Source organism: Engystomops pustulosus, chromosome 6 (assembly GCF_040894005.1).
Source record: "Engystomops pustulosus chromosome 6, aEngPut4.maternal, whole genome shotgun sequence".
NCBI lineage: Eukaryota > Metazoa > Chordata > Amphibia > Anura > Leptodactylidae > Engystomops > Engystomops pustulosus.
Genome location: NC_092416.1, coordinates 168,820,962 through 168,881,909, shown reverse-complemented (window position 1 = coordinate 168,881,909; position 60,948 = coordinate 168,820,962). Strand labels below are relative to the sequence as shown.

At 42.9% G+C, this 60,948-nt stretch overlaps 1 protein-coding gene and 2 non-coding genes across 4 annotated transcripts; 1 reads left to right on the top strand and 2 right to left on the bottom strand.

Moving 5' to 3' along the window:
- Positions 1-482: 482 nt before the first annotated feature.
- On the bottom strand, positions 483-38,307 carry HLF (HLF transcription factor, PAR bZIP family member). Of its 2 annotated transcripts, none has more exons than XM_072112302.1 (4): positions 37,996-38,307; positions 35,910-36,245; positions 6,929-7,149; positions 483-3,260 (listed from the first exon to the last, which is right to left on the bottom strand). In XM_072112302.1, the coding sequence occupies exons 1-4, from the start codon at positions 38,108-38,110 to the stop codon at positions 3,042-3,044; spliced, it is 891 nt and encodes a 296-aa protein (XP_071968403.1). In that variant the 5' UTR covers positions 38,111-38,307; the 3' UTR covers positions 483-3,041. The 2 variants fall into 2 exon arrangements, with proteins under 2 accessions (XP_071968403.1, XP_071968404.1); XM_072112303.1 differs by having other exon boundaries at positions 483-3,257.
- On the bottom strand, positions 13,064-13,136 carry TRNAK-CUU (transfer RNA lysine (anticodon CUU)). Its single transcript has one exon. It is a non-coding gene; the product is annotated as a tRNA-Lys (tRNA).
- Positions 13,251-13,321, top strand: TRNAG-GCC (transfer RNA glycine (anticodon GCC)). The gene has a single exon. It is a non-coding gene; the product is annotated as a tRNA-Gly (tRNA).
- Positions 38,308-60,948: the final 22,641 nt, after the last annotated feature.

The window sequence follows — 60,948 nt, the reverse complement described above, 5'->3', positions numbered from 1 at the left end:
AATGGAAGGTAGTTGTCCCTTTGTAAAAAAAAAATAAAAACAATTTTTAAACCACATTATATGTCAGAATATTATCACGTGTAAGGGAAAGATGACTAAACAAAAAGATAAAAATCTAAAAGTGGCAAAAGTGTACACAATCATCATTGTAAACATCACAAAACTTGATCCTCTATCACCTCACCCTCCCTCTAAATTAGTCTATTACCTTACATCTAACTTATACATTCTCAGGCTAAATTTTATCACATTAAAGGGTTTAAAAAAGAAGCTGCAATACCAAACACAGCCTATGCAGAAGTGTGGCGCTGTTTTTTATTTTTTTTTTAGAAAACCTAGAAAAACACTTTAAATTCAGATTTTTCACATTTTAGAGAATTTGTATACTATTATCCTGCATAAGTCAGATTCTCTTCTGTATCTATACTATAATTTATCTCCCATGTAGAAGATACCAATAGGTAGGCGTCATGCAAAATAGGTCAAAACATATGGTCTTTAATCTGTACATTTGAATAATATAAATCTTACAAAGGTTTTTTTTTTTAAAATCACCAAATTTTTCAGATGAAGCACAGTATAAGACAACACCATGACCGTCCTTATATTACATACCCCTTTTACATTCATTCTTTTAGAAAAGCAAACTGAGGCCGGGTGTACATATAGAGTATAATAAAATAAAAAGTACAAAAAAAAAACACAGTCTATAATGTTTTTAAAAAGAAAAAAAAATACATAAATTGGGCAATCAAAAATAAGGGGCCCCATAAAAGAGCCAATCTAATGGTAAAGGTGTCGGGTACCATAACCCACTGTGTCTCAGGACAAGCGAGTTTTGGCACTTCTTTGCTACTCACAAAAAAAAGAAGGATGATATAAGTTATATATCTATTATATATTTGTTATTGTTGTGCTGCCTCTGCATGGGTGGAGCCCTGTGCAGTTTAACTCCTCCCAAGAGAAACCAGCCTCCAAAGTGCTGTTTTCAAGCAATATGGATAGGCCCTGCTACCTAAACCCACATATAAGCCTTAGAAAGTTTGTATTTTCTTATTTATGGGTGGAACCCTATTTAGGGTAACTCCTCCCATGAGGAACCAGCCTCCCAAATGCTGTTTTCAAGCAAAGTGGATAGACCCTGCTACATAAACCCAGATATTAGCCATATAAAGTTTGTTTTTTTTTGTTATTGTGGCATTATCTCTGAAGGGGTGGAGCCCTGTGCAAGATAACTCCTCCCACAAGGAACCACCCTCCCAAAGGGCTATTTTCAAGCAAAGAGGATAGGTCCTGCTACCTAAACCCAAGTATAAGCCATAGAAAGTTTGTATCTTTTTTGTTATTGTGGCATTTTTTCTGCAGGGATGGTTCCCTGTGTAGGTTATCTCCTCCCGCGAGGGACCAGCCTCCAAAATGCTATTTTCAAGCAAAGTTGATAGGCCTTGCTACATAAACTCAGATACAAGCAATAAAAAGTCTATATTTTTTTGTTATTGTTGCATTAACTCTGTAGGGGAGGAGCCCTTTTCAGGGTAACTCCTCCCATGAGGAACCAGCCTCCCAAAGTGCTGTTTTCAAGCAAAGTGGATAGGCTCTGTTACCTATACCTAATAGATTTTTTGAAAAAAAAATATATAAAATGATTATCTCTGAAAAATGTAAGAAATATTATTATATCACTTTAAATATATTAAAATAATTGCATACTTAAAACACCATAATAAAGCAAAAAATTTACAGCACACGGGGGCGCGAGTTTGCTTTTCTTTCCACTGTCATAAAAAAATAAGCTTCTGCAAGTCCATATTCGCTTCACAGCTACCAGCTTTGTAATGACATCACAGAAAGTACAAAGAATCTAAAAACACTAAAATCACAGAAATTGTTACAAAAGTGAAAACTGTACAAAAAACAAAATTGTGTGAAATGCAATACACAAAAGACTTTGTGGAGATCGGAAAGGTGGAAAACGGTACTAACAGTAATTTTTTTTAGACTATTTTTCTGGCAGTTTTATTAAGTATTAAATGGGCGGAGCTTCTCTAATAGAATGTACCATTAATAGGGGCTTTATGTAATATGCAAAATTATTAACATGTCTGTGGCAGGTAGGTGGTTGCATTTAAATGGTCACTAACTTTACATAAATCAGTGGTTTTAGTGAAGCAAAGAAATGATGTAATATAATATAATGTAATATCTTTTCAGAGAAAAGTTCTTCTTTCTCCTCCTACTTTGGCTCTTATCATCCTCCCTCCTTCCTTGTACAAATAATGGACTACCAATTGCAAAATCTGTGTCGGGTTCCTCAAATGTATTGTGTAAAGGGTAAGTCACCTTATATGCTCTCTAAGGTTCCCGAATCTGGAGGTGACCACACCCACTGCACCCCTTTGAGTTACGCCCTTCCCTGTATTATATATGCAAGTAGAATTTTAGGTGGTTTCGATTATTGCTTTAGGAATATGGCAAATGTAACAACAAATATAAGTTCCTAGAAGTCCTAATGTTTGACCAAAAGAACAAATAGGCTATAAAAATTAAAAAAAATAAACAATGGTAACACAAAAGGGAACAAAAAAACTATATGTTTTTGACAACACTTTTTTTTCTTTTAGTAAAATCACGCGTATATACAGATTTGTTGCCGATGTAAAGACCTTCCGGGGTTATGGATAGGAAATCTATGGGGAACGGAGGATGCCATGAGTTATAGTCTATGGGACTCTTGAAGGTCTTTCTGCTCCAAAGTTTTTTCGGTGTTACAACAGTCTGACTCCAGAGCAGATAGTGAGTTTTGTCACAGTCCAGGTAAGTCGTACCCCCTTTCATAAAGCGCCTTGTGGTACGAAAGTGCTAAGACCAACAAATACAAAGAAATGAAAAAAAAAAAGAGAAATAATGGTAAAAAAAAAGAGACATTGCAAGTCTTTTTTCATCTTCCAGTAAAGTGCTGATGACAGAAGTAGGTTGGTAAGTGTTTAGTGCTACTCGGCAGGAATGAAGGTGTCCATGTATCTCCGTAGCCAATCAGGCCGTTACACCGGCCCATGACGGGCTTCATACTTTGCCAAAATGTTTTTGCATTTGCCCAACTCTTTCCGGAGGTCGGCAACCTCCAGCCGTAAGGCGGAATTCTCCTTCTCCAGGAACGAGGCTCGGATGGCGATCTGGTTCTCCTTTAGCCTACGTGCATCTCTTGATCTCTTGGCGGCCATGTTGTTCTTTTTACGTCTTGCCCAGTATTTTTCATCCTGCTCATTTGTTCAAAGACAAAATGGAACATGTTAGATTTTGGGATGTAGGGAAAAGGAAGAGACATAAAAAACGAAGTCAGGCTAATAACATCACTGTGTGTATTGGTCCTGCATTGTGACATCACTAGGTTTATAACTACTGTACTGTGACATCACTAAAGTGTCCTCCATATCCTACCCAAGTACAAGATCAATTCATAATTTCTATGAAGGGTCACTTTTTAGCTTTAGGTTCCGGATGAACTGTATTGTGAACATAACCACAAGAAATAAGATCTAGAAGATGTTTTTCACGCTCTACATTGAGATAGGTGACCAGCACTGTAGACCTTCAGCGTTTCCGTGCAGTGATCTCACATGAGACCTTCCTCAGGATGTGACTACCTCGAAGCCATGAATTATGCAGTCACCTGAGCCGTGTCCACCCTTATTTTAACAAATTGCAAAAGCAAATCTTTTAATCCCAGCCAGCTCCATCCAAGGTAGGCAAGCCGGGATCACGTGCCCTCCAGAGGCGATTGACTGGCTTAATCTCCTTACCCAGTCCCTAGAATCAAACCGCCAATCAGCCCGGCTGTAATAGAAGAGCGAGCCCGGATTAAGTCCTCCGACAAGTGACCACAGAAACCTACGTGATTAAAGCAAAACCCCCCCGGCTCTTGGTTACATTGGAGGACTACCGTACCGGCTCACTGGTGGTACTTGATAAAATCACCTTTAATTAGCTTCTGAATTGATATTGTTCTAAAGGAAATTGGTTCCACATGCAAACAGACAATTAAGGACTATATCGAGATTTTCGAGCATGTATGTTCACGTGTGAGGATTAGTGCTTAAGCCGTGAACCATCTTGGGATATAGTATGTCATTAAAGAGACACTTGTCTACACAAAGTCTTACCTAAATTTAGTAACCTTTAGTTACTTTTCTTCCTGCAATCCCAGGATCTATTTCCATATTATCCCGGTGCTACTCCGGTTTACCCCTGTCCCCTATCCTTGTAGTTTTTCCCAAATCACATTGGTTGCCTGTTTCTTTAAATGGACTTAAGAGACTTACGAGAGACTGCTCAGTAGTCTGGCCCTGCCTGGTTTTTACATATAGTCTATATATATGGTGCTTTTATGTTACTTAAATGACCCAATGTGATCGCCCACGGTGCCACCATGGCACGCTGGCTAAAAGAATCACTCTTCATGGATGTCATGTTAGGGTGAAGGATGGTTTGTGGTGTAGTCATAGGAAAAGCCTGGTACTGATATGTAGAGACTAGAGATATATTGTGACACCACCATGGTGTGTTTTAAAAACTAGCTGCCAGGAGGAGCAAAAGGAGAAGTTGAAAGATGATCAAATGATTGTTTTAGGCCAAATGGAGAAAGCATGGATGGTTGACATAAGGCTTGACAAATTGTTCCCCATATGAAGATTGTAAAATTTAATGTAGACATGAGCTCTGATGGAGGTAATGAACTGAAGACTTAGATTGGAACTAGGACTCTGCTCGAGTGGTGAACTAGAGGCTTAGAATGGAACTAGGACTACGATATAGGTGGTGGACTGGAGATTTGGAGCGGGACTAGGTCTCTGATATAGGTGGTGGACTGGAGATTTGGAGCGGGACTAGGACTCTGATATAGGTGGTGGACTGGAGATTTGGAGCGGGACTAGGACTCTGATATAGGTGGTGGACTGGAGATTTGGAGCGGGACTAGGACTCTGATATAGGTGGTGGACTGGAGATTTGGAGCGGGACAAGGTCTCTGATATAGGTGGTGGACTGGAGATTTGGAGCGGGACTAGGACTCTGATATAGGTGGTGGACTGGAGATTTGGAGCGGGACTAGGACTCTGATATAGGTGGTGGACTGGAGATTTGGAGCGGGACTAGGTCTCTGATATAGGTGGTGGACTGGAGATTTGGAGCGGGACTAGGACTCTGATATAGGTGGTGGACTGGAGATTTGGAGTGGGACTAGGTCTCTGATATAGGTGGTGGACTGGAGATTTGGAGCGGGACTAGGACTCTGATATAGGTGGTGGACTGGAGATTTGGAGCGGGACTAGGACTCTGATATAGGTGGTGGACTGGAGATTTGGAGTGGGACTAGGTCTCTGATATAGGTGGTGGACTGGAGATTTGGAGCGGGACTAGGACTCTGATATAGGTGGTGGACTGGAGATTTGGAGCGGGACTAGGACTCTGATATAGGTGGTGGACTGGAGATTTGGAGCGGGACTAGGACTCTGATATAGGTGGTGGACTGGAGATTTGGAGCGGGACTAGGACTCTGATATAGGTGGTGGACTGGAGATTTGGAGCGGGACTAGGACTCTGATATAGGTGGTGGACTGGAGATTTGGAGCGGGACTAGGTCTCTGATATAGGTGGTGGACTGGAGATTTGGAGCGGGACTAGGACTCTGATATAGGTGGTGGACTGGAGATTTGGAGCGGGACTAGGACTCTGATATAGGTGGTGGACTGGAGATTTGGAGCGGGACTAGGACTCTGATATAGGTGGTGGACTGGAGATTTGGAGTGGGACTAGGTCTCTGATATAGGTGGTGGACTGGAGATTTGGAGCGGGACTAGGACTCTGATATAGGTGGCGGACTTATGATTTGGAGCGGGACTAGGACTCTGATATAGGTGGTGGACTTATGATTTGGAGCGGGACTAGGACTCTGATATAGGTGGTGGACTTATGATTTGGAGCAGGACTAGGTCTCTGATATAGGTGGTGGACTGGAGATTTGGAGCGGGACTAGGACTCTGATATAGCTGGTGGACTTATGATTTTGACTAGGGTTGAAACTCCAATAGAGGTGGTGGACAGGAGACTTGGCGTGAATCTGGGACTCCATTAGAGGTGGTAGACGGGAGACTTGGTGTGTAATTGGGTCTCTGATATAGGTGGTGGACTGAGAATGTCTTGTCCGATGGACTGGCAGGTGTGATTAAAGATGTGTAGACAGTTGCCTGGTGTGAAAGAGAGTGACTCTGAGTAAGACTTGACTGTCATGGGAGTGGATGGGGAACCCTTCAAGAAACCCAACTCTACAGACTATTTTCCTTTTAGAAAATCTTGCGAAAAACGCAACCCTTCAACCCAATATTCAACCCTTTACACTATGCAGCTTGGTAAAATATTTACTCATCCTCGAATTGACCATTGCAAAGTATATAGCATAGCCCGGGCTTTGACTATGTTAGAAATTGGGAAAGATCTAGAAAACCACTAATGCTTCCGATAACATCCTCATGGACTCCGTTGCTTTTGTCTCCATAGAGATAGATGAAGCCTGTAAAACTATTAATATCTCCTGGGAATAATGAAGAGAATAATTCAGAGGCACCAGCGAGCACAAGCCCACCTACTGTATAACTATATTCTTCTACAACACATGTGCCACCTCCTCAGATGCCCGTCCTAGAAATAATTTTGCAGTCCTTGCATATTCATACCCAGACATACACAATCAGCCAACTGGCGAGATTTGTTCTTCTGAGCCGTGGTTGGTTTTGGAAGAGTTAATCAAGAAGGGGTGGTTGGGGGAACGTGGTCATTCGTGGTCATCTGATGGACTTCAAACAGAGTGCTGTGCTGGTCATACGCATGTAGCCTAAGACTAACAAGAACATCTTGTACACTGGTTCCAAATTACCTTCAGATCCTCTGGTATGAAGACCTTCCGGGCCTTCTTAATCATTGGCTGGGGCTTTAGTTCTTCTTCGGAAAATTTGCGTTTCCTAGGATCAAACATCTCTTGACCTGGGATGCTGGACAGAGCGAGATCTGCTGGGTCTGGTTCATATCCGACGGCCACTTGGATGGTTTCTGGATCTATTGGACTTGGGGTGTTGCGGTTTCCAGGCAAAATCTGACCTGAAAGATAGGAACAAATGACATCATTTAAGATTTTTTTTACATACGAGCCCAAAAAAAGTGACAAAAACCTATTTCACAACTTTATGACCCCGGAAACTGTTCTTCATAAGTTTCCGAATGTGTTATAATACAATAATGGTCAAACCTACCGATGTTGGTGTGACCTCCCGTGATGGAAACGAAGGTGTGACTGTTTTTTTTTTTTACAGAATTTTAAAAATATTTTTACTTGTGATTTACAGGTATGATAAAAAAAACTGCAATCCGAGTTCTAGAAGCCAGTAAGATGATAATGGTTTCCTCCGAGCCGTCATGAAGTACACAGGGGAGACCATATGAATAATACACAGAGCTTTTCTTTCTGGAGTCTCCCGGTGCTCCGCTCTTCTTTCCACTACATTGAACCAGCCAGCTGTGCTATTTTCTACCTTGTTGCTATGGGATATCCTCCCGCCTCATCCGATATCCTGGCACTGGACTTATTCTGCAGCAAAGCATACTGTGTTTTCGCAAAAATATATATTAGGACGAGTGTTTTTTTATTATGCAAATTTTCACTTTAGCTGCGTTGCCACCAATTTTATATAATTTTTAATAATTTTTTTCTTAAAAAAAGTTTATTTACTAAAATCTCCACGGGATTATTAATCTTACGCTCTCGACAAATTTCAAAGGATAGTAAGAGGCATAGAAATACAAAAATGTGACTAATTTGATTTGGCAAAATTCGTCATTCCGGAGCCTGAAGGGGGCTGCACCATGTTATGTGGTTATGCCCTATCTATGGGATACGTTAGAATTTGGGTTGAGTGAACCGGAACCGAAATGTTTCTTTATTTTACGTTAACCAGAAGTTCAGGTTTGGATTTGGATTTCAACATTTGCCGATAACACCCACGATCAGGGTTGGCACTGATGGCGGGTGTTATCCCTTTAAATGCAGCAGCTTTGCCGTCAGCATTTAACGGGTTATCACGGCAATCGGTGCTGGGTGTTACCGGTGGGTTCCCGTAACCAAACTTTTGTTCAAGGTTTGGTTGAACTTGGTGAACCCATATGGTTTTGCTCATCCCTAGTTGGGACAATGTGATCGATGCCGGTCTGACCGATGGGACCCTCACCGATCACAAGAATGGGAGTCGGGTTCTTAACAATGAGTGGAGAGGTGTCCTGCCGCTCTACTCACGGTCAATGCAACCAGCCGCGGATATATCCCGATATCTTGTACCGCAAATCGAGATCCATTCTGTAACTTCGCAACGTCACCTACTTTACAAAACTGTTGTACGGTAAGATTTTCGTGAACGTCTCCCCTGAGCGGCGTCGTGCCCTTCCGGTGACGACCATTAGAGGGCGCTAGTCAGTTAGTTTACGGCTGCAGCTACATCAACGCTCAGAACTGTCATTAAACAGCTGAAAATCCTGATTAAAAACCCTTTATTCTGGAGGCAGCAATCAATCCGAAAAGGGTAGAGAAAGCCGCCTGATTAAGGAGTCGTCCAAGTGCTTGATTGGCGTGACTCCGAAATTTGCCAGTGACAGAAATAGCTTTGATGAAATCACATGATCTCTTCAGAGATTGGATACGTTTTTACTTCATCCCGGTTTAACCCCTTCAGCTCTAACGCAACCACGCAAAGATGTTCCAATATACAAGAAAACATCAAAACTAGGGTTAACTGATTGTTGGCCATAGGACGCGATGACCTGCTGAGCATGCTGGGCCGGTTACTTGCATCACCAATGGACAGCCTGTTACCGGTTGATTAGTCCGGGTCTATAGGTTGGCATGGTAACGGGCAGCTAAATAAATAAAGCAGGTATCCCCAGAGATACATTCACCTGGACTTTTGGCCTGTAATTACATCTAGTCTGTATAAAATCCATAAACATAGATCCTCCTGACTACATTGGTCATGCTGGTTCTTTCCAAAGTCCGTCAACTGGGATTGGAGTCAGATTTAAAGGGGTCCTCTCACTTCTCTTGACATGTCTGCTTCAGTAAATACAAAAATTATCCATGTAGTTGTAATAAATCTATGTTTTGGTCCTTAAAATTAATTATTACGTTCACCATTCTCCCTGTGAAAGGGGCGTGTCTTTACACAATTAAGTCTGGATCCTTAAGCACTGATTGGACAATTTTAAACTGTTCAAGGACACGCCTCTAACTGGTAACGCCCAGATGTTAATTTCTTCATATGCTTCTTGGAGGTATAAAACTATAGAACACAACAGGATCGGAAATCACTTGCTGATCGGTGAGGGCCCAACTGTAGGGACCACCATCTATCAGGGGATCGGAGGTCCCACTCCTCTAACTGAACGGAGCATCAGGTCGAGTATACACATGGCCACTCCTTTCACTATGGAAAACTGTACTCGACTCCTATAGATGGTGAATGCATTGTGGGACCCTCCCCAAACACAACGTTGACCCCTTCTTTCCTGAATAGTTGAAAAATCAACAGTTTGACTATCTTCGCATTAACCCACCTTCAGACAACTTTTACATATTTTTTGGGCAATATTTTGCCAAAATTTGACAGTATTTGGAAGCCAAAATTTGGAATGGGTCACCATGATATCTTAACCTTTCCTCCAGTCTAATCCTAAAAGCCGACCCCAAAGTGTACAATGCTTTAGTGGAATATCCCTTTAACTTCTAAATGGTGACTTTGAGGCCAGATCCAGATAAGAATGGTAAAATATAAAAAATTTACAAAAACAACTCATAAAATCCTCGTATTTTGTGTAAACATGTTGTTCGGGTCTTATTTGCTGGGTCCAGTCATTCAGGGTGCAGTTTCTAAAAGCAGTTCACGATCCTAATTTGACTTGTAATCCTCTCTAAGTCTCGTAGGCGCAGGAGCCGCTCGGCAGATAGGAAGAGGTAGACAGGTGGCAGATTAGACGGGGCTTACCGAGAGGGCACAATCCAGAGACCTCACCCACCATCAGATGACTACATCCCAGGAAATTGGCATCCATTACCCCCGAATATACAAAACCGAACATAATCGGAAGAGCTCTCTGACCACCACTTTCTTCGAGGGAAGTTCTAAGTCTTTGAGATAGGTCCTCCAAAGATACCAAGGCCAAGTATCTAGTGACCACATGGCTCCAGGTCTCGTTTCATAACAATATTTCAGGGAACGAAGGGTTTTTTTGGATAATGTTTCCTTACATGAAGATCTCACTAAGCTTCTTCCTATGAAACACAACACGGAGACTTGACTCCTGGTCCTTGCACGTGCCATGTGTTTACCTCGAGTCATCTAGAGATAAATATATGGATTTTTGCTCTTTTCCCTATTGCACGTGCTCCTTATTTGTACTCATCGTGGTAGATGTGATATGGAGCCAATAGGACTTATGAGCTGATGGCGAGATACCAGGAATTTGCTGGAAAACGAGACAAGACCGGCTCACTTACCGGACCTAGGCATCTACAAAAATATCCTCACGTGCAATAGTCAGGTGCACCAGGTAGACCTCTACTCTGGAAATCTTTACTCTCCTATATATGGCAAATAGCATCTGTAAACTTAAAAGCTGACTTACAGTGAACTTGTTATGATCCCAGTCTGATCCCAAGGCAGTATGTTATATAGCAAGAGGAGCTGAGTAGAAAAATATTTCAGAAATATTCCATATTACTTGTTTTAGGCGTGCCCAATACTGGGATAAAAATGCTCAGTTTCTAGCTCTATAACATGCTGCCTACAGATAGGACACTGTGCACAATCTGCTCAGCTCCTCCTGCTCTATAACATGCTGCCTACAGATAGGACACTGTGCACAATCTGCTCAGCTCCTCCTGCTCTATAACATGCTGCCTACAGATAGGACACTGTGCACAATCTGCTCAGCTCCTCCTGCTCTATAACATGCTGCCTACAGATAGGACACTGTGCACAATCTGCTCAGCTCCTCCTGCTCTATAACATGCTGCCTACAGATAGGAAACTGTGCACAATCTGCTCAGCTCCTCCTGCTCTATAACATGCTGCCTACAGATAGGACACTGTGCACAATCTGCTCAGCTCCTCCTGCTCTATAACATGCTGCCTGCAGATAGGACACTATGTATAATCTGCTCAGCTCCTCCTGCTCTATAACATGCTGCCTGCAGATAGGACACTATGTAGCATCTGCTCAGCTCCTCCTGCTCTATAACATGCTGCTTGCCGATAGGACACCATATACAATCTGCTCAGCTCCTCCTGCTCCATAACATGCTGCCTGCAGATAGGACACTTTGTACAATCTGCTCAGCTCCTCCTGCTCTATAACATGCTGCCTGCAGATAGGACACTATGTACAATCTGCACAGCTCCTCCTGCTCTATAACATGCTGCCTGCAGATAGGACACTATGTACAATCTGCTCAGCTCCCCCTGCTCTATAACGTGCTGCCTGTAGAAAGGACACTATGTACAATCTGCTCAGCTCCCCCTGCTCTATAACATGCTGCCTGCAGATAGGACACTGTGTAAAATCTGCTCAGCTCCTCCTGCTCTATAACATGCTGCCTGTAGATAGGAGACTATGTACAATCTGCTCAGCTCCTCCTGCTCTATAACATGCTGCCTGCAGATAGGACACTGTGTAAAATCTGCTCAGCTCCTCCTGCTCTATAACATGCTGCCTGCAGATAGGACACTATGTACAATCTGCTCAGCTCCTCCTGCTCTATAACATGCTGCCTGCAGATAGGACACTGTGTAAAATCTGCTCAGCTCCTCCTGCTCTACAACATGTTACATCTATGGGACATTTGAAACATCATATACATCAAACTCCACTGATCTAATAATATCTTAACATGTAACATTTGGCTCAGACTGTCCATGTTCAAGACCCTACTGATCTTTTCATGTGTCCTTCTTCCTAAATTTTACTTTCTTCAATGAGGACCCATCTGAAGTCTCCAATGACTTAGACCTTGTCCCTCTCCAACACATCTGGCAGAAGCCTCTGTCCCCATTCCTGAATTTCTGATACACAAGAACTCAATAAAACCTTAGAGTTTTCGGGGCGGTTACCTGTTTTTTTGTTGCACAACTTAGTATGTTAAAAAATAGAATATTTCATTTTTAAGCTTTCAGAATAGCCACATGAAGCCTTCTGTCTCTACAGCAGAGGTAGGATGTCACGTAGCAAACGTAGCGGTGTAGAGTTAATATATGTGCCGAGATGTAGGTCAGAGTATGCTCCATTTACTACAATAAATTCCGGAAAATGCCACTCAGGCGCTGTTTAGGAAGTCTGATCCGTTAAGCTGAGAAATTTGGGCTAAGTCCTCTCAAAAACAGCATGTTATGAAACACGGCAGAGAAAGGAGGAACACAGAAATGTATATCACAGCGGTTATAGCGCCGCCATCAGAATGCTGGAGAAATATACGGATACAATGGAAGAGACGTGTATCTCATCAATTTACAGCAGTGCCATAAAGCAAAATTCCTTAAAGGGGAAGTGTCACCAGAAAAGGACTTATTATGACCACCAAGTTATTAAGGTAAAGACATTGTTAAGAAATTTCTGATGACTTTGAGAGAAAAAAAAGATTGTTCGTGTCACTCTTGAGATTTAATGAAAGTACCTTATCCTGCAAACTTTCACTCTGGCCACTAGGCTTAATAATAGACTTACACCAATGCTGCCTATGGCTATAAGGCTTCTGTAAAGTAAACCACTCATTGCGGTAGGCAGATCTCAGGAAAGATGTCAGCCCCCAAAATGGTTGACAGAAAAGAAAATTTAAACAAAAATTACCACCAGAAAAGACATAAGAAAAAAACGATTCACTTTCTTGACCTGCATTTGAGGAATCAAAAAAAGACAAGCTTATTCCTCCTAACGAAAGAAAGCACAAACATATGACAAAAGAAACGAAATAAAGATCCGCCCAACGTGGGGCTCGAACCCACGAACCTGAGATTAAGAGTCTCATGCTCTACCGACTGAGCTAGCCGGGCTTCCGAGCTCAAGGATTCGCGGTAAGGCAGATCAGTCCACCCCACCCGTAGGCAAGATCCCTCGAGCACCACAGTTTGGGAGACGCTGCCGGCACCTGCATTGTATGTGCCATGGCATTGGTGGTTCAGTGGTAGAATTCTCGCCTGCCACGCGGGAGGCCCGGATTCGATTCCCGGCCAATGCAGCGCTTCTATTTTTTCTTTGTTAAGTTCCCAAAATCGGATGGCTTGTTTGGCTCTTATCCTCCTAGTCCTTTCCCTGAAAGGTTGCCTTGCATCTACTGTAGGGGGTGTGGAGAAGGAGGAGGAGGGAGTCTAGAAAACTGTCCAGTGTCACCAGAAAAGGACTTATTATGACCACCAAGTTATTAAGGTAAAGACATTGTTAAGAAATTTCTGATGACTTTGAGAGAAAAAAAAGATTGTTCGTGTCACTCTTGAGATTTAATGAAAGTACCTTATCCTGCAAACTTTCACTCTGGCCACTAGGCTTAATAATAGACTTACACCAATGCTGCCTATGGCTATAAGGCTTCTGTAAAGTAAACCACTCATTGCGGTAGGCAGATCTCAGGAAAGATGTCAGCCCCCAAAACGGTTGACAGAAAAGAAAATCTAAAAAATTTTGGCAGCAGAAAATATTTGCACTCTGAATATTTTTCCAAAAATATCCGGTTTTCATGAGTTTTTTTTATAGCTTTGGTGAAGAGGTTTGTTCTAGAATGTTGGATCGCAGACAGTCCATAATCTATCACTTTGTTATGTAACAGTGTTCAGCCTCAGGGCGCGCTCCCTATACAGTAATAGACACGCTCATTTGCATATTACGCAATAACCCAACAAGTTTTTCCTGTAGTAAAGTCTTAAAACTCTTCTATTTTTGACCTATTTCCGCTTCGTTCTACATTACTTTCTTATAATTGAAATTAAAAGTATTTTTTTTACGGAATGTAGATTATTGGATCCTGCTCAAGTCAGATTTGGGAGCCCCCACAAGATGGTCCTGCCAAGTTTAGCCAATATTCACTTAAAGGGAACCTGTCATCAGCTTTATACAGCGCTAAACTACCAGCCCCTCAGGTGGGGGATGAAATATCCTTGGTAGAATTCCCTCTTTTATGTGTAATCTCCCCTGATTACCTGTAAAAAAAAACTCTTCCAAAGTCATATGCAAATGAGCTGAAAAGAGTCACTTTTTTGCCTTAGATGAGTCACTTTTAGAGGCTGCAGGGGGAACATCACATTTAGATACCCCGACCTTGAGCTATTTAGCATCTACAATGATACCTTTTGGGTTGTTTTGAAAAAGAACATTTTTCAAAACACATTGGGGCCCATTAATCATAGACTGGTGCTAAGTGCACACCCCTCCCCCGGCACGTGCCGTATCCTGATAAATCCCAGCAGGCGGAAGCGCTACACTGTGCCACGGGGGTACTTCCACGCCAGGTGCAGCCACAGGCTATGGGCAGTTAGCAGGCCCCTGGCAGCAACACCCAATGCACAGCTCGGCACCACCTGCTGCCCGTGCTAAATCCCCCCCCCATTGTTCTATAGTACTAAAGTACAATTTACAGTTGTGATTGTGAGCAACAGATGACAATCCCATTTCCAATCATTTCTTTAGCTATCTTTATCTCCTGTTCTGTAGCAACACAAAATCCAGGTGTGCTTTGAAAGATGAAAATCTCATCTTTAAAATAACACCAGGAATATTTCTCTAGGAACTATAGAGCCCAAGATCCTCCTCTTCCGGCCACTAAAACTGACTCATCTCAGGCAAAAAAGTGACTCATTTTTACATGACTTGAGATTTTGGACATTTTGTTAACCCTCAAAGTTCAACCTACATAAGGATCACAAGGGACCACCTTCTAAAGTGTCTCCGTCTATCATGTATAGTCATTTTGAGGACAGATCGGGGCTGCGGGAACATTTCTCACCATGAAGTGCCAACGCTGGATCTGCATACAAAACAGTCAGAACTAAGTGAACCCTTTCTTAATCAAGTGCTATTATATTTTCATCGCACATTATCCCTTATCCCTCCGAGACCTCTGCATCAACAATGCTCCATCTGGCGCCGACACAAGTTGCACAACACGAAAAAAAAAAAGTGGTGCGACTAAGTCTAACTCCTGCCGACACGCCGATGACTCATGAAAAGTTGAATAGGTTTGGCGCTGCCGCTAATAGATAACGCTACAGACCTCTTCTCCTTCTGTTTTTTTTAGGATGATGCTTCAGATTATTGTCATCGAAAAACCTTATAATAGTCCACAGCAAAACCAGCTATTATGCCACTAGTCAAAACGCTCCAGTTTCCATGGAGACAATGAAAGTAGAAAAATTTCCCAGACAAATGTTCGGCTTCTTTTGTAAAATTAGTTGCTGATAAACTTGACAATCTTCTCTTAACCTCTCGTTTGCCAACACTGTTCGACATCCTGACCGTGGAAAGAGCCCTCTTTAATATAATTTGACAAGTTTCATCTGTGGATGAGAAGTTCTCACACATCTTCTCGGCGTGGATTCCCATCCCAAAGCATTTAAAGGGGTTTTCCAAATGCTAAAAAAACTAAGCTCCACCAGAAAAAAAATAAACTAGAGCTGTAATACCACTTTTAACCTGAAGCAGGTGTGGCGCTGTTTCAGGAGGACCTTCTAACACCTCTACCGTCTGATAGTCCCGGTTTCACTGATTCTGGCGTAGTTGGAATTTTTTCTCTAGCCCCCACCGTTCCTGAGTAATCAGTGTAAATAGTTTTAGTATCAAATATGCTAATTAGGCTTTACACTGTCAGATGGGATGGAGTAATCAGACTAGGACCACACCCACCTGACAGTAAGAGGTCTATACAGCCAAAACTAACAGCAGTGATTTCTCTGGAATGGAAGGGGCTAGAGGAAAAATTCCAAGTGCAATGGAATCAACGGAGCTGGACCTATTACATGAGCCGAGGTAGTAGGTCCTCTGCTCAGTGTGTGCTATGTGTGTGCTTTACCTGTGGAATATTTCCAAAAGATCTTTCATACTTGATCTTGATTTGGTCATCTCTTTCTTCTGACCTCCCCATATACATGTATACTTTGTATAGGGAGAATGGACTAAGCTGATGCTAGATATCTCTGGTGGTAGCTTATCTTCCTTGAATATAAAGGATTGGGCATGCTGTAATTCAACATGCCCAATCATTTTTTTCCCTATCTGCCATAACGACATTGGCTGCACACCCACACTGGTCACCAGGGGCATAACTTGTGGGGGTGAAAAAGGTGCAGTCACAACCGGGCCCAAGATGCCTAGGGGGCCCTTATGGTGTACTTTTCCTATATGAGAAGACTAGTACTATAAACAATACATTATAATTGGGGGCCCGATACACATTTTGCACTGGGGCTGGGCAGCTTCTGGTTATACCACTGCTGGTCACCCAATCCCTGTGGGTCCTGCCCACCTTAGTTTTATGTGCCTTCCCCTTTAAGACACCCTTTAAGGTGTTAACTATCAGTAAGCAAGATATTTACTTTTGATTTCATAACCCAACCAATTATTTAACAATTTGCCTGCAACTACTGATCTATTAGCGTCCCGTAATCGCTGCGGTGTAAGATAACACTTCATGAATGCGGCCACTTCACTTACGATTCGCGAAACCTTGAAGCTCCTTCCTCTATCAAGAGCTTTGTTCACAGATGGACTTTTCCCAGCTCCTTGGATAATTATTATTATAGGAAAAGATAGAAACTTTAACGATCTATCCTCCAAAACAACAAAAAAAATTCTTAGTGGATTCAAAACTATAAGAATTCTTCTACTTGCCGTAGGTAGCCATCTCCTGATTATGTGGACGTTTGGGAGTCAGGGGGGACACTTACTCATAGATCGAGGCACCGTGACTGGGGTAATCTTCTTATATCTGTTATCCATGACCTCCTTCCTTCTATAATCAACCTTTAAAATTATGCTAATGAGTCAGAAGGGCTCTGGGGCTGTTACCAGAGTCCCAAGTGTTGTAGCTTCCCCCTACTCCCTCATCACTCCCCCTTCCTCCTGTTACACTGCACAGTGTAACAGCCCAGGGAGCTAGAGTACAGAGGGGCTCTGGTAAGAGCCCTCCTGCTTCATTAGCATCATTTTAAAAGTTGATTTTAGAAGGGAGGAGGCCATGGATAACAAATATAAGGAGATTACCACAGTCACGGTGCCTGGATCTATGAGTAATTTCCCTGGTTTATCAGGATGGATTTTAATGATAGATTTCCTTTAAGAGATTAAGCATTTCCATGGTAACAGACAACAAAGTGACTGAGTGTAGTCTGATCCTGCATCCGTACTCGAATATTTGGTAAGGGAACGTCAAACATTTTTGTACGGAAGTTTTGATCTCGGATACTGGGGACAATAAGGTGACAATTATTTTATTATACTATTTCAGGACATTTGGGGCCATTGTCAAAAAAATGGCAACTTTTCAAGCAATGTGAAAATTGAAGGAAACAACAGGAGAAAATATAACATTGCTAATTTTAGATGTAATACCTGGAAGCCATAGTGTCTTATGATCACTACAACCTTTCATAGTAATGGAAATAGCCGAAATCCTGAGAGGGGCAGAGGAGCGCGGCATAGCCCCCCTGCAGCTATACACAGGTGCATGTGACATATGTGGTTAGTTCTGACTAGTTATGACTCAGGTAATAGCCCCGGAGCTGAGATTGCAGGTGTATAGGCGCCTATAGATAGGATTGACTACAGACATATAGGTGACAGGTCCCTTTAAGAATATCTAGATTAGCTCCATTGATCCATTGATCGGCCAGGTAACCTTAACTTCACCCCCCTATCTCCCATAGACCGGCATTATGGATAGACAGAAATCCATGCAGTAGCTTGGACTTTGGCCGCTGTAGAATTTTCCATCGGACGTCTGCGCACCTTTCACTCCGAGCTGTGACTTGCTATTTCTCTACACACGAAGGGAGTAAAAATATAAAGCAATTAAAACGAAAACTGCATAACGTATAAATCATTATCTTCCGTGTATGTATCCCTGTGCCAGGAGATGACTCCGAATGTGGATTTCATGCAAGAAGAGCTGGCAGGGGGGTACATTATGTACATCTATTACATTCAGGACCGCCACTGGGAAGTTCGGGACCCCTGACCGGCAAATTTTTTCCCCCACTTCCCCTACAGAATGATCGTCCATCCCTGTGTACACAGTGAGTTCCCTGCACCAGGAAAGAGAGGAGGGTTTTCTGTGACATAGGTCCCCTTCTCCTCCTTGGGGCCCCCTCGACACAGTCACATTAAACCCCCCCTGGTGGCGGCCCTGATTACATTACTTATGTGTTTATTATATACTGTTCTTCAGAGCTGCATTCATAATTCTGATGGTGGTTGCTGGAAAGAGACCTAAATGGGTTCTCCGATCAAAGTAGGTCCTGTGGATAGGGCCTAACTTGCTGATCGGTTGGGGGGACCCCACGGAACAAGAGAATGGGAGTCTGTATCCATTATGACCGGAGCAGCTAGTCGTGCATGCTCCGAGGCGCTGATGGAGATAGCAGACACTGCACTTGTCTATCTCCATCATAGAGATTATCAGTGCCACCTGCGCATGCGCGACTTTCAGCGCTGATCATCTGGGGGTACAACAGATCCCCTTTATCGTAATACATGGGCTCAATCACTGAGTCCCCCACCGATCAGCAAGTTATGCTGTATTCTGTGGATAGGCCCTAACTTTCTATGACTGGAAAACTCCTTTAAAATGGGTTTATAGCCTCTTACTCCTGATATCTATCCATAGGATAGGCCATGAATATCGGATTGGTGGGGGTTCGTTACATAGGACCCCGCTAATCAGCGTAGTGGCCAGGACGGGTTACTTCATCCTAGTCGTAAATGGCAGCGGCGCTGTAGTTACACAGGATGACCACTACACAGAGAACGGACTGTCAGACCCCCATCAATCAGCTTGATCTAAGTTAAATGCAGGTATGGGCTTCGATTGCTACACTTTCTGTAATTCGTTAATTTTTTTAGGGGAGGATGCAAATAAATATGTAGAACAGGTTCACCGATGTTCTTGATGGCCATTGTGGTGAATATGTAAACCTACACAGAGCCATGAGGAGCCATGTGGCACACACGGGAAAGGGATTGGGGGAACCATTCCTTTAAGGGTGTAAATTTGTTTTGTAGAAATCGAGTTCCATCCATCTGAAAGATCTGGAAAGTATTTAGATAATTGGAAGCTCTACTCATAGGAATGGACTAAAATAAAAATTTGCTAAAAAAAAAAATCGATCTGCAAAGTGTGAACACACCCCAAGCCTGAACCTGCAGACTTAGGAGTGCAGCCATACTGTATCATACAAGTACCAGTTACTTATAAAGTCATTATGTAAAGTTACTTATTATGTTTCTGATAGTGACTCTATACGTGACCTGGTGTTCTTTGGGATATTACAAAATGGAAGAGATGTTGCACTTGGACAAATCTGAGCTATAGTTATAATTTTTAATAAGCTATGTAACCATAAAAGCATCAACTTTTTGAAAAAAATGACCGAATCCTTGTGCCGGCTGATGACTTGTGAAGCAAGGAGCAGAGCCCACCATGGATTCCATGCACAAAGAGCAGATCATCTATGCAGGACACAAACATGTGCTATGGAAAGGGATATAGATGCCTGAGGTTCCTGATGTCTGCAGACGTGTTCACACTGATACTTTGGTCACCTAACCAGCTTGTCTCCTGGTCCTTGTCCACATATCCGCTGCCTGTCTTGACCTCTTCCTTGCTACGTCACAGATTTTTGCCTCTTGGTAGTGGGACCTGGTTTCCACTTTGGTCAGCCACTACTATCAGAAATAAAATTGGGGTAGTAAACTGAGGTTTCCCCATAAGAAAATTGATACCTCTTGTAGGGGTTAAGGGTAAAATATGCACAAGACTCATCATGGTTTAGTCCTAGTCAAATCTGTTGGCGACCGTGTAAGACCACATGGTATTCGGATGGGGTTCCTCATGAAATAAAATAATTCTGGGAGTCTAAACCCCTAGTAAACCTTTCATACATCATCTTCTGCTGGATCTCTACCAAGGTCCATTATTGGGTGAGAGCCTGGCCCAAAGGCAGACCATTCCGAAACATCTCCTCTTGGCTAGGTGGAGTCCTTGCGCTGAGTGATGAGGCGAGGAGTGGATATCGCCATGGAATCCATTGAAGAAGAGCAGATTATCTTGGCCGGGGCAAAGCATGTGCTATGGAAAGGGAAATACGATGGGGCAGATTTACTTACCCGGTCCATTCGCGATCCAGTGGCGCGTTCTGTGTGGAGGATTCGGGTCTTCAGGCGATTCACTAAGGCAGTTCCCCCGATGTCCACCAGGTGTCGCTGCTGCGCTGAAGTTCGTCGGAGTGCACTGAAGTTCACCAAGCCAGGCCGAGTGCAGGTAAGTGCGTGTCCAGCGAACCTTTTTTTTAAAAATGCGGCGGTTTTTCCGAATCCGTTGGGTTTTCGTATGGCCATGCCCCCCGATTTCTGTAGCGTGCACGCCGGCGCCCATGCGCCACAATCGGATCGCGTGCGCCAAAAAACCCGGGCCAATTCAGGAAAAATCGTTGCAAAACGGAATAATACGGGTAACCAGCCGTAAAAACACGATTCGGGCCCTTAGTAAATGACCCCCGATGTCTTTTGTTCCTGATGTCTGCAGAAATGTTCACTCCTGATACTCCTGTTACCAACCAAGCTCGTATATTGGACCTTGTCCACATGTCTGCTACCTTGACATCTTGGTACTGCAACATGGGGTCTACTTTTTCATTATCTAAATGCTTGCTAATACTATCATGAGTAGAATTAGGGTAGTGAACTGAGGTTTCCCCATACGAAAATGAACACCTCTTGTAGGGGTGAAGGGTAAAATATGTAAAATATTATTCATGGTTTAGTCTTAGTCATATCTATTGGTGACCCTGTCCACAGGGGGTTTGATAGGGGGTTCCTTGATCACATAAAATTATCCTTTGAGTCCACCCTCTACATATCTATTGTAGATTTGTAACCCTTGTGTCTTGTCTTCTGCTGGATCTCTATCTTAGTCCATTATTCGGTAAAAGTTTGGCCATAGACAGGCCATTCCGAAACACATTTCTTGGCTACGTGGTTACATTTCGAGACAGACCAGGAAATAAGAGAGCTCGAAAAGCATCGGCAGATGTTGGATTTTGAGCTGAATATGACGTTTGAAAGCATTCCTCGCCTTCTTCATATAAAGATTATTATGATTAATTATTATTAAGATGTTCTGGCCCCTAATCCCCTTTAATATATTCTAAGATTCGCTTCTCGCTTTGGACCTGCCTGCATCTCCTATATCCAGCCAAAACCCAAATTCATTACAGATAGTTTCATAGGAGGCTTTTTGCTTGGCAGCGGATATTTTTATGAGCATGGATCCATTTAAGGAGAGAAGCGGCCGGGTCTGGAGTTGTATTGTGTGCAGAATCTGAGACGTTTTCTGCACCAATTAGACTGAAATGAAGAACCTCTGTGCTCCGAGCCCAGCCCGAGACGTCTCATTGTACAGGAATGATTCCCTCCGAGCCTGATGGAGTTTTTAGTTCTTAAAGGCAGCATAAATATCTTAATCTCAGCCAAGTAAATAGGTTTTCTTTTCTCGCTTTATTCACTAATCTCCAATCAGCTTGAGTACGGGATCAGATGGGAGTAACAGGCGCTGCCTATGGTCTGCTCCAGATTTGCTGGCTTTGTGTCTGGGTCTTATGCTACACATATACATATACATACAACAACATCAGAAATTCCCTTGTCTAGCAAGGGACAGATATATACATCCTTGCTGCTGCATAAGAGTGACTACACACATTAAATAATTACATTGGTCTAACTGTGTTTTGGTGAAAGGAAGGATAGGGCAGCTCTATTCCAACATGTCCAATCCTTTAGTACTTTTTGACCCTTTTCGATCCACATGTCATGATCTTACAGGATTAAGAATTCAATGGGAGGTCCGACTTGTCAGCAATCTCTGGGCATACATAGAAGGCTGTCAATCACTCAGTAGGACAGCCTACTGGACTCCTATGTCTGCTCATACAGCTCAGTCCCATTCACGTTAAGGAAGGACTCCCACTCCCAAATCATGTCACTAGTCAAACCAGCATTGTGTAGGGCACTTTATGAGTTCTCCAGATATACCATTCCTGTTTTCCAAAGATCAGTTACTTTAGAGAAAATTTAGCGTTTATCCTTATGCAAATGAGCTTTTCAGCACTGGCGCACCCTTGTTGATCAGTCTACACAACCAAGACCCTTAAAAAAGTGCCCCCTATAGATGATGATTGACCACCATAGCATCTTCATGCAGATGGATGCATAAATAAACCGTGACCCCATAGAAATAAGAAAACAGGATCACTGGCGGACACAGCTCAACCCCCAATGCATTGAGAAGCTCATTTGCATAAAAATTCCATACTTAATTTTCTCTAAAATGGTAGATAACTCAAAGTTGGGACTGGTATATATGGAAAGCTTTTAAGGTGCCCCACACAATGCTGGTTTTACATAAGGGCGATGGGAGACTCCCTTTAAGAACCCTTCTAATTGGTAAGTCGGTCTGTTGACTATTCATAACTCTCGGATATGTTACTTCCGCTCACATGGATTAGGTGTTTATCATCGGCACGTTGCATAAATAAACGATTGATTGTAAATTCTACTGTACGTGTTGTACAGTACAAGGTGCCTACTGTAGTCCTGCCCTGAGTCATCGCTATCAGCGAAAGTGAGTAGAAGTTGGCGCTTTCTTCATAGTACAATCCACGTGATAGGAGATCGCCAAGTGCACTCCCACACCCCGGGCACAGAACGTACCAGCCTACTGCCAGCTCGCTCCTACTCGTACCTCCAGATGTAGAACACAAGCTCGGGACTTGGCGCCAAGACTGTACACACTGTACAGGAAGTACCAAGGCTTTTCCACGCTACTCCGTGTGAAGGAGGTAATTGCCACCTACGAGCGGAGACCTGTTTACCTGTCCTAAGCAAACATTGTTCAAGCCAATAAAGTACACCGGGTTGTAAATCTGTTTAGATATCATCTCTCCATGGTGTACTGTGATATTTACTGCTCGATAAGGAACCTCACGGACAAATCCCGGATCCAGGTCCTCACATGACTCTTACGGGATAAGGAACATAAAGGCACCATATAATAAAAAGCAAAAAAAATAATAAACCAAACTTAATTTTTTTTTTTGTATTTTATAGTAAATTATACATTACAAAAAATATTTAAAAATTTCCATCCGACCTGAAGAAAAGTGATGGAAGAGGAAATAAGAGTTTCAAATGTTGAACCTCAAATCGCAAAAGATATAAAGAAGACCTAATGATTTACTAATATCTCATCTCAATAGCATAAGACACGACAAGCCGATCGATGGGGTCCTTCCCCCTGGAACCCCCACTCATTATGAGAAAGAGGTCCTCAAAGAGGTGGAACATGTGTCCTCATTCTCTCTAGGGGTACAAGTAGTGTAGTAGGGATAACACAGATCCCGGCGCCTAATTTATAAGGTTATGCAAACTCTATTCTCGTAATCTGTAGGGATCCAGTCAGTGTTGGACTGGAGTCCTTTGGCCCACCAGAAATAAAAATATTCTGGGTACCATAAGCCATCAACCCCAATTACAAAGACCTTATTTGTCTTTAAGTAAAGTTATCATCTCCTGGATGTCCAGGTTTCAGTATTTGGTTCAAGCTGGGGCCCACCGGAGGATCCTATGCTGCTCCGGTTGGACAGTCCAACATTGGATCCAGTGGTCGTACATACATCTACTTATCACCGTTTCTGGCCAACCCCAAGATTTCTGTAGGTAATGTCAGATTAATAAGATGAATATCAGTAGAGCCCTAATAGCTTTGATATGGATTTAGGACAATTGTGTATACTACATATATTTTTCCTACACGTGTGACATTTTTGCACCCAAGAATTGGAAATGTTCCAAGAACTCACAGTTTTCCCCTTTTTTCAGGGCATTGCCAAATCTCTGAGCATCCCCCCCCCCTCAAATATTTTGAACTGGAGTCCTGTATAACCATTGTAAATGAAGTGGCAGTTGTGTATGCGACCACCGCTTAGGTCACAGCCAATAGGATCCAGTGGGAACCCAACCAAATAGATAAATATATCTAAATATAAACATATTGGGTGATTTTAGGCTTTTTTATTCCTAGAAAATTGGGGGTTCTTGGAAAATTATCCTTAATCCATCCCTGTGAGCACCTTTGTTCAGAGCTTTAATTTCAGCTACAATATAGTGTCCGTCATATTCATACAGTAGCCAAAACGTGGTAATTTTATGCTTATTTAAAGAAAATGATATTTTACAGCAAAATATTTATCCATTACATAACTTTACTACAGCCCTGAGCTATTATAGTATAGTAGAAGCCTGATGTATAGGAGCGTCTATGTTATCTCGACTTAGATAATACACCTAAAATACCTGCAGTGTTTACTGTGCTACCTGACCAACGACCTTGGCGAAAGTAAACACACAAAGGGGCAGATTTACTAATCCTGTCTAATATTTAGACAGTGTAAACGCAGAGCGGGGCAGTCTGAAGATGCGTAAGGAGGTGTGTCTTGTTTTACAAATATCTATTGGTTGGATTAATGTCCTTGAAAAATTTCTGGCCGAAGTAAAGCCCTTTCTTGTTAAACCACAAGTTTCTAGGCTAAGACACACCCATTCTGAGTAAAGCCACACCCCTTTGTCAAGTGGCGTGTCTAAAACACAATAGATGTGGTGAGAAGCGAAGTATTTGGTGCTAGTTAAAGGGTTATTCTTATATTTAATATCCACAGGATGTGTCATAACTATGGGGCACAATTATTTAGCCGTCCAAATCGCAATCCCCGATAGTAAATAAGCCCCTATGTGTTAAAAGTGGAACCCGCATCTGGGAGCCACACCTACTTTATCTCGAGAACGAGATTCCACTGAACCTCTACCTGATACTGGGACAAAGGCCATGCGGGTGCAGCCTCTCTCCATCCAAATGTAAAGAGTATGGGCACCCATAGACCACGCATGCGCAGAATTCTTTCCTTTGGGCCAGTAGTGGAATGGAGTGAGTAGACCCCGTTCTAGAGGTGCACTAGGTGTGGATCCTAGAGTATTTATGGCAAATCCTGGGACTGTGTCATAAATATAAAACATGAGAAAACCCCTTTAATCCAGAATTAAAATATATATTTATTCCTCATTTTATGCATTAGGGAGTATTAGACCAATTGATCCAGACCAAAGGACATCAGAAAATATCTAAAAATAAATCAGATGGGGATCTGCTTTTTTTCATGTTCTGCCAAGTTACGGGTTTGGAACTAAGCAAATGGCCTTATCACATGCAAAGTATTACCATGCATCATTACACGTAACATTCACAAGAATTTAGGATGGTGAGGACTTTTTCCAATTAGCTTAGGGCCACATTCTAGTTTACAGAAGGTAAAGGTCTTACAATTCAAGAACATGGGACATTGGGGCACATTTACTTACCCGTCCGAGGAGTTCACCCAAAGTGCATTGTTCCGACAACAATGCCCTGTGCCGCAATTCACTAAGATCGTGCGCCTGATATCCTGTGTGTGTCACTTCCCCGCTCAGGTCCGACAGAGTTCACCATCTTCTTTCTGGTGCATGTAAGTGCATTGTCTTGCGACACCATGTGAAAGTTAAATCCCGTGCTCTGTCCGAATCCGAGGCCCCCCCCCATTTCTGTCGCATGAAAACCAGCACAGCCACGCCAATATTCAATCGCGTCTGACACAAACCCAGCGCAAACCCCTGTTACATAGCTGTCTTAGCTGCGCAAATCCCGAAAACTGAGAACAGTCCGACGAAAGTGCGATCCACTACCCTTAGTAACTAAGCCCCATTGTTTTTCACTCCTCATGCGCAACTGTTGAAGTTGTTCCCTTGATGGTTGTAGAGTTTCAGAGACTGTTTAATACGTAACCGCCAATGTGTGTGCCTCTCACCAAAAACGTTACCAAATGGCGTTTGTGCCTCTCACCAAAAACGCAACCAACAAGCACTTCTGCCTTACATCAACAAAGTAACTAACAAGCATGTTTGCCTCTCACTAAGAATGTAACTGACAAGCCCATGTGCCTCTCACCAAGAACGTTACCAACAAGCCTGTGTGCCTATAACCAAGAACATTACCAATAAGCGTGTGCCTCTCACCAAAAACGCATCCAACAAGTGCTTGTGAATCTCACCAAGAATGTAACTGACAAGCGCTTGTGCTTCTCATCAAGAACATTACCAACAAGCATGTGTCCCTCTCACCAAGAACATAACTGTCAAGCGTGCGTGGCTCTCACCAAGAATGTTACCAACAAGTGTGTGTCTCCCACCAAAATGCATGTGTGCCTCTTGCCAAAAACGCGACCGGCAAGCATGTGTCCCTCTCACCAAGAACATAACTGTCAAGCGTATGTGCCTCTCACCAAGAACATAACTGACAAGCGTGTGTGGCTCTCACCAAGAACGTTACCAACAAGTGTGTGTCTCCCACCAAAATGCATGTGTGCCTCTTGCCAAAAACGCGACCGACAAGCGTGTGTGACTCTCACCAAGAATGTAACTGACAAGCACATGTGCCTCTCACCAAGAACATTACCAACAAGCGTGTGTGCTTCTCACCAAGAACGTAACTGACAAGTGTGTGTGTCTCTCACATCACACTAGTTGCTTGCGCTTGCCCCTTGCATAATGAGAGAGGCATGTCCTGCATTAGTGAGTAGGTGGGCTGTTGTGCTCAGACATGGAGATTTAGATCAGTAACCTGCATTTGTTCTAGTTAGAAAGGAGTTATTGTTCCTGTGTTTGTCCACGCGCCTGTGCGCTGCAGGATAAATTCATTTCTTCTCCTACTAAAGACTAATTGAACTGAATGTACTGTGAAGGCCTTGTGACCAGGGTCAGACGCTCGTGACGCAACACTATAGCCCCAAGGGACGGGATTATTCCTTTAAATAAGTCTTGTTGATCCACTACTACAATAAGATCACTGTGTGGTTTTCTATGACTGATATAAAGGGATAAAATTAAAAAAAATAACCCCCCAAAACTTTCTGTCTTTAATTTTCATAATAAATTTCATAATGTTTACTGGAACATCCAATGTGTCTTGTTACCAACAACAACCAATCAGGGCTTAGTCTTTATATCAGAAACTGCCCTGGAAATATCTAAGCTGCTCTCTGATTGGTTGTCATGGGAAACATGGGCCTAGTTTCCCTAGAAGCCTATGTTTCTTTAAGAACCCGCAAAAAATATGATTGGGAAAGAAGAGATAACTGAAGTGAAAGCTGCCGGCTTCCCACTCCACCATTAGGCCTCGGCCGACGCTGTGTGTGGCTCAGGCCAGTAGGCGCAATCTGATGACATCATCACCCCGGCCGCAGAAGCGACATAAGCAGACTGCTGCATGGTGCGTGAAGAGGAAAGTACCTGTTTTTTTTTGGGCGGTTTGGCTGATGGTCCATAAAATGTGGGAGGGTGGAGGGGCTACTGAAAGTTGAGTTTTAAAAGGGGCAACAAAGAGGGGGCATAAATGAAAGTATTATGAGCATAGATGGTGTATAAAAGTAAACTATAGAAGAGGGGGCATTATAAGTGGGGGGCAAGAGGAGAGGGCAATATAAGTGGGGGTAAGATGAATGGGCAGTGTAAGCAGGGGCTAGAGGAAGGGGCAATTTAAGCTGAGGCTACAGGAGTGGGCAGGATATGTGGGGTTAGAGGTGGGAGCAGTAAAAGTGGGGGCCAGAAGAGGTAACAGTATAAGTGGGGGCTAGAGGAGAAGGCAGCATAGGTGGGTCTAGAAGAGGGAGCAGTATAAAAGGGGACTAGAAGAGGTAGCAGTATAAGTGGGGGCTAGAGGAGGTAGCAGTATAAGTGGGGGCTAGAGGAGGTTGCAGTATACAGTAAGTGGGGGCTAGAGAAAAGGGGCAGTGTAAGTAGGGTCTAGAGGAGGGAGCAGTATAAGTGGGGGCTAGAGGAGGGAGCAGTATAAGTGGGGGCGAGAGGTGGTAGCAGTATAGGTTGGGGCTAAAGGAGGTAGCAGTATACAGTAAGTGGGGGCTAGAGGAGGTAGCAGTATAAGTGGGGGCTAGATGAGGTAGCAGTATAAGTGGGGGCTAGAGGATGAAGCAGTATAAGTGGGGGCTAGAGGTGGTAGCAGTATAAGTTGGGGTTAAAGGAGGTAGCAGTATTAGAGGGGCTAGAGGAGGTAGCAGTATAAGTGGGGGCTAGAGGAGGTAGCAGTATAAGTGGGGGCTAGAGGAGGTAGCAGTATACGTGGGGGCTAGAGGAGGTAGTAGTATAAGTGGGGACTAAAGAAGAGGGCAACATAAGTGGGGCTAGAAGTGGGGCAGTATAAGTGAGGGCTAGAGAAAAGGGGCAATGTAAATAGGGTCTAGAAGAGGGAACAGTATAACTGATATATCAATTGTGGAGGACATTTAGGGGCCACACTAGTAGGTGGGGTTATAAGGGTGGTAAAGAGATGTTGGGGTGTGGCACAGGGCTCAAAACTTTTGGGTAAGATAATTTATGGCTCTTATGGTACAATAGGAGAAACTTCAAGGCTCAGCTTTGCCCGACTGCTGACGATAGGAGGGTGGGTACTTTTAGATCAGTTTTTGAAGCGGTTACTCAATATACACTTGATATATTAGGAGTATAATCCCTGATTAGAAGCAATACAATTTCTGTTTTTTGGAATAGACCTAAATCTAATTGTATGCCTCACATTTAGGAACTACCAGTAGATCCTCCAAGTCTTATCAGACACTGATCCTATAGGAACTGCTCACGAAAAAGCCGTAGCAATCACTTCTCCGTAGATGTGCGCTCCCTCTGTTCGGAGACTGACTCTTTTCGGATCCAGCACAGGGTAGAGTCATGTGCACGGAGTAATCCGCACTCACATGAGACGAAATGTGAGCAGACGTCCTGGACTACCATGCGCTCACACATGTCTCAGTTACAGGCTGGGAGGTAAACACGGGGAGGAGAGCGCTAATCATCCCGCCCGACAAATATGGATTAAAAAGGGAAGGTGTTTTTACGTTTTGTTTTTTTTGTTCTTGAAGGATAATCTGTTAATAAAATGCAGAATGAATTGTTTGGCCCCTGGTAGTCACCGGAGTATATTTACAGAGAGGTTTATGTATAATCCGGCCATTCTTAGCGACGCACAGAGCTATACTTAGGCGCGATTAGTGAGAGTGCTGTCTTGGCTCACCGCTCCGCTAAGCCTTATATTGCAAAAGACAAATTGGTTTTGTTCTGAATGACACTCATGGTGCATAATTAAATGGTATATAAAGAAATCTTGACGTGTCTGATTGAAAATGAGTGACATAAACAATGACACGCACTGGTCGACGGTTTTGGAGGGATTTTCCTGTTTTGCTGTGATGAATAAGACAACCAATGCCCCTGATCAGATACCATTGTGATTGTTAGATTTGTCTATCTCTGTGCTCTGCTAACAATCCCATGATAACTCAGCACAGGTATACAGTCATCTACCCTTCTAATCATCAGTAACTGTGGTAGAAGTGCTCTATAACATGTACTATATACAATCTGCTCAGCCCCTCCTGCTCCATAACACACTGCCTGCAGATAGGACACTATGTACAATCTGCTCAGCTTCTCCTGCTCCATAACATGCTGCCTGCAGATAGGACACTATGTACAATCTGTTCAGCTCCTCCTGCTCTATAACATGTTGCCTGCAGATAGGACACTATGAACAATCTGCTCAGCTCCTCCTGCTCTATAACATGCTGCCTGCAGATAGGACACTATGTACAATCTGTTCAGCTCCTCCTGCTCTATAACATGTTGCCTGCTGATAGGGCACGACATACAATGTGCTCAGCTCCTCCTGCTCTATAACATGCTGCCTGAAGATAGGACACTATGTACAATCTGCTCAGCTCCTCTTGCTCTATAACAGTGATGGCGAACCTTTTTCAGCCTCGGTGCCAAAACTTTAACCAAAAGCCACTTATTTATTGCAAAGTGCCAGCGTAGCAATTTAAGAAGTAATGTGTTTCTCCTTGTTCATTGACATCCTTCAATTCTTCAGCCTCCCAAGGACACCAACGCAGTTGAAAGGAGGAGGGCAGACTCTTCTATCATTGTAGGAAGATTCTGCAGGCAGATTCTTTGAGTTCTGTAGTTCTGTCTGGTGAACTTTATTCTGTCCTGGGTGCCAACAGAGAGGGCTCCGAGTGCCGCCTCTGGCACCAGTGCCATAGGTTCGCCACCACTGCTCTATAACATCCTGCTTGCAGATAGGACACTATGTACAATCTGCTCAGCTCCTCCTGCTCTACAACATGCTGCCTGCAAATAGGACAATATGTACAACTTGTTCAGCTCCTCCTTCTCTATAACATGCTGCCTGCAGATAGGACACTATGTACAACTTGTTCAGCTCCTCCTTCTCTATAACATGCTGTTTGAACTATATTGGACAGAATTTTCATTGTGAAGTTTTCCCTTTTACCAGAATTGTTTATTACCTGGCTCACAAAGATCTAAGAGACGCATTCAAAAGCAACTTCCATTTGAGTGTTTTCATTGTACTTTCATTTGAGCGCTTTAGTAAACTGTCTGGCATCCTCCATAGTGACCTCGATCTCACACAGAGACTAATGTAACTTCTTTTATTATTTCCGAACATTTCCCAGAGGAGGTTACCTCAGGCCGTACACCTCTGTAGCTTCTCCTCCCAGACACATGCACTCTCGGCTCTACATTACAGGCGTATTTTTTCAATGGAGCAAGAGAATTCAATGATAGTGGTACCTTTATCCCTCTCAAAAATAAATGGACACTGCTGTTCCCTGACATCGTCATCGGGGAGAAATCGGCCACCTATATGCACCAGATAGGAAGCTAGCCCTGCGAAAATAGTAGGATTTTCCACTGTCCCTCATGTTCTCTAGCCATCTTCAGCTCTTGGCTGTCTTAGCCAACTCTTCCATGCACATGAGAGACACGCAGGAATTGAGCTGATATCCAACATCCGGGTTCATATATACTCCACTACCTGCCATTAAGCAGAATCCAGAGGCACTATGATGGTGACCCGATTCTGTCTGTTCCACCCTGTATTGTTAAGTTTTAATAATTGTAAACTTTACGTTTACAGAGACCTACGAGAGATATTAGTCTCCGTATAAGCTACATGACAAGGACAGATGCAAATTTCCAAATATAAACTGTATGGGGGAGATTTATCATAAGTCTCTTAGAGCAGAACTGTCAACAACCAATCAAAGCTCAGCTTTCATTTTTTCACAGCTATTTATAAACTTAAAGCTGAGCTCTGATTGGTTTTCATGGGCAACTGGAATGGTTTTACCTCAGAAACTTGATGAAAAATCTTCCCCTATGTATCTAATGTAAACCTCAATCTTTGGGTCAAGGCAGCCACCATCATAAAGTGAATGGGGGATTTATCAGAAGTGTCTGAGGTAAAACTGTTCTAGTTGCCCACGGAAACCAATCAGAGATCAGCATTTATTTTATAAACAGATGTGGGAGAATGAAAGCTGAGCTCTGATTGGTTTCCATAGACAACTAGAACAGTTCTGCCTTCAGACACTTTTGATTAATTTCCCCCACAGTATCTAAGATCCAAAATGTAGATAACAGTTTAATTTCTGACATACCTGTAAATTTTGTCACTACATGATCTGAATCAGACATTGCATAACAACGTGCAAGTGAAAAGTACACGCTAGTGTCATGAGTGATAATTGCCTTTAATTATAGGTCTCCTGTAAGGATAATGACTCATAATGGACGGTGACCGCTCTTCATGTTTATATGTAATCTAAGAATAGTACAGTAGACGATGGGTGGGCAAATGCTTTAGTCCCTACTACAGGAAAGGATTCTTTACAGTAAGAGCGATAAAGTTACAGAATGATGTGGGACACACGAAGACAGGAAAGGAGTACCGGTCACAGTCACCTATATCTAATGTCTATGGGGGTGATCCAACTTGTGTCGGCGAAAGATGTCACAAAAAAATAAAACTAGGTGGCATGTTGGTTCTCATGGCAGTAAACCATTGCCTGGGGGGTCTTAAAGGAAATTTTTCACCAGATTTTCACCCATTAAACTACCAACCGTTAAGGTAGGGGATAAACTGTCTCTTCTTGACTTCCCTGTTTTATGTATTTACCTATGTATTAACTCCCCCAAAGCCCATTGAAAATACCCTGAGAAGAGTCATATTTTACCCAAAATGAGTCACTTTTAGGCTAAAGGGGAACATCGTTTCAGACATCTTTAGCTTCAGTTATATAGTACAAAATGAGTCACTTTTAGGCTAAAGGGGAACATCGTTTCAGACATCTTTAGCTTTGGTTATATAGTACAAAGTGAGTCACTTTTAGGCTAATGGGGGAGCATAATCGCAGACATCTTTAGCTTTTCTTATATAGTACCAAGAAATATGCCAGTGTCATATTAAAGATAATAATCTCATCTTTCAGATTACAATCTGTTTTGTCCTTATCTCATGTATACAGAACCGGAGATACGGGCAGGAATTGGATCTTTATCTGGAGCTCACAATTCAAACTATGGGGGAGATTTATCAGAAGTGTCTGAGAGCAGAACTGTTCTATCGGAGCTCAGCTTTCATTTTTCCACAGCTGTTTATAAAATGAGAGCTGAGCTCTGATTGGTTTTCATGAGCAACTAGAACAGTTTTACTTCAGACACTAATAATTTCCCCCCTATGTCTATAACTATCTGTATCTTCAGTTCTCTCTGATGAGATTCCCACTTTAAACGGACAAAGTTAATATTCTAATATAGAACTAGACATGGAGGAGTCTGTCTCTCTAGCCTCTAAAAGTGACTCATTTCAGTCAAAATATGACTCTGCTTACCTTACCTTTCATAGAACTTTGGAGGAGATTTTTTTTACTAGATAAATGGGTGAGATTCCACATATAAGAGAGAATTCTAGAAAGGACATTTCATCTCCTACCTGAGGGGGGTGCTAGTTTAATGCTGTAAAATCTGCTGACAGGTTCCGTTATTCCCTTCTCCTCACTGAGAACACATGTATGCTCAGTCACACCATGAGTGCAGTGTATGTTGGCCGGTCCGAGAGCTTGGCAGACAACAATGACCTGAAGCCAATGGTCAGGTCTTGAGATGTGTTTCCATATGTCATAGGTCATAGGTTCAGGTCTTAGTACTAATAAGTCGGTATTTTTTTTTTAAAAGTAGACTTTGGTGTGGACCGGACAGTGGTTGTTCTTGGTTGTAAGTTTAGTTGGATTGTCCACATCTGTGGCTTCCATGCTTGATTTTTGGAGTGATTCCCACCTCTATTCTTGATACAAGTTTCATTACAACCTACGTGATCTCCATGTAATTTTTTGAGTACCAAGAATCATTCCAGCTCTATCTCTAATGACTTTTCGGACCTATTTTTGAAAACCTCCCCTAAAACTCCACGACGCTGCATTGCCCACCGTGACGATAGAATAACAAGCTCCTAATGTAATAATGGGCTGATAACACGTTGTCACCGTGACGATAGAATAACAAGCTCCTAATGTAATAATGGGCTGAAAATAACACGTTGTCACTCGATCTTCTCTCATCCGACCGTGACATTTTTGTGTAACCTACTGTATGTCGCGAAAAAGGCTAAGCAGCTGAGTGATGCTCGAGTTGCCTTGATGCACAGCTATTTAGAGTCTTGTCTTTATAAGGGCACAAAGCCTGGCGCTTTCTACAGCAGAGCGTGGCTGCACCATCCATGGTTACAGAGAGCCTTGAGAAGGACGCATCTCTCACAACGTGGTCCTCAAGCTCCGCAAATAATTGTTTGTCAATAAAAGTATCTAGAAGGGGGGTCATGTGCGCACGAGATATTCTCGGAACAGTATATCTGATAGCTGCGGCAAGAAGTCTATCCACGGAGCCTGGAACATGAAGGGTCAGGACCAAAGAGAAGAAGATAATCAGACTGATCCTTGGTGGATTGAAGAAGTCTTCAAGGCTTCAGTTAAGTGCGGACAGCTACGGGTTTCAGAAACTTTAGGCTTTACACATTGCACCCGGCGATTTGCAAGGGTTAGTACAATGTGAAAAGTCTCAAGAATATAATCCTTAAACGGGTTGGTCACTAATGTATTTTGTAATGTGTACAAGCGTTTTGGGGGGGGGGGGATGGATATTAGGTAAGTTACCAATATACATCTAGTAATAGTTCTGCTCCACTTTCCTGATATGTAAAGTGAAGCCTCCCGTCTTTATCAGCCAGAGATTCCTGTCCATAAAATGGCCGCAGATGGAGGGTCATGTGATCTCTATCTGACCATGAGCAATCGCCCTGCCAGGACCTTACGCCCGTATTCATATATACTATGATAAGGTCCTGGCAGGGTGATTGCTCATGGACAGATGGAGATCACATGATGAGGTAAAAGACAAGAGGCTTCACTTTACATATCAAGAAAGCGGAGAACTACTAATAGATGTTAATTAGTAAATTACCTATTATCTTTGCCCCACCACATTAACACACTCACTACAAAAAACATAAGGTAAAGCGGCCAACCCCTTTAAACATTTAACTCGCTACTACTACTTGAACAAAGCCTTGGAAACTTCAAGCAGTTTTCTCCTCTTGTAGTGTTAGTGAATAGTTCAATCTTCTTCGTCTTTTTGGGTTTGATCCCTCTGACGTGTCTGATATTGTACGTTTGAGAAGATCATTTTTGGTGAAGTCTGGATTTGTAGACCACCAGCTCTATAGCACTTACTGCCTCTTTGGCGCACATCACATATACATTGTCATTGGTTTGAATGGAGATCATGGATCATAAAACCTTCATTTTGGAAGCCAATGGAAAACCAACATGCAATTGGCAACAGCCGTGTCAAAGTTTTGCTTTCCCCTTGATTGACAATGACTTGAGATTGGACTTGATGGACCTACATCTTTTTCAAACCTTATCTACTAGGAAGCTGTGAAGCATCACAGGTTATGGCATATCGATAATATATCTGAGAAAAGGACACAGAGGGGCACATTTACTAAGGGTCCGCACACACCGCATTTCCGTCTGGTTTCCCAACTACTTCCGATTTTTAACAGGGGTTTTTGGCACACGTGATCGGATTTTGCCGACTTTCTTGCAACGCAAATCGGGGGGCGTGCCATCGACGATCCGACAGATTCGGACAAACAGCGGGATTTAACATTTAAATTGTGTCGCAATACCAAGCACTTACATGCACCGAAAAGAAGAAGGTGAACTCTGGCGGACCTGAGCGGGGAAGTGACACATGCAGGATATCGGGCGCACAATCTTAGTGAATCGCGGCAGCTGTGCAGAATCGTCGGACAACGCACCTCGAAAATCGTGCAGGGACGGGTAAGTAAATGTGCCCCAGTGTTCACTGTATGGTGAGGTGTTAGATATTGTGAGATAATGGACAATGAAGTAGATACTGTAGGTAATATGTATCTGATCACTAGGGTCCCTACAGAACGGGGGTCCTATGTTCCTCATTTAAACTGAACTTCTGTGGATAAGACATAAGTGTTGATTCTATAAATAATTTTAGGAAACTTCACTTACCAGGTCTTACTGGACTGTGCATACAGTTCTGGGGCACCATTCCCGGTAAGACAGATGTGGACGCCCGGTTGCTGAGATCGATGACAGATGGTGGTGTCACCGGAGCTTGCTGGAGACTAGGCTGATGAGGACTCAGGTCATGTGAGGACTGACTTGGTGGAATACCATTTTCTGAGAGAAATTCTTCCAGGTCCATGTACTCCAGCTGGAAGGTATCTCCATCGTAGGGCAAGGTCTTGTCCCAGAGAGTTGGCCCCAAGAAAGCCGACTGTGGGACGGTGGAATTTGTGGTGTCATCCTCAAGCTTCTTAACTTTGTCTTTCTCTTTCAAAAACGCTGAAAGGATAAAGATGGAGGAATTTAGTGATGGATTTAGGTGAAATATAACAATGTAATGGTCCATTTTACCTTAATGATAGATAGTACAATATACTCAGTCAATAAACATTTAGAAATATTAGCGTCAGGAGTGAATTTTCTCTGGCTGAATGTTTTTGGGTAATATTTTTGGCTAAGAAAGACCTGACCCTGTAATATTCTTGCGGTTAGACCATCCAGTATTACATACATATACACATATCACACAAATATAGACATAAATATCAAAAGTATAAACCTACATAATCTAATATAGACATAAATAATCCAATATGGATATAAATAATGTATAAATAGACATAAATATAAGTATCTACCTCAATAACACAAAAATAGACATAAATATCAGAAGTATCAACCTCATTAACACAAATAGATACATTAATATAACAAGTAATACAAATAATAAATACAAATGTAGAAACACACAACACAATATAGACATGGATAATCTAAATATGGACATAAATAATTTCATATACAGGCAGTCCCCGGGTTACATACAAGATAGGGTCTGCAGGTTTGTTCTTAAGTTGAATTTGTATGTAAGTCGGAACTGTATATTTGATAATGGTAGATTCAGACAAAAAAAATTTTTGCCCCAGTGATGATTGGTGTTTGAAATTTTTTTGCTGTAATTGGACCAAGGATTATCAAAAAAACTTCATTACAGACACCTTACAGCTGATCATTGCAGTCTGAGACTATAGTAACATCCAGAGAGCTTCACCAGAGCTCACAGTGGGCAAAGGTGTCCGTCTTTAACTAGGGGTCGTCTGTAAGTTGGGTGTCTTTAAGTAGGGGACCGCCTGTATACATAAATAATCTAAATATGGACATAAATATGACAAGTATAAACCTAAAATAACACAAATATAGACATAAATATGACAAGTATAAACCTACATGATAGAAATTTAGACATAAATAATCAAATATAGACAAGAATAATCTAAAGATAGACATAAATAAACATATATAGACATAAATAATCTAAAAGTGGACATAAATATTACAAGTAAATATAAATCTAAAATATATTTTATATAAACATGAAAACATAAACCTATATATAACAAAAAGAGACATAAATATGACAAGTATAACACATATAGACATAAATAATCCAATATCGATATCAATCATCTAAATTTAGACCCAAATATTTCAGGTAAAAACCTAAATAACACAAATATAGACATAAATCATCTAAATATAGACATAAACAGCACAAATATGTAGACTAAATATCTGCACTCAATGTGGCAACGCGATATGAATCCACAAATCTGTAACTGGGGAAGGTTTTCCAAAAACGCTGCGAATGAAAGTTTTTAGAACTGTTCAGATTTACTGACTCTTATCTCCTTAAGTGATCTTCTAAGTCTAAAATCAGGTGTTTCTATGCTGACTCTACCTCCTAAAGTCCAGGCACGGAGACCGATCCGGGCAATAGACAAAACTGGGACCGAAATTTATTGTCCGTGATGTTTGTACATTTTATCTCGTCCACTTATTGCTATGAAGTTTTTAAGTATTTACATCATGTCTATGAGTAAGGAGGCAGCACATGCATCTCCTGCCCTGTGATAACATCCAGATGTGAGAGAGATGAGAGGCTACCGGCTACAGATGCTTCTCTGCTGTTACATTCTATATCATCTCAACATTTAGTGCAGTGTACAGTATATTATAAAATCTGATTTACCATCTTCGTGATGTAGCGGTAGCTTCAGAGGGTTCTCCAGGAGAGATTTCAGCACCCCGTACGTCGGAGGTATAAAAGTTGGGTTGAGCGGTAAGACCCTCGACATCTTCTCCATCTTTGCTCTTCGGGAGGGGGGGATTTCAAGGCAGTGAAGTCAGGAAAAAGCAGGCTGAACGGTGCACTGGATAATACGGATGTAAGTGCAGCCCGGTGACCTGTCACACTGCTGCTCCTGACTCTCCCTCTGCAAATCCAGATCTGAGCTGCCAGGCTGCGATCATCCCCATCTCCATGTGCAGCAGCTGACAGGCGTGACATCAGCGCCACACCTCCCCTCCTAAAAAGGAATCACTGGGAGGGTTTTCATACTGTTCCACTTACTGTACACCGATCTCTTGCTTCCAGTCGCCGACTCGTTGCTTTTTTTTTTATCTCATACGCTGGAAGATAGCTGATTGCACATTACAACTTTGTCGAAAAATGCATTCTGCAACTTTGTGCAAATTCCTATCGGAGTGGGGGTCATTTATCTTTATTTGTAATAATAAGTCCTTTATTCATATAGCTATATACATAAAGATATACAAATAGAGATATATTTATATATCTTTATTTATAATAATAATTCCTTTATTTATATAGCGCACACAGATTACGCAGTGCTGCACAGAGTTTGCCAAATCAGTCCCTGTCCCCAAAGGGGCTCACAATCTAATCACCTACCAGTATGTTTTGGAGTGTGGGGGGAAACTGGAGGACCCGGAGGAAACCCACCCAAACACAGAAATAACATACAAATTCCTTGCAGATTTTTACGTCTTTTTTGAGACTTTTTTTGGCATCTAAATATAGACATAAACAGCACAAATATGTAGACTAAATATTTGCACTCATTGTGGTAACGCGATATGAATCCACAAAACTGTAACTGGGGAAGGTATCCCAAAAACGCTGCTAAGTAAAGTTTTTAGAACTGTTCAGATTTACTGGGGCTCATTTACTAAGGCCTCCGCGGCAACACTTTCGTTGGGTCTCCCGACTTTTTCCCTTTTGCGCCGAATTCCGCCAGGACTTTGGCGCACACAATCGGTTTTCACTGCAATCGTGCCAGCTTTCAAGCGACAGAAATGGGGGGCGTGGCTGTCGGGAAACGCAACGGATTCGGAAAAAACACGGAATTTAAAAAACTAATTGTGTCGCAAAATCAATCACTCACATGCATCAGGAATAGTTTGGTGAACTCCGGCGGACCTCGGCGCAGCAGCGACACCTGGTGGACATCGGGCGCACAGCCTTAGTGAATCGCCGGAAGACCGGAATCCTTGTCGGAGAACGCACCGCTGGATCACGACAGGACCGGGTAAGTAAATGACCCCCACTGACTCTTATCTCCTTAAGTGATCTTTTCGAAAGGTGCACCGAAGTCTGCAGCGCATTCGTTTATTACCAGCAAGATGCATTTATCTTCCATTCCAGATGTCTTAAATGTCGCAAGTGTCTAAAATTTGCAACATTTTTTGATGCAACAAATCTCCAGGGGAAACTTAGAAAATGGAAAGAAGCGGCTTGAGACATGTGTGCGACATTTTTGAGACGTTTCATAAAAACGTAGCAAAAAAAAAAACCCAAACTAAACAGACAAATAGATAACACAAGCTAAAAAACTAAATAATAATTGAGAATGTTCTCAGAGGTGAAAAAGACTAGCAAAAACTAGCAGCACAACACAGAGAAAAGATACATGACCCCCAGTGAGTCGGACCCAACAATTCAAGACTTTTGCCTCTTTGCTGCCCAAAAATTGTATGAACCCTGGGTCTCTACCTACAAGTACATGTCATGTTATGTCTATTAATACACTTAAAGGGGTATTCCAGGAATCAGCATAATTCATATACAAATGGGCACTCAAAATATAAGCTAATGTGTAATTAGTTGTTATTTAAAATTTTGCTCCCCTTAGCAGAAAATGCTGGTGACTTAGACTGTAATGAAGAATTAAAATGCTACTGGCCCTTTAATCAGTCCGTTAATTTCCTCCGTGCGGTCCGTTGCAGAAAAGAAGATGGCCGCTGGTCACATGTCCACATCACATGTCCTGTACCTGCCTGGGCAGGTCATGTGATCACCACTATGTTTGGCTGTAGTTAGTTGGTTGCAGTGCATTCAGTATGGTCAGTGTTGTGGTGATGGCAGTTACACATCATTACTATGGTAACAGAGCAAGAAAACCTGTTACATCATCACTGGGAGCAGAGCATAAGAGGTAGGAGGAGTTACTGAGAACTAAAGGATCATGGAACTTGTAGTTTCCAGTGGCAGCCATCTTAGTGATAACTCCACCTACTTTAGAGAGGACATAAATTTTGTAAATCATAAAATCATATTATTTTAGCTCCGTTTTGTGACTAATGACATTGAGTATTATTGTATTCATTTATTTATATCATCATGGCTTTTTGTGTCAGACGTTCATATTCCCGGAATACCCCTTTAATCATAAAATCATTGCTTTTATACATGGAAGATTCAATAAACAATTAAGGAGCGGGTATTGTAGAAAATTAAAGGGGTCGTCCATTTTTAGCAAATAATTGTGTAAGGAAAAGTTAAACAATTTCCTAATATACTTTCTGTATCAATTTCTTGTGGTTTTCTAGATCTCTGATTGCTGTCCTGGAATAGAAAGCTTCTATGTTTATTTCCAGTGGATATTTCCAGTGGATAGTGCACAAACCGTTAGTATCTCACGGCTATGTTACGCTCTGTGATAATAACGGCTCACACACCTGCGTCTCCATCACATGACCACAGACAGATTTCTATCCACTGGAAGTAAACATAGAAGCTTTCTATAGCAGGACAGCAAGCAGAGATCTAGAAAACCACAAGGAATTGATACAGAAAGTATATTGGAAAACTGTAGAACTTTTCATTACGCAAATATATCAATTACTTGCTGCTGGAAATGGACAACCCCTTTAAGGAAGTATAGACTGGGCCACACATGGGGTCATGTAAAAAACCATAAGCAGGGAAGACAAGTTGCTAAAAAATATATCAGTCACATTATAATAATCTAAAAAATACACAAAAGGACATGTGTACGGCAAAAGACACTTCAAGTGAGCAGAAGTCTAAAAAATTCTATAACACAGTCAAGGATAGGAGATAATAATACAGACGACCCCTAGTTACAGACGGACCCCTCTGCCCCCTGTGACCTCTGGTGACCTCTCTGGATGTTACTATAGTCCCAGGCAGCAATGATCAGCTGTAAGGTGTCTGGAATGAAGCTTTATTGATAATCCTTGGTCCCATTACAGCAAAAAATTTTGAAACTCCAATTGTCACTGGGAAAAAACAATTTTTTGTCTGGAACTACAATTATAAAATATACAGTTCCGACCTACATACAAATTCAACTTAAGTACAAACCTATGAAACCGATCTTGTATGTAACCTGGGGACTGACTGTACATAGTCGTTCTACACTAAATACAAAAAAGTGCAAAAAAATGGAAGGTGAAACAAGGAACATGTATGTCGGATGGGGTACACCCTAATGTATATGATATAGAACGCACAATCCCACGTATCAGTAGTTGGGTCCATTGAATGACTGCAAAGGGGACACTTTAGATAGGACCAATAATAAGAAATTACAGCAAATGCAATCAGATATGTAGTGGATGCTCATCAGTAATTCTCTGTCCTGCCAAATTGATCGAGCAGCCAGTCGAGCGTAAGACTATCACTCTCTTCACTATCTATATATAGATGTACAATAACAATGCACGCTGTAGTTTTTGACCCCCACAAAAATAGAAAGAATCAATATATAAATATATGACTGCATTACCAGACATGTGATGCTGGCCGGGAATGGACTATTGCCCGTATAATTTATGAGCATAGCCCTGGGCAGGGTATCACTGAATGGGGTGCAGAAGGTGTAACAGAATTCAGGACACGGAGTAGGAGATGGTGCATAAGGTATTTCTTCCTTATACAAGGAGTCTGTTATATATTATAATACATAATTAGGGTCCCTGGTATAGGTTTTGCATTGGACAACTGCAAAGGGAATATACATAGGACCAATAACCAAAAAATTAGAGCAAATGGGATCAGATATGAATCTGTAGTGGATTGTAATCAATTATACTCTATTACTCTAAATTGGTAGAGCACCCAGTCGAGCGTGCAGACTGCCACTCTCTTCACTATCTATGGGGCAGGTGGAGATCTTAAATTCATTGCCCCCCGGATAAACATGCATACTCCATTATGCATGCGTTCTCAATGGGTTTAGAGGTAAAGTCCACTTTTACATACTTCAGACTATGGATTATCTCAACCCGAGAACAAGAGGAACCAGCAAATCTAACAAGCTAATCCATTAGAAGATGGTTGGGGCCGATGCTGATGGAAATAGCCAGTGCGGAGTTTGCATAATGTAAAAAAAAAAAAAATTGAAGAAAGAAAATGTAATTAGAACCCACTTTATGTTGTACCAAGACTGATCCAAGAATTAATTATCCATATGCTTAGTTGAGATCGATGGTCTTAAATAACCGGCAGTCAATATCTGGAAATAGTTTCATGTTTTGACTCCTTTCTGCATGTGAAATTGATGCCGAAAAAGAAGCGCCTTCTGAAAACGTGTGTACTATCTCCAGCGAATGACACACGAGACCGGCACATGTTCTTCCTGTTTATCACTCCCGAGATCATGAATGAAAACATCAATAACTTCTCCGGATACAGAGTGTTCAGGACAGGACTCCGCCTGACTCACTGCCTGATGTGCTGCACCTACAAGGGAACAGCAACCTGGAGCCGAGCCACAAGGTACAGTACAAGAGACGGGGCCGCAAGCGGAGGCGGCACAAGTGTACTTCCCTCATCTCTAATTTACTATATATATGCAAGATTCATTTTTGTAGAAATATATTGTCAGAACTCGCTAATTGCTCTGAATGAGATTGGATTTCAGGCTTCTTAAAAACCACACCCAGGGCTGCCTGCGATTAACAGCTCCCTTTCAGGACCTTACCTTAGGGAAAGCTGGGTGTAAGTTAGAGCTAGTTTTGTGTGCAGCTGTGGATTGAATGATGGATGGGTGAACCAGCAAGCTGCTGGGGGCGGTGTTTATTACTCCCTTTATATTCTATCCATTTCCTTCAGAGGTTGCTGGTTATTGTAGTCCTTCTCTTTGCCTTTGCTTGAGCATTTGATATCTTTGATATTCTATGTATCCAAATTGTGCTACATTTAATCGACCATTCTATCGCTTTTCAGTTCTGTACCATTGCCGCGATCTTGGTTTTGAACCAGTTCTGTCTGACTGTATCTGTATCTGTTAGTCCCTCAGTGTTGTGTATCCCCAGACATGACCCCGTTTTCCCTGTCTCATGTTATTGCTTGACACTTTTCTGTGTACTAGTGTGAACCCTGGCCTGTCTCTGATTCAGCCATTGCAGCCCTTGCAGGGAGACACCACATTGTTTGCCATGGTGGCTTCATGTGTTCATGGATCTCCACTAGGGTATGAATTCATCCCCACTTATTCCCTTTTTGCCAGAGACCATTTCAGTGCCGGTGCCATCTCACCTCGCCAACCTGTACATTTTTCTCCACTGTTGGTCTATTTTTCTCTCTGGATCTTATTCGGATTGTGTCCAACCTGGTCTGTCCAACTTACAACACATTAAAATGATATTGCGCTCTCTCTCTTCATTCTTGGTCAGGGCATTGCAGCAAACGCTTCTGATGGGCCGCATATGAAGCAGCACTGTCCTCACTCTTTTAAAGAACCTGAACCCAGACCATAATAAAACCAGGTTTATCTGCAAACAAACATCAACTTCATTTATGAAAAGCCCAACCATGAACATCGTTCCACCAACGGCCTCCAAGCCAGGTTCTGGGCCGAAGCGCATCCATGTTCGAATCAAAGTTTTCCATTCCTTGAGCGCCGGGTATCCCACAAGGTTTATTGGATATTGCTTTCTTCTCCATAACCAAGGTCATGGATATACATGACATCATGGCATGACAAGTACACACAAGGACCACCTGGACAAGCTGGACCATTGAGCGTTGTTTACGAGGAGTCAGCCTTTACACCATGCTCAAAGGAAGGTTGGAAGGTAGGTAGTAGCCATGAGCAAGAAGCAGGGGCTGCTTAATATTATAAAGGTGCCCATTCACATAGAATTATTGTCATCAGCTCTCTACACATTAGAAGGACTGGCCAACCATCTAATGTGTAGAGTGATCTCCTGACCATCAATCAACACCAGATTTCAAGGGAAACAAGAATCGGACATATTGGGGCTTATTTACTAAGGGTCCTGCTGCCGCATTTCCATCAGGTTTTCCGACATTTCGGGGATTGCGCTGTTGGGACAGGGATTTAGAAGGGAATTGTGTCGCACACAATCGGATTTTGGCGCATCGGCACCACCTTTCATGCAACAGAAATCTGGGGGTGGGCCGTCGGACAACCGACTGATTCCGACCGAGCGCGGGTTTTAACTTTAACATTGTGTCGCAAGCCAAGCACTTACATGCACCGGGAAGAAGATGGTGAACTCCGTCGGACCTGAGCGGGGAGCGACACACGCAGGATAGCGAGCGCACAATCTTAGTGAATCGCGTCAGAGTTCATTCTCGTCGGACACTCCGGATCGGGGAACGCGCAGGACTGGGTAAGTAAATGTGCTCCATTGAATATCAACCTACCCAATTCTTTAGTTTTGTAGAGCAGGATTACAGTATCAACTAGTGGCTTTCTCCCCTCTCAAAGCAAATATATGGACAACTTTAGTTTCCTTCCTACGAAGTAGTCGTCACCAAGGAATTAAGAGATTTTCTTCTAACTTTTCAATCCCCCAACAAAACCCAGCGGGCATTTATGTGCATGTCAAGTGGTTTTCTTCTCCGCCAGTAGATTTACTTTGTTTCTGAAAAACATATTTCTTCCTAGTATCACCCACCTGCAAATTATAGCGACTATCACCCGTGTCAAGTAACCTGTATATTTGGAATAGTAATTTGGCCGTGACTCACGGAGGCAAAGAGCTTGACGCTTTTCCTTTTTTTTCGAGCCAAGACACATCCAGACATGTAAAAAAACCAGAGAAAAAGTTCCTATGGATCAAACCATGCAACCAAATCACAGTGTTCTGCCCCTGGAACAGGTGCACGAAAATCCCCAGCTGAAAATATTCAAGAGTTTGAGAGTAATTATGAATCATTATTAGGCTTTTGTGAGTCTTGTTGTCTGCTGAGAGGTCCAATGCTCGAGGAGATATAAAATAGGAACCTTGGTGGCTCTAAAGAAACACATTAACCAGTAATTGGAGTCTCTGAATACAAAGCATACATTGCCGTCTGAGACTGTAGGCAAATCTCTACTGATTACAGCATTTATTTATTCCCGCTTTGTTAAAAGCAAATCAAATGGATACGACTTGAAGACCTCGGAGGAGGGGGGGGTTCTTCACTTCCTCGTCAAGTTTTACTTGATTTATAAGAGGGGGGCTAAGCCATCGAGGATACAAAAGAAGGTTCTGCCGCAAAGAAAAGACCACAAAAGGCAAAACACTTTAGAGAAGAGGCTTTTATTAGCAGGAGGAGAATATGGGGCAGATTATTTATCAAACTGGGTATATCGAAAAGTAGAAGAGCTCTACAAGAGCTCCGCAGAGGGACGACAGGCTGCAGAGAGTGTACAATGTCTCATTTCGCTCTATTTTAGTTGCACCGACTTTGAAATAAACATCATTTGCAGAAGGAGTCATTCAGTTCTCAAGAGATTGTCAAAAGTATTAGCGAGGTTCTGTGAGAGGGTATCTGGTGGCAAGAATGCTGTTGAAAAACTTATATATATATAGATAAAAAAGAATGTTTTTAAAAAAGTGATAGTTTTACGTATTTCCCGGGCTCTCATTAGTCTCTACTTCCTGGTTCCATTTCAAACACAGGAAGTCAAGTTCAGCCAATCACTGGCTTCAGCCGTCGTGATTGGATAAGTACCATTTCCTGTGTGTTAAGAGAGAACAGGAAGTCAAGACAGGAGACCAAATAACTACCATAATTGGAGTGATGGTGGATCAGGGATTATACCCCAATTGTAATGAGTTTTGGCCGCTTAACCCCTTTAAAAATCCCAGTGGTTCTACAGCAGACTCCATGGGAATATCCCCATATTAATCCATACTTACCGATTTTACAGGAAGGGCAAATATTAGTCAAATTATTTATTAAGTTAGGTATCTAGAAAAGTACAAGAACTTTACAGATTATGGCAGAGGGGATAGTATAAAGAGGTATTCTGTTCCCCAAAAATTATAAGAACTAGTTAAAAAAATGAAATTTAATTCACTGACCTCCCAAAACTCCTGTACCGATACTCCCCTTTCATTAGTCTCTACTTCCTTGTTCCTCTCGATACACAGGAAATGCTCAGCCAATTACTGGTCACTACAGTGACCCACCATAGATAATGATTGGCTGAGCCCCATTTCCTGTTTATCATGGGGAAGAAGGAAGTGGAGACTGGTGGGTGCCGCAGTATCAATTAAGGATTTTGTTAACTGATTTTGAAACCGGTTTTGAGACATTGAAAGAAGTTAATAAGACACTGGCCAACCCCTTTAAAAATGTATGTATATCTGCAGCACACTTCATGGCAAAATCTCAATGGAACTCCATATTTATGACCCTTACAATCGATAAAATCGATATAAAGCAATCCTTCCCAAGGTCCACCCATCGACTAACCAAAAAAACAGATGCCACCTCTTTGTCAGACAGGTAAGTTACCAAATTTGCCTGGATAGATGGAAAGTACGGTATGTTACGTACACTCACATTTTGTCTATGGATGTCATTCATAATGCTACTTATCTTCATAATTTTTTCCCATAACATGGGGAAGGGAGGAGGAGGAGGATGTTGTCTTCAGATTTGTTGAAGAACTTGGTGTAGAATCTGTCCCAAAATCCATGTCAAATACAACATATGTGAAGGAATCCATATCGGAGCCAAAATCCTAAGGATCATCCTACACAGACGGAACAGCTCCAGGAGGAAACTGCATGAGCAATCGCTATGCAAATGGGGATTCTGCATTTTGTGTCTTCACTTTATAAATAGCCAAAGGCGTTAGATAATTAATCGCTATACACAGCAGGGTAGCAGTTTTTAAGGTTTTAGGCAATTTTTTTTATGACCAAATAAAACCCAGTTGCCAGGTGGGTGAGAAAACTGTATACATGAGCCGGGTACTTCCAGCCAGTGCCACGTATAAGGGGTATGTGGCATTCATACCATGACTCCTGTACATGACCATAGCAGCTATCGCTTTCTACATGGGGTGGAAATGTTTCTGTGACGATTACTTATGGCCTACATACTTCTACTTGTGGACTTCTTATGTGATTACAGATCCTGTAGAAATCAATGGAGATTACAGGCAGGGGCCGTAGAAGTTCTAGCAGGAAGCAAAGATTTCCGAATATATGTACGAGTATATATAGAAAAGTTTTAGGCAGGAAAATTTTAAAAATATATCTTGCAGCGGGACAACAGTCCCAGACATTCAACATAGAAGCCATGAAAGAATAGCAAATTCTTTGGAAGTGCAAAATTCGTCATTCTTACAGCGACTTCGCCAACCTCCAACACATGTGGGTGTGGAGGGGGCATAAAGGGGCGCGGCGGGCAGCAGAGTGGGCATTTATGAGGTGTTCCCGCCCCATGCCTGTGTAATTTTCAAAAACCTGCGGACCTGGTCAGACCTGGCGTAGTTTTTCCCAGCAGCCCCCAGGGGTGTGGCCAGTTGCGTAACTGAAGGGCCCCAGTGCAAAGTCTGTGCCAGGCCCCGACTATAATGTATGGTTTATAGTTATAGTCTTCTCATATGGGAAAGTGACACCATAAGGGCCCCCTAAACCTCTTGGGCTCCGGTGCGATCGCAACCTCTGCACCACCTAAAGTTACGCCCCTGGGTGTGGCCACAATCATACACCAGCACAGGAATGACAACGCATGATAAATCTCCCCGGATACGTATATCTTTAATATGACACAAAGCATGTTTCTAGGTCCTACAGAACTTAACAAGTTCTGAAAAGGAATATCTCAGGAGAACAATCCCAGACATTCAGCCAATGTCATTAAGAACTATCTCCAGTGTAAAGAAGAACAAGTATCCCGAATGTGATCATATGGAGCTGATCTTAACCTCCATCCAGTATGTCTGGAATCATATGGAAGATGTGAGTGAGTCAACATCTCTGCTTAATTCTCCAAGATGTCTGGAACAACCTCCCTGCCGACTTCCTTCGAATACTGTGTGCAAGTATATGTAGAAAAATTGAGGGTGCGTTGAGGGCAGATGGTTATCACATCAAACATTGGATTCATTTAAATTTCTCCTTTGCCCATTCTCTGAATTTTTATAGAAGTTCTAAAAATCCCAAATATCCAACCAATGTCATAAAGAATTTCCATCTTCACGAGGACAAGGAGGACTCCTGGAACATCCAGCTATCATCAGTGTGACTATGAAGGAGTAGTCCTGGAATTTGTTATTTGGCCCACGAGGAGCCCTGACCTCATCATCATCCAGTCTGTCAGGAACAACCTCCCTGCTGAGTTCAAGAAAATTCCTAAAAAATGTGTAGGTAAAGGTGGTCAATGGGGCACATTTACTTACCCGGTCCAGTCGCGATCCAGCGGTGCGTTCTCCGACGCTGATTCGGGTTCTGCCGGGATTCACTAAGGTACGTGCGCCGATATTCACCAGGTGTCGCTGCTGCGCTGAGGTCCGCCGAAGTTCACCTGCTTTTTTCTGGTGTATGTGAGTGCTTGATCTTGCGACACAAATGGCTTTTTAAGCCAAAAGACGGTGCGATTGCGTCAAAAATCGATCGCGTGCGCCACAATCCTGTGAAATACAGCGCAAAGCGGAAATATTCGGGAAAAACCCGACGGATTCGCGGCTGCGGACCCTTAGTAAATGTGCCCCAATGTGTCCAAGGAGGGATGAGGTTGAAATTCAGATTCTGTGCAAGAACTCGGTAGGGTAAGATGTGGTGTTGCCTTGAGAGTTCATTTAACCCTGTAACAAGTACCCTGGATATTCCAAGACAGTCTAATCCTCCAAATTTCCAAAGACAGTCCCTCTAGTTCTCAGGCCAAAAGAGAAGAAAGACTCATTACACATTACACATGATTTTTGCAACAACAAAAACAGACTTTTTGTTAAAGCAGCAGCCAGGATTACTATTTGAGCAATTTTTTGTTGTTGTATGTAATATGTTTTCTTAATTTTCTCCCCATTCCAAGGAATTAGCCAGGTGGGAGTGGCTGTGTTTCTGGTTATTTAGCGGTGGAAGTCGCCCGGTAATGACTCTCTTTTACCTCAGTTATTACACCGTATGAATGAATCACAAACACTTAATGAAGACCCTCAATTATCATGCGGCTTTTGTCATAATCACTCATGTATAAAGAGAGAACCTAATCATAGACAATACCCACCCACAGGATCATTATATCTCACTAAATACATGGAGAGGCAATGACGTACACGCGGGGATCATGATAGATCTGCACCACGCTCAACCACCGGCGCAGATAATAATGGGGCTCATACACAGAGAGACATCCAAATAACAAACATGTAAAAGCTTCTGATCCATCACCTTACACACTAAAGCTGGATTTATAAAGGGCACTATGGCTGGCTGTGTTGGTGGGGGCACTATGGCTGGATGTGTTGGTGGGGGCACTATGGCTGGCTCTGTTGGAGGGGGCATTATGGTTGGATATGTTGGTGGGGGCACTATGGGCTGGCTCTATTGGAGGGGGCATTATGGCTGGATGTGTTGGTGGGGGCACTATGGCTGGCTCCGTTGGTGGGGGCACTATGGCTGGCTCCGTTGGTGGGGGCACTATGGCTGGCTGTGTTGGTGGGGGCACTATGGCTGGCTGTGTTGGTGGGGGCACTATGGCTGGCTGTGTTGGTGGGGGCACTATGGCTGTCTGTGTTGGTGGAGGCACTATGGCTGTCTGTGTTGGTGGGGGCACTATGGCTGTCTGTGTTGGTGGGGGCACTATGGCTGTCTGTGTTGGTGGGGGCACTATGGCTGGCTGTGTTGGTGGAGGCACTATGGCTGGATGTGTTGGTGGGGGCACTATGGCTGGCTGTGTTGGTGGGGGCACTATGGCTGGCTCTGTTGGTGGGGGCACTATGGCTGGCTGTGTTGGTGGGGGCACTATGGCTGGATGTGTTGGTGGGGGCACTATGGCTGGCTCTGTTGGAGGGGGCACTATGGCTGGCCGTGTTGGTGGGGGCACTATGGCTGGCTGTGTTAGTGGGGGCACTATGGCTGGATGTGTTGGTGGGGGCACTATGGCTGGCTGTGTTGGTGGGGGCACTATGGCTGGCTCTGTTAGTGGGGGCACTATGGCTGGCTGTGTTGGTGGGGGCACTATGGCTGGCTCTGTTAGTGGGGGGCACTATGGCTGGCTGTGTTGGTGGGGGCACTATGGTTGGCTCTGTTGGTGGGGGCACTATGGTTGGCTCTGTTAGGGGCACTAGTTTTGACTGTTGGCGGGGCACTATGAATGTCTATAAGGGCACTATGGCTGGTGTTTTGGTGGGGGGCACTATGCCTGGCACTGTTGATGGGGGCACTATGGCTGGCAGTATTGATGGGTGCAAGTAGCTTGCTGAACACTGGTTATAGACTCCCATAGAATGGGTGTGCTGCTTTTTGTCCAAGAAATAGGGCGGCACGATGGCTCAGTGGTTAGCATTACAGCCTTGCAGCACTGGGGTCCTGGGTTTTAGTCCCAGGGTCAACATCTGAAAAGAGTTTATATGTTCTCTCCGTGTTTGCGTTTCCTCTGGGTCCTCTGGTTTTCTCCCACACTCCAAAACATACCGGTAGGTTGATTAGATTGTGAGCCCCATGGGGACAGGGACAGGGACTGATTTGGCAAGTTCTGTGCAGTGCTACATAATCTGTGTGCGCTATATACAATAAATAAAGGAATTATTATTGTCAAGAAAATTGTCCATATTCAGCCAAAATGGAGTATTTTACATGGGAAATTAGAAATTCTCTCTGCAGTTATCCAAATATGTTCCAATCCAAAAACAACGGCACACCTGACCATGGTTAATATCAGTTTTGCAGCTCATCTGTATAGAAATGAATAGATCTAAAATTTATCTAAAAATTCCCTGCCGTGACATTAGGTCCAATTTTTTGTAAAATATGAGCTAAGTACCAGGCACTACCCATGGTTAGGTGTGCTGCTGTTTCTGGACAACACATTACATTTTGAATAGTTTCTTTACCAAGGGGTCTGCTACTGACAATCCACAGCAGAAAGGAGCATGATAAACCGGGGACATCACTCATAGATCCAGGCACTGTGACTGCGGTAATCTTCTTATATTTGTTATCCATGGCCTCTTCCCTTCTAAAATCAATGTTTAAAATTATGCTAATGAGGCACACAGGCTCTGGGGGGGTGTTGCCAGAGCTCCACTGGGTTGCGGCTTCAGAGTTACGCTGGCCAGGAGCACTTCCTCCACCCAACCTTGCGACATTACAGCAGGGTGTGGGAGGGGGGAAGTGCTAAGGGAGCCAAGGGGTGACCATGTAACATCCTGTGAAGCTACAGCATGCAGAGTCTCTGGAAAAGCCCTCAGATTCCTGCTGGCTCATTAGCATAATTATACAAGTTGATTTTAGTAGGAGGGAGGCCATGGATAACAAATATAAGAAGATACCACAGTCCCGGTGCCCGGATCTATGAGTAATGTCCCTGGTTTATCATGATGGATATTCATGGTAAGTTTCCTAGACATATTTCCTATATATAGTGTGTAAATATATATTTCTTGATTTTATACTTCTGTAAATATAGACAAAGATTCGGCTAGAATACATAAAATACATAAAAATACATAAAATACCTAAAATATATCCTAGCAACACGTCCTCGTTGTCCGTGAGGATACGGACCCTGTAAAGTGCGCTGTCACATGAACTTCCATGTGTTATATGGACGAGCAGATTATCCGTGGTTAGACGTGACCAGGATATAAGGAACCTATGAGAAAAAAACACATAAAAAATAAGTGAATAGTAATGAACCATAAAAATAACATATAATAGACATATAAAAGCAGTCAAATACAGAAAAAAATATATATAACAAAAAAGTATGAGGAGAAGTTATCTCACACAACATCCACAGATGTCACTATGCAGTCATTTGAATCGCACGGATGTCAGGTCTCATAATACTGAACAAAAAAAACTAATAAAAAAAAAATCCTCGCCCTCCCGCCTCACTTCACCTCCACTTATCAACCACAACCTGAAGATTTAGCCGCTGTGCCAGGTCACGTTGCACAAAGCGAGGCTGCAGCGAGTGTTCCGCTGTCACAGGAGAAGGCGGGGCTGACCTACATTCAGCCAATCAGCGGCCAGGAGGCGAGCAGAGGGGATGTGCGCGCGCTGTAAATCGTCTTTTCCCTCCGAGTCCTGGCAGCTGCACAGGAAGGGGTTAATAATCCTCCTCCTGCGCCAAATTATGAGAGGGAGGGGCTAAGAGTACAGGGGGAGGAGCTAGCGTCACAGAGGTCCCGCCCTGTAAACACCTGCTATACCTCCAGGAGAGGAGAGAGAAGATATATAGATATAAGGAAGGAGATGGAGAGATACAGCTGCTAGATATATGTATAGATTCATGTGAGAAAGAAGAAGAATGGAGGAATCAGGGGATAGAAAGATAAGATCATACAGAGATATGTAAAGAGATAAGAAAGAAGAGATAGGAGATAGATAGATATGAGATAGATAGATAGGAGATAGATAGGGGCACATTTACTTACCCGGCCCATTCGCGATCCAGCGGCGCGTTCTCTGCACAGGATTCGGGTCCGGCTGGGATTTAAGATGGTAGTTCCTCCGCCGTCCACCAGGTGGCGCTGCAGCGCCGAAAATAATCTTAACGCCCCGGAATGCACCATCCCATAGAAGGTGAAGGTGAGCGCTCCCCAAGCGACACATTTTCGGTTTTTAAATGCGGCGGTTTTTCCGAATACGTCGGGTTTTCGTTCGGCCACGCCCCCCCGATTTCTGTCGCGCGCATGCCGGCCCCGATGCGCCACAATCCGATCGCGTGCGCCAAAAACCCGGGGCAATTCATGTACAAGCGGCGCAAATCGGAAATATTCGGGTAACACGTCGGGAAAACGCGAATCGGGCCCTTAGTAAATGACCCCCAATGTGTTGTATTTGCATTTTCCATAGGGTTTTGTAGCAGACACGCACTCCACAAGTGGTTAGTACATAAATTAGGCTCAGTCAGGGGTGGAGCTGGAGGTCCTGGGGGAAGAGTTTAGCTTGGGTCTTCTTCCCTTGATCGCCCTTCTATTATAGTTATCAGGAAAATCTCCAAAAAATCACCTACATCCTCAAATTAATAGGGACAAATAACATCCAGCAGCATCGATCCGGATACAGAAGACAGACTTCTGATCAGACATAGGCAAAAGAATCATCAAGTAACTCACAGGTGATGATCCTGCTCCTTAGGGTCCAGATCATCATCACAACTTCTCTTTGCCAAAAATTGTGTCATGGACGCTAAACTTGATGAGAACCATTTCCCAAACTGGAAGGTTAATCATTGCCTACAGGACTGAGCAGCCACATTTAGAAATGGCATCTAAAAAAAACCCACTGGCGACAATTCTGCTCCATTAGGTCCACATCATCATTAAGACTTCTCCTGGCCAGGAATCAGCACACTTAGGGAGAAGTGGTCCAGATCATCGTGACAATTTCATGACCATTCTGCTCCAGCAGGTCTAGATCTTCATGAAGACATGTCCTGGCCAGGACTTGGATTACTGCCACTAAAAGTGATGAATCTCACAAACTAGAAGATTAGTCATTGACCACAGTACTGATCTGACACAGACAGATGTGGCATCTAGCAACCCACAGTTGTGCTCTATTGGGTCCAGATCATCATGATGACTTCTCCTTCTCCATTGGGTCCAGATATGATGATGACTTCTCCATTGGATCCAGATCATCATGATGACTTCTCCTGCTCTATTGGGTCCAGATCATCATGATGACTTCTCCATTGGATCCAGATCCTCATGATGACTTCTCCTTCTCCATTGGATCCAGATCATCATGATGACTTCTCCTTCTCCATTGGATCCAGATCCTCATGATGACTTCTCCTTCTCCATTGGATCCAGATTCTCATGATGACTTCTCCTTCTCCATTGGGTTCAGGTCATCATGATGACTTCTCCATTGGGTCCAGATCCTCATGATGACTTCTCCTTCTCCATTGGATCCAGATCCTCATGATGACTTCTCCTTCTCCATTGGGTTCAGGTCATCATGATGACTTCTCCATTGGATCCAGATCCTCATGATGACTTCTCCTTCTCCATTGGGTCCAGATCCTCATGATGACTTCTCCTTCTCCATTGGATCCAGATCATCATGATGACTTCTCCATTGGGTCCAGATCCTCATGATGACTTCTCCTTCTCCATTGGGTTCAGGTCATCATGATGACTTCTCTATTGGGTCCAGATCATCATGATGACTTATTTTACTCTATTGGGTCCACATCATCATGATGGCTTTGTAGAATTTACAACCTAGAGGGTTAAGGTTGGCACTGACCTAGCAGCCCACCTCTACCCGCAGAAGAGTAGACATTTTGGATATTCCCTGTCTTCAACATTAAAGTAGAGACTGAACAAAGTGAATATTTTACCATTCATGATGAAGTTTCGGAGCCTCCACGTGGCGGCGCTGACCCCTCCGTGTATTCTACAACGAGGCACAAAGTGCTGATCCGGATTTTTTACTTCTCTCATAAACAAATAAATCATGTAAAAGTTCAGGTCAGCTCGGTATAACAGATGACGCTGTATCGCTGGCTGTAATTGCCGCCTTACCCATCACGAGAAAATTTATCATTGTTTTTTCTCGCACATTAAAAAAAAATTGGGAATATTGCACATTGTTCTGTATAAACTTGCTTTAGCAGTTTTGGAGCCAAGATTCTAAATATGATGACCCCAGCGACCAGCCACTAGATTCTTCTGCATCCAATACAATAGTCTGGGGGAATCTCATTTTTATTTGTCACTGGATATTACACTGTGGATGGAAACAGTAGCAGAAGGCTCCATCCATTGTATAGTGGACGTGACAGGGAACTGCAGCTTCATTCTGTGCCGGAGGCGAAACAAAACAGGGTCCAGAGGCCAGATCCCTACCGACCCCATACTGATCCCATCCTACAACACTTCTCCTAGCCCATAAAACCCCTTTAACTCAAGTTCCTCTATCACTGCATACATTGTTACGTACTGTAACTAATCCAAATTAATTTTCCATTAGTGATAATGCTAATTTACATATGAATAAGGTATTAAAACAGGTTCCTATTACCAGGGGCAAAACTAGTTATTAATTCAATTGACAGTGACCTATCCATAGTAGAGCAATACCATACACATAATTCATCCCATCATACTGTACACATAAATAATACTGCTACCTTATACTCTGGTCTACAGTATACATAAACTATACCGCTTTACTATATAAAGCACATAAATAGTGATACTATATACATGAGTAGGGAGTAATAATGACAATGTACCGTACAAAGAAATAGTAGCAACATATTGGGTCAGATTTACTTACCCGGTCCTGTCACGATCCCGCGGTGCGTTGTCCGACGAGGATTCGGGTCTGTCGCGATTCACTAAGATCGTGTGCCCGAGTTCCTGCATCCGTCGCTTCTACGCCGAGGCACGTCGGAGTTCACCTTCTTCTTCTTGATGCTTGTAAGTGCATGCCTTGCGACAAAATTCCAAATGTTAAATCCTGCGCTTGGTCCTAATCCGTCAGGTTGTCTGACGGCCACGCCCCCCATTTCTGTCGCATGCAAGCCGGGCGCCGATGCGCCAAAATCCCAGGGCAATTCGGCGCAAAACGGAAATCGTCAGGAAACCCGGCGAAAATGCGTCTGACGGACCCTTAGTAAATGAGCCCCATTGTTCGTATAAATCATACAATATCGCTTATGGCATACAAGCTGTGATGTTTGCACAGTTATTGGCGCAAAGGCCAGGAATTGCGATTTATCCCTGTAAAGAACCTGTCCAGCAACAGCGCATCCACAATCAGGCTTGGCGCTTGCTGTCAGACTAGGTAAGTGGTGGGGAACTCACCCTGCAACCTCCCTGCGGAATCAGACGCCCTAACAAGGGCGAACCCGCTATCAGCATTCTAACTAACGGTCCCTCAGTGACCCTACAAGGTGACAGGGAAGACCTTGTCCCTTTAACTGGAGACGCACCCCATTTTCAAATATCGGGAAACAGCCTAAAACTGCTCTAAAACCTTCAGCAAATTCACCTTCAGTGGCGCAGGGCATTTCAGGTACAAATTACTACGGTTTTCTAGCGTAGATAGATTGATAAATCTCTTCCACTATAAATTTTTTTTTTGGCTACTCCTGCCCCAGTTTTCCAGGGTTCTCAGAAACTGCTGAGCTGTCACAATGTCACAGGCCGCTGCAAACATTATTACTATCTTTAAAACTGCAATATGCTCCATTTTAAGACAAAAATGCAGTAATATGAGAGCTTATAAGACTGAAAAGTACATGGGGGACATCTATCAGGGCTTATACGCCAAAAGGTGTTGAAGCCTTGAAATAATCCACATTACTTGTGAAATGCCAATAAGTGCCATTATTTTCCCTTTTATGCCATCTCCACCCTCAAGTGGGTGTGGAAAGGGCATGATGGGGGTGTGGCTGACAGCCGAGTGGACCGGTGTGGGGGGGGGGGGGGGTAGGAAATATCTAACGATACAAACACTCACCAAACATGCAGCCACCGCCAGATGCATCAGGAGGCCTAAGCCTCTTGATGAATCCAGAGGGGTGGGACCTACTCCATCCCCATGAAGTTTCCATTCAAGTATCCAACTGCTTACACCTTTGATCAATAGGGATTGTTTTACAGAAAGTATTCAGACCCCTTTAAATGTTCCAATATTTGTTGTTTAATTGCAGGCAATTGGTAAGATCCAAAAAGTTCTTTATACTCTGCCCCCATCTTGGAAGTAAAAAACAGAAATGTAGATATTTTTGCAGATTTATTTAACAAGGAAAAATGGAAATATCACAATGTCATATTTAACTCACATGCTGTCCATTTCATTCTGATCCTTCTTGAGATGGTTCTACTTCTTGATTGGACTTGATTAGGAAAGGCACACACCTGTCTATATAAGACCTCATAGCTCAAAGTGCATGTCAGAGCACATGAGAATCATGAGGTCTAAGGAACTGCCCAGGGAGCTCAGAGACAGAATGGTGGCATGGCACAGATCTGGCCAAGGTTATAAAAATATTTCTGCAGCACTCAAGGTTCTTAAGAGCACAGTGACCTCCATAATCCTTAAATGGACGAAGTTTGGGATGACCATAACTCTACCTTGACCTGGCCTCCAGCCAAACTAAGCAATTGTGGGAGGAAAGCCTTGGAGAGATAGGTAAAGAAGAACCCCTGAGCTTCACAGATGCAGCAGGGAGATGGGAGAAAGTTACACAAGAAAAACACATGAAGGACTTGTGGTGGTACATATCTTGGTATCATCGTCTATATGCCATAGCAGCTACAGAGAGTTGGACCCAACTTTCCTAAGAAGTTTTTTGACGTCTTGTTTCTAGCAGAGATGTTCCAGGCTCGCTTCTCACGTGCCCTGAATGTGCAGGAGCTGCTATTGTAATCTTGCACATTAACTGTGACCTGAAACCCTGGTGTGAAATGTTCTTCACCGTGAACCAAACACAGCCTGAGAGGTCACACAGCTACACGGGCGCGGCGGAGGTGACAATGATCAGCACTACGCTGTACTTTTTTACTGCAAATACCATTTATTGTGGAGCCTTGAATGTAAGGAGAGGCCGATGTCTCGTCATCGTGATGGATGGATTGAGTAGTGATTGTTCGAGATCCATAAATATCCAGCTCCATGCAGATTCTCAGCGTCAAATCGGTGAAGGTTTTTTATTTTTTGGGGGGTAAATGATTTAGTTACCTTCCTGAGCCCACAATCTAAAACTCTGACCAATGCAGACTGACTTATTGACACTAGCGCTCATGACTCGGGTAACATGCGCCCTTCCTCTCCATTTAGTTTTATGGGACAGTCAAGCTCTGTGCTCAGCAACCTTCAAAAAACAGAAATGTAGATATTATTGCTAATTTATTAAACAAGAAAAACTGAAATATCACATGGTCATAAGTATTTAGCCCCTTTGGTGTGACTCTCATATGTAACTCACATGCTGTCCATTTCCTTCTGATCCTTCTTGAGATGGTTCTACTCCTTGATTGGATTTGATTAACCCCATAGCGCAATAAGACGTACCCTTACGTCTTGCTGCGCATGGGGGAGTATGAAGAGGGCTCACGGGCTGAGCCCTCTTCATACTCACCGGGCATTTGCTTCATGATGAAGCAAATGCCCGTCGCTAACACCCGCGATCGGTGCTTGCACCGATCGCGGGTGTTAACCTTTTGATTGCCGCCGGCAAAGCTGCCGGCGGCATTAAAGAGCCGGCGGCGCGTGGGCGCCGCCATCTTGGCTCCGATCGTCACTCCCCGTGACGTCACCGGGGAGTGACAATCCGTTGTCATGACAGCCTCGGATCACATAGAGATCCGAGGCTGTCATGATCGAGGCTATCTATTACAATGTGCGATCTGCACATTGTAATAGATGGTATGCAAAATCCCCATATACAGCCATACTGCAGTATGGCAGTATATGATAGGATCAATCAGACAACCTAGGGTTAAAGTACCCTAGGGAGTCTGAAAAATAGTAAAAAAAAAATTAAAAAAAGTAAAAAAAAAAAATTATATTAAAAAAACATAAAAATTCAAATCACCGCCCTTTCCCTAGAACTGATATAAATATGAATAAACAGTAAAAATCCTAAACACATTAGGTATCGCCGCGTCCGAAAATGCGGGTTTGCAGGGTTTTTTTTTTTCTTATAGATAAACAGGTGAGATTTCATATAAAAGAGGAAATTCTAGAAAGAACATTTCATCCCCTTCCTAAGGGGTCTGGAGTTTTAGGGGGGTAAAATCTGGTAACTGGTTCCCTTTATTCCCCCTATTTTTTTTTTAGTATTTTCTTGTATTTTTTCAATCCTTCTTTTTTATTAGATACGTATGTTTTGCAAGATTTATAGAAAATGTAACGCAATTCTGTTAGTCATTGTGAAGCAGGCCATCTTCCCTGAGCTTAAGTTTTACAGCATTTAAAGATACACTTTACTGCACGAACCCAGAAAAAGTTGGCAAAAATTTTTTTACAAGGAAAAACAGTGGGGCAGATTTACTTACCCGGGCCATTCGCAATCTAGCGGCGCATTCTCTGCGGAGGATTCGGGTCCGGCCGGGATTCACTAAGGCAGTTCCCCCGATGTCCACTAGATGTCGCTGCTGCGCTGAAGTTCGTCGGAGTTCACTGAAGTTCACCGTCCTCCGCTGGGTGAAGGTAAGCGTGTGTCAAGCGACACTTTTTTTTTTTAAATGCGGCGGTTTTTCCAAATCCGTCGTTTTTTTTTTTACGGCCACGCCCCCCCCCCATTTCCCCCCCAATTCAGGAAAAATCGGTGCAAATCAGAAATATTCGGGTAACGCGTAGGGAAAACGCGAATCGGGCCCTTAGTAAATGACCCCCACTTTGTCGCCGACTGATTTGCAAAATTTTTTTGCCTAAACTCAGCAACGCTCCGAAATAATAACCTGCATAATAATAATAATAACTGCAGGGCTCTTAGCGTGGCCCCTAATTTTTTTTTCGGAATTAATTCCTACCTGCATTTTCCCACGTTATTAGAAATGTCTTAATGTGTCCCCATTTGTATTTAGTTGCAAAAAATTATCTTTACATCAGTTAAAATTTCAGATGATGGGAGAAATGTTCTTTGCGGCGGAATAGCGTACCTTTATTATATTCTCCTCCCTGTAGGACAATTTACGGTGCATTTAAATAAATAAATTTTCTCTCAATAAACGACTCAGCAGATCTGAGCGCCAGGTGCTGGGGTTGTGCGAGATCCAATATGTTTTATCTGCGTGTTTTTCACGGGGCGCAGCAATTAGATGGTAATGGTTACGTCTTACACCAGAAATAAATAAACAATGGAAATGGAACGTCTGCACATTCCGGCCGTGCGGCCTCAGGTACATTGTGGCGATTCCGTCACAACTTTCCTGCAGGAAATGACTGATCTTTGCAGGAGTCACTTATTTTTTGGGATTTACTTTCTTAATGAACTTTTTAAAAATTAGAAAAAAAAACACAGCTGCTTTCTTCCAGCTCCATTCCGGGCTATGTCTTTTCAGTGGTGGTCCATTCAAGGTTCTCCAAAGGTCCTGAAACCTTTCTTCCAGCTCCATACCTGGCTATGTCTTTTCAGTGGTGGTCCATTGAAGGTCCTCCAAAGGTCCTGAAACCTTTGTTGTAGCTCCATACCTAACTATGTCTTTTTAACACCCCTCAAGCTCCATTAAAGGGGTTGTACACCAAATTGTAATAATCAGTGGTGGATTATAATATAGGTGATTTGGGGCTGTAGCCCGGAGCCCAAGCCTTCTAAGGGGCTCATAACCACCCAAATCAAGCACCAAATTTTACTGAGAAGGACCTTCACCCATGAAATCTTCATACATCTGTTCCTGCTCACAGTACACATGTAAACAAGAGCTATTTCAGGACCACTGAAGGTCCTCCAAAGGTCCTGAAACCTTTCTTCTAGCTTGTA

Bases quoted from the DNA above. Each gene is read 5' to 3' on its own strand.
- HLF (XM_072112302.1), bottom strand. From the start codon at position 38,110: ATGGAGAAGATGTCGAGGGTCTTACCGCTCAACCCAACTTTTATACCT. The intron at 36,246-37,995 runs GTAAATCAGATT...TTATCCTTTCAG, and splicing joins ACCGCTACATCACGAAGATG to CGTTTTTGAAAGAGAAAGAC. The intron at 3,261-6,928 runs GTAATTTGGAAC...TGAACAAATGAG, and splicing joins TCATACCAGAGGATCTGAAG to CAGGATGAAAAATACTGGGC.